At 35.1% G+C, this 72,089-nt stretch overlaps 1 pseudogene; it reads right to left on the bottom strand.

The window, feature by feature from the left end:
- Positions 1-32,789: 32,789 nt before the first annotated feature.
- On the bottom strand, positions 32,790-61,050 carry LOC149543027 (uncharacterized; annotated as a pseudogene).
- Between the last annotated feature and the right edge of the window lie 11,039 nt (positions 61,051-72,089).

Below are 72,089 nucleotides of genomic sequence, written 5' to 3'. Positions count from 1 at the left end.
ACTTTTGATGACTATTGCTCCCCGTGGTGAGACCAAAAAGGTGATAGAAAAAGCTTTAATAAACAACATTAGCTCAAAAAAATGGCAGAAAAGGGTTTTTCTTTGTCTACCACTATTACAATCCTATGAAATGTCTAAGAAAATTATACTTCTGGAACTAAGGGACCCAAAGAATATTATTGCTCTTTTGGATGCTAGTAAAATATATTGGATATTTGATATCTTTTGCCAATTTTTGACATTTCAATGGTATAAATTTTGTATTACACTTATAGTCAATAAATTTAGTATGAATGTGAACTAAGTATTATATTTAGTAATTAGTAATAGTATTAGATTATACTTTATAAATTTATTATGCTATTTAGTAATATCAGAGTTATATTTTGTATAAAAGATTATATTAATATAATATTATTACTATTATTTATATTGTAATAATATAACATAAATATAAATATTATAATAATATATTATAGGGTAAATGCAAGAAGTTGAATACCAAAACCACGAAAGTTCTTGAGGAAAAAACTAGTTACTAGAAATGGGTGCCTGTTTATTAAAAATGGGTACTTGCTTTAGGCTCAGATGCCCAAACCCAAATTCAAAAAATGGGTACTCCTTATTTTCAAAATAGGAACCCATTTCAAACTGGGTACCCATTTCTTTAAAAAATCAAGAATTTGTTTTTTTGTTGCCCAAAATCTTATTTTTTTCCTCTTTTAAAAATGGGTATTCTGAGTGCTAATTATGGTCCTCTAAATCCACACACACTTCAACATGATCATTACATATTAGAAACATCCTAAAATGAACATGGGATTGTCCATTTAGTATGTCTACACAAGGCAATCTATTGTCTTCTAACTAGATGGGTTTTTACTATTCAATCTTGGGATTGAGAGATCAGTAACTAGACCAAACTAGTATGAAGGATTTGAAAGAATGAAAATGCAATCTAATCTATGTTTTTGATGTTTTTTGAATGCAAAGATATTAGATTAATCTAAATGAAATTGAAATTTATCTAAGAACAATGGAAAGTAATAACTAAATGAATGTATTTTAGTCTAAATGATGAGCATAGAAAGAAAAAGAAATTTGAATGAAAGGCACTTGAGTAATCAAATTAGCATTAATTTGATACTTTTCATGTGCATCCTCCAAAATGAGAGATTGAAGGTTTCTTTTATAGAACCTTGGACCCGATCAATGATCAAGATCGAACCACATGGACGGTCCTGATTGAAGGTGAGATTGAGTTCTCCATTTTTAATGGGGTTGAATGAGATGAAATAAGAGATAAAATTGATCCATTCAAACATGTGCTCATAATTATTTTTCTAATTAATTAAATAATTAGTTTAAACTATTATGAGGAGCATATTTGAGTTAATCAATATTATTAATTCCTTTTTCGTGTTTGGTGAAATAGGAAGGATATTCATCCATTCAAACATGTCATCATAATAAAATATCCTAAATAAATAAATAATTAGTTTCAACACTTATGATATATATATTTAATTAAATCAATATGTTTAAATTCCTTCTGTATGTGTATTAGCTAAATGGGTAGATTTAATTTAATTAAAATACTTAGGACTTATAATTATATTAATTAGATTAATATAGCTAATTCAATTAATATTTAGGAATTAAATAAAATATGTGATTAATACAAATTAATGATTTTCTACATTTGACACTTAGGTCGAGCAGAGATGATTAGAATAAAAAATGCCTAGTACAACATGACTTAAGTAAGATTGATAAACCGAAATTGGTACAAAATATCAATGTGCCAATTTAGGGGTACCATAAGTACCTGTTCTGAAACATGTACCCATTTCTTAAAATTTAAATTTAACAAGCCATGGGTTGCATTGAGCTTTGGCTTGGGATAGACTTGGTCCTACCAAGCCTATGCTTGTGCTAGCAAAAGTTTGGCTACTTGGCACAAAAACATGAAATTTCTGCCTTGTTGTAAATTTATGGAGGACTTTTTGAATGAATTTTTGAAACAAAAACTCATTGTAGTAATCTTTTTCTAGATTCTAAAAAAAAATATTTTATAGTGATATGATTTATTTTAGTATTTTAAAAATATTTATCAAGCCAAATTGGTACCTAAACTTCAAATAGTATGGTTAACTAAAATTGTAATAATTTTTTTATTTTAAGTTTTTTTTTAAAATGGATTATATCTCATCAATCTACATAGAATGTACACTTAAGTATGATTTTTTTTTAAAAAGGTGAATTTTTTATCAAATAATGGTGGTCGTACATTGGAGGTTTTTAAAATCCAGTTTATGGTCAAATAAAATGTTATAAAATAAAAAATATTCAATAAAAAAAAAAGGAAAAATATTCTCATCAATCTCTAGTGTATTAGGTACCTTTCCCCGAAAGGAATCACAAAATTTGATTTTTTGCTCAAAAAAGGGTGATCGTACATGTGTGTGGTATGATCTCGAAACAAGCATTTTGAAAAAGTGGTTTTTGAACATTCCTACCAAAATATAATTTATACCATGTGGGTATTCCAACAAATTACATATTTGAAAACTAGACTCTAAGCACTACATTTTCTTTTAGTGAATGTTTTCAAGAGTCAATATTAATGTGCCTCAAATTTCCACATCAAGTGATAGGAAATTTTTAAAATAGGAAAAACACTTACACTTTTTGCCCAAAAGTGGAACTCAACTTCTTGCACCCACCTTACAATATAAATATGATATTAATAGATTATAATATGAATATTATATAAATATATTATAATATTAATATTAATACCCCCCGTCCCGCGCCAACCCCCCCCCCCCCCCCCCTTTCTCTCCCCTCCCCTTTTCTCAATATCTCTCTTTCCCTCTCCCTCTCCCTCTCTCTCTCTCTCTCTCTAAAAACCAAAACTATATCTTCAACAAGAGATATCTTGAAGAAGGAGAAGCATATTGGTGATTTGAGTAGAAATTTTGGTGTGGAGAAGACATTTTCACAATTGAATAGGAACTACTATTTGTAGGTGATGAGTGAAGATGTAAAAGGAATGGTACAAGGTTGTTGACTTCAATATGTCAAAGTAGTGAAAAGGAATATAAAATTATATCAGTGATTACCAATATCAAAAATACTATGGTATTGCATTAGCATGGATTTTTTGGGGGGTTGACAAAAACACAAAGATGACCAATAATTTTCTCTATTTTTTTCTTTTCTTTTTATTTTTTATTTTTTAGTGGAGAGAGTTTCAAAAATGAATCATTTTATACCATGTCATAAATGTAGTGATGGCTCATTTTTCTACATTATTTTTCAAAGAGATAGTTTTGTTCCATAATTTGTTGAAATATATTATTTTAGATAAGGACACTAAATTTGTTGGTCCCTTTTGGTGCACTTTGTTGAAGAAAATGGGAGCACAATTGGGTTTTATAGTTCAACCTATCATCTTTGAACAAATGATAAAAGCAAAATCTTGGGGTAATTTGTTGAGGTGTTTCGAACTAGTGATGTATGATCTCTCTCTCTCTCTCTCTCTCTCTCTCTCTCTCTCTCTCTCTCTCTCTCTCTCTCTACCAAAACTATAGCTTCAACAAGGGATATCTTGAAGAAGGAGAAATATAGTGGTGATTTGAGTAGAAATTTTGGAGTGGACAAGACATTTGCACAATTGAATAAGAGCTACTACTGGTAGGTGATGAGTGAAGATGTAAAAGGAATGGTGCAAGGTTGTTGACTTCAATATGCCAAAGTATAAAGAAGAAATATAAAATTATATCAGTGATTATCAATATAAAAAATACTATGGTATTGCACTAGGATGAATTCTTTGCAGGATTGACCGAAGCATAAAGATGACCAATAATTTTCTCTTTTTTTTAAGTGGACAATTTTTTTAAAATCAAGCATTTTATATCATTTCATAAATGTAGTGATGGTGCATTTTGCCACATTGTTTTTCAAAGATGTAGCTTGGTTCCATAATTTGTTAAAATATCTTATTTAAGGACACTATATTTATTGGTCCCCTTTGGTGTACTTTGTGGAAGAAAATGGGTGCACAATTGGGTTTTGTAGTTCAACCTATCATCATTGAACTAATGATAAAAGTAAAGTTTTAGGGTAATTTTTTGAGATGTTTGGTTAGTGGTGTATGGTTAATCCAGGGGGTGTAGATTAGTTGAGAGATTGTTCATATTTGAGTAGAAAGAGTGTTGTAGTGAAGGTTCTTGTTGTGTACATTCATGATTTTCTCAAGTGAGAAAGTTTAACATGTCACCAACTATAAGGAATATATTGGTGTTTGTTAAAAGGTACTAGAATTCCAAGTTGGTAATGTTGTGATGATACATTTGAAGAAAGAAGAAGCTCATTCCAAATGGTATATAGTAAAGGGACAAGGGTGCTTTTTACAATTGTAGACTTGAATCTCTCATATATTACTTTTATGAGAGATTATAGACTCATACAATCAAATCTGAATTAGCTTATATAAATACTTCTATAATACTAATAAATCAAATAAAATATCCAAGCCAAAAACTAATGGACTTATTTATTGGAAAGATTTAGACCCAAGAGAATAATATTTGTGTACAACTATCAGGAAAAAACAATAACCTTGAGAACGGCCAACAAGGTTAATGTTGTAGGTGGAATGTGCTCTTAAAGACCAGATATTAGCGATACAGATTTGTACAATCAATGATTTCCTTAATGTTGTAGATGGAGTGTGCTCTTAAAGACCAGATATTAGCGATACAGATTTGTACAATCAATGATTTCCTCGTTAAATATTAAGAGATGTTTTTTGTAGCAATGGATCCATGATCAGAATAAATAATAATAGTGAACAGCCGAGCGATCTCAAATGTTAGTACATGAACTCACATAGCCTACATTATCTAATCCAAAACCTAGCAATAATTGTTTTCCTTAGAGCCAGGTTGCATTGATAGAATGTCCAATTTATCCTACAAATAGCCTAAAAACTAGGAACAATGGGAAGAAAAAGGAGTTGAATAACTGCATGATAGATATATCAATTCATGCAAATAGCCTGAAAACTATGAACAATGGGAATAAAAAGGAGTTGAATAACTGCACGATAGATATCAAAGATAGTATGTCAATTCATACAAGCTCCGCTAGTTGAGGAAGAGGCATATCCATTGTTCGATGAATCAACCAAACACTCAAATTGTTGGCGCAAACTTCCTTCATTTCTGATCTTGGCACCCATTTCATTCACTCTCCTCCAACCATTAACACCATAACACACATCTCCACTTCCCTTCAGCTCACCAAACCATTGTTGGAATATGTAATGCTCTTGGCCATTTGCCCTTAGAGCCAAATGCCCACCTACCACCTCTAACGGATTGCAGAACAGACAGAAAAAATTAATATAGGTAGGTGAGTTTGAAAATGAGAGGGAAAACTTTTTTTGGTCAGAAGACAAAAGGGAATGTTCTATATTCATTCGACTAGAGAGACAAAAAATAGATTAGAAGTTGCAGAGAAGAACAGTGGAAGAAGATCAGCAGATCTAGTCGTCAAAGTGCAAAGAAAGAAGTTTGTTTATTTCGTGCCTACAATTGCACGTCTTATCTCTGATCATTCTATAAGTTTATTGCTCATTGGATTTGACCTGTGAAGCAGTGATTGCTCCAAGCATTTTTGTATGTAGCCATTAGAGCTGCAAGTTTAAAGTTTGAAGTATTGAAGTCGTTTGAAGTTTTAGGGTAAATTTAGGGTTTTCTGGTTGAAGCCGAATGCTCCCAGATCTTGTATTGTTTTAAATCAAAGTTGAATACTAAACAAGCAGGCATACTCAAATCTATTGTTCTTCCTCTCTACATTGTATTTGAGAAGATCTTTGTTGAATAATTTTAGTTCTAAGTCTCTGGTTTTAATCATGAAAAGTTTCACGTGATATCCTGGTCACTCACCTTGGTCCCTGTTTCTCCACAGTGCAAGCCGAGCTCACTCGGCACCTTCCCTTGCTGAGCTCTCCTCTTTGTGTCGAGTTCACTCGGCACCTGTTGCCTGTCACTCAGCACCTTCATGTGCCAAGCACTTTTCTTAAGTGTCGATCAACCTGCCACTCGGCACCATCAAGTGCCGAGTAAAACTGGCACTCGACACCTTCATGTGCCGAGAAACTTTTAAGTGTCGGATAAATTTTTTTTTTTAGGTTTAGGGTTAAGTTGTGAGTTGATTTTAATCTATATTCCTCACATGGTATCAGAGCTTTGAGGCCCCACATCCAAAGTGAGTTAGGGCATTTATTTTTTCTTGGGATATTTATCATGGCAGGAGATGTAGGAAAGATATGGTAGCAGCCACCATCATTTAATGGACATAATTATGATACATTTGCAAAGAAAATGAAAACCATTATGATTGCAAATGATTTGTGGGAGTTTGTGGTAAATGGATTCAATGATGTGACTGATCCAACTCAATATGCTGCTCTCACAAATGCACAAAAGACTCATTTGAAAGAGTCAAGGAGGAAGGATGCTAAGGCATTAAGTTTGATTGAAGCAGAAATGACAGAGACAGTATTCCCAAAGATTGCAGCAGCAAATTATGCAAAGGAAGCATGGGATATCCTTGAGACAAACTTCAAGGGGACTGATAAAGTTCGTACAGTAAAGCTGCAGAACATAAGGAGGGAGTTTGAGAACCTTCAGATGAAGGAGAATGAATTAGTTACAGACTTCAGTTCAAGGACCTCCAATGTGATTAACCAACTGAAGTCAAATGGAGAAGACTATCAAGAGCAGAGGATAGTGGAGAAGATATTGAGGACTTTACCTCATAAATATGACCATTTGGTCATGACCATAGAAGAGGCAAAAGACCTCGCTGTTTTGACAATGGATGAGTTGATAGGTTCTCTTCAAACCCATGAGTATAGGATCAATAGATCAACATCTTCTTCTACCCAAGACCAAGCATTCAAGGCTCAGTCAAATCCAAAAGGAAGGGGGAGAGGAAGAAATGGCTCAGGAAAAAACTCCAGAGGCAGAGGCCAAGGTAATGGAGGACAAAGAAATGTTGCAGCAGAAAGCTCAGGAAGAGCAGATGGAGCAAGTACCTCACACAATACTTCAAGAGGAGGTAAGAAAAATTACAACTCAAATAAGAGTAATGTAGAATGCTAATACTGTCATAAATATGGGCATTATGCAAATGAATGTTGGAAGAAGCAGAAAGATCAGTCAAGACAAGCAAATGTGGCTAATGTGAATATGGGAAGTGAAAACACTACCTTCATGATGTGTAATGTTGGTGAAGAAGGAAGCCCTGAGGTTTGGTACCTCGACAGTGGATGTAGCAACCACATGAGTGGTAATGAAACCTTGTTTTCATTCATTGACAAGAGTTTCAAATCAGAAATTAAGATGGGTAACAATGGAACCCTACCAGTTGTGGGCAAAGGATCTATTATGGTCTGCACCAAGAAAGGTGAGAAAAGGGAAATACAAAATGTGTATTTCGCCCCTAGTATGAAGCACAATTTGATGAGCATTGGTCAGCTCATTCAAAATGGATACAAAGTGCTGATGGAGAATGACATGTGTGTTATTCAAGAAAAGGATGGGAGCAAGAACTTACTTGCAACAGTTCAAATGACAAAGAACAGAATGTTTCCCTTGAATATTGAGACATGTTTCTCATCTCAAGTTAGTGCTGCATCTTCCACACAATCAGCTCTAAGGAGTGTGATTGAAGACCACTCACAGCTATGGCACCTCAGGTATGGTCATCTTGGCTATGCTGGTTTAAATTTATTGTCAAATAAAAGAATGGTAGAAGGTTTGCCACGTATAGGAAATTCTTGTGACAAGTGTGAGGCTTGTATTTTGGGTAAGCAACATAGGCTTCCCTTTAATTTTGGAAATTCTAGGAGGGCTAGATATCCATTAGAATTAGTGCATACTAACCTAGTCGGTCCCATGCAAGTTACTTCCATTGGGGGGAGTACTTATTTTGTGGCATTTATTGATGATTTCAGTCGTAGGACATGGGTGTATTTCTTAAAGAATAAATTTGAAGCATTTAATAAATTTGTAGAATTTAAAGCCCATGCTAAAAAGGAATGTGGACACTATATCAAGGTCCTTAGATCAGATAGAGGAGGGGAGTATACCTCCAATTCTTTTGTAAATTTTTGCAGGAAACATGGCATTAAGAAAGAGCTCACAGCCAGCTATACACCACAGAAAAATGGAGTGGCTGAAAGAAAGAATAAGACCATTGTTGAAATGGCAAGGAGCATGATGAAAGAGAAAGGTCTCCCAACTGAATTTTGGGGAGAGGCTGTGGCAACAGTAGTTTACCTAATTAATAGGTGTCCTACAAAGGCAGTTCGTGACAGAATTCCAATGGAAGCTTGGTCACGAATAAGATGGACAATTGAACACCTAAGGGTGTTTGGATGTGTTTCATATGCACATGTGCCTAAAGAGAAAAGGCAAAAATTTGATGACAAAGGTTTGAAATGCATTTTCACAGGGTACAGCCCAGAATCAAAGGCATACAGATTGTATGACCCATTGAACAACAAGATGATGCTTTCAAGAGATGTGGAATTTTTTGAAAATCAGTCTTGGTATGGACAAATTGATGAGTCACCATGCACTTCAAGTAAAGTGCCAATTATGAGTGAAGAAGATGTTGATGAACAGCAAGAAGAAGGAACAAGTAGAAGAAAAGGCAAGCAGATTCAGACATTGCCGAGCTCCTCTAGGCATGACCGAGTGTCAGTGTCGAGTACCAGTGAAGACAGAGTTAGTCGACAAAGTAATAGCAGTGAAGATTCCAATCCCACACTCTCCTCCTTGTTCCCAAGAAAGACCAAGAGTCTTAGGGAGATATACCAAGATGAAAGGTATGAAGATTATGATGAGAGTGTTAATTTTGCATTATTTTCTCATAGTGATCCAATATATTTTGAAGAAGCTATTAAGGAGAAGAAATGGTGTAAGGCCATGGAAGAGGAAATAGATGCTATAGAAAAGAATGAGACATGGGAGCTAACTGAATTGCCTCCCAAGAAGCAAGTGATTGGAGTGAAATGGGTCTATAAGACCAAATGCAATGTTGAAGGCAAGATTGATAGGCATAAGGCAAGGTTGGTAGTCAAGGGCTACAAACAGCAGTATGGAAGAGACTATGATTAGACCTATGCCCTAGTTGCAAGAATGGAAACTGTGCATGTTGTCATAGCAATTGCAGCTCAGCACAAATGGAAGGTATTTCAAATGGATGTGAAGTTCACCTTCCTTAATGGTGTATTGAAAGAAGAAGTATATGTGGAGCAACCACCTAGTTATGAAGTTGTAGGTGAAGAGAATAAAGTATATAGATTGAAGAGAGCTCTTTATGGGCTCAAGAAAGCTCCATGGGCATGGTACAGTAGGATTGACTCATATTTGATGAGCAATGGCTTTAGCAAAAGCAATGGTGAGCCTACTCTTTACATCAAGGCAGCAGATGGTAATGTATTGATTGTTGTCTTGTATGTAGATCATTTAATTTTTACTGGTAATGACAAGGCTATAATTGGTGAGTTTAAAGAGGCCATGAAAAGTGAATCTGAAATGATAGACCTAGGTCTCTTGAAATACTTTCTAGGCATAGAAGTAAAACAAATGCATGATGGCATCTTCATCTCTCAAGGAAAGTATGCAAGGCAGATCTTGGAGAGATTTAAAATGCAGAATAGTAAGGCAGCCCCTACACCAATAGTAGTAGGTCTAAAGTTGAGCAAGGAAGACTCTAGCAAGAGAGTGGATCCAACACTATACAAGAGTATGGTTGGAAGTCTAATGTATTTGACTGCAACTTGGCCAAACCTAATGCATGCAGTAAGTTTGATTTCCAGATTTACGGAAACACCAAAGGATTTCCATTGGCAAGCGGCAAAAAGGATCCTAAGGTATGTGAAAGGTACCAAGGGATTTGGATTTTTGTATGCTGCATCAAATGAATTCAAGTTGGTAGGTTATACTAATAGTGATTGGGCTGGAAGTTTAGATGATAGGAAGAGCACTTCTAGATACATGTTTCATATGGGATTGGATGCAATTTCATGGGCATCCAAGAAGAAACCTATTGTTGCTCAATCTACAGTAGAGGCTAAATACATTGCAGCAAATGTAGCAGCATGTCAAGCAATTTGGCTAAGGAGGATCTTGACATATTTGAATGAAAGGCAAGAGGATGGAATCACAATTTATTGTGACAACATCTCATCAATTGGATTGTCCAAGAATCCAGTCTTCCATGGGAGAAGCAAGCATATAGAAATCAAATATCACTTCATCAGAGAGTTGGTGGAGAATGGGGATATCAAGATGATTTTTTTCAGGTTTGAGTAGTAGCTAGCAGACATCTTTACTAAGCCATTAGGCATTGAAACTTTTGTACACCTAAGAGAGAGTCTTGGTGTGATTGATGTGGATCAAATGTGATCCTTGTTTTTTTGGCTCGGGACAAAGGGGGAGTGTTGGAATATTTAATGCTCTTGGCTGTTTGCCCCTGGAGCCAAATGCCCACCTACCACCTCTGACGGATTGCAAAACAGACAAAAAAAATTAATACGGGTAGGTGAGTTTGAAAATGAGAGGGAAAACTTTTTTTGGTCAGAAGACAGAAGGGAATGTTCTATATTCATTTGACTAGAAAGACAAAAAATAGATTAGAAGTTGCAAAGAAGAGCAGTGGAAGAAGATCAGCAGATCCAGTCGTCAAAGTGCAAAGAAAGAAGTTTGTTTATTTCATACTTGTAGTTGCACGTCTTCTCTTTGATCATTCTATAAGTTTATTGCTCATTGGATTCGACCTGTGAAGTAGTGATTGCTCTAGGCATTTTTGTATGCAGCCATTAGAGCTGCAAGTTTAAAGTTTGAAGTATTGAAGTTGTTTGAAGTTTTAGGGTAAATTTAGGGTTTTCTGGTTGAAGCCGAATGCTCCCAGATCTTGTATTTTTTTAAATCAAAGTTAAATACTAAGCAAGCAGGCATACTTGAATCTATTGTTCTTCCTCTTTACATTGCATTTGAGAAGATCTTTGTTGAATATTTTTAGTTCTGAGTCTTTGGTTTTAATCATGAAAAGTTTCACGTGATAATCCTGGTCGCTCGACTTGGTCCCTGTTTCTCCACAGTGCAAGCCGAGCTCACTTAGCACCTTCCCTTGCCAAGCTCTCCTCTTTGTGCTGAGTTCACTCAGCACCTGTTGCCTGTCACTTGGCACCTTCATGTGCCGAGCACTTTTCTTAAGTGTCGAGCAACCTGCCACTCGGCACCTTCATGTGCTGAGCAACTTTTAAGTGCCAGATTTTTTTAAAAAATTTAGGTTTAGGGTTAAGTTGTGAGTTGATTTTAATCTATATTTCTCACAACCATCTACTTCCTTCCTTTATTCAACTAAAATATTCATCTCCTTCACCATAATGAGAGCATTAAGTATCTATTCATTCTCAAACATTGGCCAAGCGATGCTTTGCAGGGTAAAATTCCACCCGCGGTGTGTAAGAAACCCACCAATGGAGTGGTGGAAAAGAAACAATCCCAATGGAGGGGAGTCATGAGCGCCATCAAGAACCAGTTCCTAATCTCTCACACACTTAAACCCACATATAAGTAATTCAGAAATAGAATAAACTTTGGCTTCCCCAACAGACTGTGATCTTCCTTTGCCTCTCCTTTCAACACCCAAATGAATTTACTCCTGCTGCCTTCGAGCCCCAAGGCAAGTTCTTCAATCTGCCCTAATGACACCAGTACGAGACCCAAGAAAATGAACAAAACTAAATCCTTGGCCTTCTTTTTTAGCCATCTATCACACTTATCTTTTGTAGAATCCAACCTAGGTGGCTCAAATTCAGGCTGCTCAACAATGTATATACTCAGCAATGGGTTGAAAGAGGTCATAGGTATATACTCAGCAATGGGTCAAAAGAGGTCATAGGTATATATTCTGTGATGGTGTTTGATTGCTTTCTAGGACATCTATCTGACCACCTTCCATTTCCCAGCAAGAATTAATGATAATACCTCATGCCCAAATGAGGTCGGTGACCGGGAGAATGTGTTGCAGTGAAAAATTGTCCTTGAAAAGACTTGCGGGTATGTCACTGGTTGTAAACATTGCAAGGCTCGGTATGTTTTTGTGCTGATTGTTAGAATAGAGACTATATTCCCGATGAGATCTATGTTGATTGTAGTTTGTGTCTTTGAGAAAGAAGAGGTAGAGATAGGATGCAAAAGTGTGGTAGAAGATGTAGGTTGGTATCCTGGTGCTCAAATTGTAGGCTACTAGTTCTCATGTGGTTGTCTAGGTTTTATCTACTATGTAAGCACATATGTGAATTTTTTTGTGTTGGACAAGCTTAAGATAACTTTGGACATGGTTTCCCAAGGTGGCCTCCAGAAGAAGCATTCCCTCGAGCTTGGCCACCTCCTCTGTAGTGTGATGAAGACAATAGGGAAGTCATGGTTGGATGAGAGGCACCTCACCAGCTCAAGGAATTGAATGAGATGACTCCACCCACTTCCTAGGTATATCACAATATGAGATTTACTACCCATCTCATCTACCAATTATGGGTGTGGGGAAGGAGGATGCTCTTTTGGTTTTCCTCATATTGAAACCTTCATTTTTCATATATGGGAAATCATTTTTCCTAATTCCAAGATTCTACTTACAGTAGGGGAAATCTTGTTCTTGGGATTCTTTCATGTCCATTTGATTATCTAGGAATAAAGATTCAAGATTCAATTTTATATAATAGTTTGAGGATTTGAATGTAAAACTTTGACTATTTAACACTTTCAATCTAGAAATCAAGCCTCAGTGTGTGAAGCAACCATCTAAAATATTAGAATATGAATTCAATTTCTAATTTTTAATTGAATTTACTAGTTAAGGTCATTAAATAAAACTTATTGAAAGGAAAAAGAAGTGTATAAGATAAAAGTTCTCATATAGTGTAAATGATACATTTCAAGCATAGGATTTATCTTTTTCACAATTAAAAATTCAAGGAATTAGCCAAATATTTTTAATGAGAGGCAATGTATCATGAGAAAGAGATTCAAATTCTACGTTTATTTACATCACATAGCTCTTCAATATAAAATAATAAGTAATAAAAAATATACAATGTGATTAGGTCTATAGTCTTGTCAATTTGTTCATGTTAGAAAATATCTCACATGTCCTAGTGATTAAGGTTGAGGATCACACAGAATGGATAATAAGCCCTCGAATAGGAGAAATGTCTATATTTTAAAATTAAATGTGTGATAATTGTGAGGAGTGAACAACTCAATTGATCTTGATTTTGGCATGAGTGAAACAATCACAAAGAGAGAATTTTGATCTAAAATCTCCTAGAGCTTAATCAAAACTAGGATTAAAACCCCCCATTAAAAATAGAGCTCAACTTCTCTAAATATCAAATGTCTAAATAATCAAGTATGGTGCAATATTCACAAAAATCAAATAGTACAGTGATCAAACAGAACTATCCACATAAAAACTCCAAGCACCCACTCCTAGAAGGCACATGCCCTAAAATGAAGATGCACTACCACCTCTAAGGAAGTGTGACCAAAAAATAGGAAGGTGTGGAAAACCAATTGGAGGAATGAACAACATTATACTCCTCCAAACGCTTCCTTAGTCAAAAATGATGAGAAAAATCTATCTCTTAGTAGCTCTAAAAATTGAAGAAGAAGAAGTTCAAATCAAATCATCATTCAAAGAAAAAGAAAATGGAGTTATTCAATATTTTGCATGGAGTAAGGTGTAGACACCTAAATTTGATTACACTACTTTGGTAATCTAATTTAGCCATCTCTAAAGGCATCATTAATTAAATTCTTATTTAATTAATCCTTTGTCATCCCCTAGTTGATTAATTTAATTAATCATCTATAGTCCTAATTGATAAATCAAATAATCTACTATTTATCAATTAAATCCTTTTCTCCTATCTAATTCCAAAAATCCCCATTTATTAAATAAATCTATTTGATAAATGAAATCCTCAAATTCAAAAAAACCCTAACCTATCTCTAATCCTCCATTTAGCCTAATCCACCCCATCCACCCATACTAACCAAGCTTAGCCACTAACTCACCCACCCTCATTAATGCCATCCACTTGCACATCTCTAACATCCCTAATCTAATCCTAAACCCAAGCCTAATCCACCCCCTAATGTTGTCACATTCCTTAAACAAGTTTAAGACTTTCCTAATCCAAACCAAAGTCTCCCCTCAAAAAAACCCAACCACTAAGTCATGAGTGCTCTTACAAAACATAAAGACTCTTACAAGCCCACTCATGACTCTTACACCCATCTTCCACACTCTTCCCTCTTCCACACTCATTCCTCTTACATCCCTCTTACATACTCAACCCCACTCATCATGCCCTTAACCAACCCTTAACCCTACCCTCTCACACTCATCCTCCTTGTGACAAGTGTCACCTTCCCATTGGTGCTAAACAAGCACAATCCATGTGCTCACCTTTGAGTGCATCTTAGCCCTCCTTAAGCCTTCATCCAGCCTTGCATCTAAGCCCTCCATCCCTCTACCCCTTAGCCTATAAATTGAATCCCATCCTAAGCCATTTCATCAACAATCTTTGAGCTAAAGTTACCATGCTATTTTGAGAACCAAAGCCATCAACCATACCCTTATAATTCCAAATTGAGAGCTCACAAAGCTACCAATTTGCCATTACCCATCTCCATTGAAGCAGCTTTTGAGCATCTTGAGCATACATCCACAGCAAAAGGACACATCTACAGAATCAAGAAAGCATGGAGTGTTTTCTCTTGTGAGGTTTGCACTTCTTATTTTCTTTCTTAGTCTAAGCATATATGTGAATTTAGTTTTTGGTTTGTGAATGTTTACTTTATTTGTTAATGTTCTTTGCACACTGATTCTGGTTCTACATGAGGCACACAATATTAAGCATTAAAGAAGGCCATGAGAGTTAAGGGAGTTTTTTTTTATTTATTTAAAAATGAAGGTAATGGATTTTTGCATAAATTGATAGGCCAAAAATTATCAAATGAATCACCAACTGGTTTCTTGGGTATATGAAAAATAAATGTAGAATTAAGCTCATTTAGTAGAGACTTTCAATCAAAAATCTCTTTAGAAACTATTGTAATATCATTGGCCACAATATCTAAATAAAATTATTTTAAGAAGCATGAGAAACCATCAAGCCCAAGAGATTGGTTACCCTAAAAGGAGCAAGCAATATACAATTTTTTTCTCTAAGGAAATGTTTGTAAAGATTCTATTCATATCTAGAGGTTTTTTTAGGGAATATCATTAACAAGTTGTTATTGACCTTCTACATCAAAAGTTTGATCATTAGATAAAAGAGGATAAATTTTTCACAACTACTTGCATTATATTTTCATCTATTTAAAAAGTGATACCATTCAAACTTATTAAAGAGATTCTATTAGTAGCTTGGTGTTTGAGAGTCTACATGTGAAAAAAATTAGTCACCCAATCCCCACTTTTAAGAAATACAACTCTAAACCTTTATTTTCATAATTCATCTTCCTTAGCAATGAGATCATTCATATTAGAAATAATCTAGTTTTCAAGTTGAGTGACAAGATCCCCAAGTGCTCTCTAATATTGAATTTTCACTTGAACACTATCAAGCTCCTTAAGATTTTTCTTATTAACAAAAATGTGCTCCAAAGAAGCTCAACTCAATTTTTTTTAAAACTGGATTTATTAAAAAAAATTCTTTGTCATGTGGTAATAGAAGAACCCTATATATCAACAACCAACCATTATTTACTCTTAAACTAAAGAAAAGGTTTGAAGTCCACATTTTTCTCAAATATGAAAGGAAAATTCTTATTTCTGCAACTTTATTAGTCATAAGATAAATAGGAAAATTGTTTGATCCAATACTTGTTCAAGAAGATATTCTATAGTTAAATCAACTCAACCAATCAGGAGACACCAGAGCTATATCTAGACCAATTTGGATAAGATCTTGCTTCATTCCCCCATTAGACAAAGTTGATGCAGCACAAGGCAAGAGAATCCCCAAAGGAGACATCCTAGCCCCCAACAAATAACCACACAATGCAAGAAATAAGATCTAATACCAAACACAACTATTTATTCATAAGATAACTGTTTACAAGCAATGTGCTAGGCTGTAAGGCATTCCCAAATTATGACCAAATACAATTGCAATTACAATAACAGTTTTACAAGATCCTTCAAGATCCAACCCCAAACCCCTTAGCTAGTCTAGAACCACAATCTAGTAGAAACCTCCAAGGAAGATCTAAACTTGTGCTCGCAAGCCCACCAAGCAATCTCTTTGTTTCCCAAGCCGCAACTACTAGCTCTTCAATGTTCACCCCTCTACCACATCCTCTTCTCCAAGTTGGATGATTCCACTTAAGACTCCACAAGACCCCCTTACTTATACCCAACTAAAACACAAGTCAGCCTAGTATGTTACAAATTAAATAAACCCTTGCATTAAATGCAAATTTAAGCCACAAGTCATCTTACAATAGAAACTAAATGCATACAACTAAATTAAATGCCAAGGTTAGCTCAAACTAGAAACTAAACACAGATAACTTGAGCAAAGCCAGAACCAAGACATGGTCGAGCATTAGAAAACCATTGCCGAGTATCAGCATGTCCACCAAGCATAATTGATCTCAAATAAGAATTTTCAATATCTAGTATGTGTCAAGTCTTCCATCAACCAAGCCCCTTTATTGACAGATACTTGGTCAACACAACAACCAAGCATAACCAAGTTCCCAGTGTATATCAAGTGCCTTCAACGACTGAGCACCTCTAGGATTGTCGAGTCTATTCAACCACCAAGTTCATCGATGAAGCCACATATCTTTCAACTAAGAACTATCAAGAGATGATTGAGAAACCTCTACCAAACACCTCTTCTTTGACCAAGAAACACTCCAAGTACTCTCCAAAGAAACTAGTGAGCATTCCTCCAAGAACTCCAAAGTAGTCACCAAGAAAATTCATGATTCTCTTGCATCAAAAGTAAACATGGCACCATGAAAGTCTAAATCTAATAATCCCTAAGCATTGATGAATTTGAGAAAATATTGACAACTATCTAAAGGAACAACTCAACTCCTTATTTCTTAGTACTAAATAGAGGTGTATCATTTGTTAATAATAATCAATTTATCATTTCTAATAAGGGATCTAAAGGTAGAAAAGGAATCCCAAAGATTTCTTCTAGAAGCTTTATTGATTGGTGCACAAATTTTAGAAATCATCCAACAATTCCCATTACTAATATGATTTGACTTAGTAGCCCCATGGTAGGAAGAGGAAACAATAACCATACGTTTGACAATCCTAAGATTTCAAAACGTAGCCAAGCCACTTGAGGAACTATTTGAATAAACACAACAAAACCCACAATTATTAAATAATGCCAATTTTAAATCAAACATCTTTGAAGCAAGTATTTTAGTTTCTTAAGTAATAAAAAATATCTAGCTTGTGCTTTATTATCAAATTAGATAATAGAGTGTGTTTGTGGGGTTAGCCCAACCTCCTAATATTCTAGGATATCACCTTCATTTTGAAGATGGGGGGGAATCTAGTAAAGATAATCTATAGAAGAGTTCACTATAACTCACCATCCACATTTTTTTTACTCATATTTCATGAGTTTGGATAAAACAAGGTCTACCAACCCCTCTATTTACAATACCATAAGCTGCTTTATTCTTTCTCTTAGCATTAACACCGTAGACATGAGAGTTATCCTTTCTCTTATTTCTCAATTTGGCCATTGATAAGGGAGTGATATTTTCCCCCTCCATGCTTTGAGAAAAAAATACATCCTTATTAGAATAGATCTCATTACTAGTTACTATACATCACTACCATGTTGATCTGGATGAAATCATCCTCATTTGAAATTACCACTTCCCTCACATCCTCTTGGGGGGAAACCAAAACATTTAAAAGGTTAATCTCATAAGATTAATCTTAGAATCCCCATTCAACATATTTGATTTAATTCCATTAGGGACACAACTTTGGGAATCCTTATTAACATTTGTATTTGCATCTTAAGGGACACCTTGTCCATCATCCTTAGCTTTAATCAAATTCCTATGTTTTGAATCCTCAAAGTTTAATGCACAACAAGAGGGATAGTGTTATTAATATTTGAATCACCCTTATATTCATTGGTTTCTAAACTCTTCTCAAGGCTACCCTCTTTTTTCCTTTAGACCTTCTTAGAAGACTTTTCTTTAGCTTGTTTTAATAGTCAATCCTTAGCCCAATGCCCATGTTTTTGTAATGAAAACATGTAAAGGGGATGGATTGAAACACAATATCTTGAGACCAAGTTCCAAACTTTGACATAATTGATACTTTCAAAATCAATTTATAAGATTATTTTATATTAACAAAAATTCAGGTATAAACAAGTGTTTTTATAGCTTTTTTTGTTGGATTCACATAAATAAACTCCTTAAAACATTCTATGATACCCCCTAAAGATCTCATCATCCCAAATTTCTAAGGGAAAACTAAGATTTCTAACCCATACAAGAGTAACATTACAAACTTGTTCAAGAGGAGAGAAACCTAGTTTCCATCTTTTAAATTCAATGGAAGTCATACCAAGCATTTACAAACTACCCACTAAGAATTTGTTTTCCTCACATGTGAACATAAAGGAAAATAGAGTTTTTCCATAGCTAAAGTACCAATCAAGCCCTTCTTTTTCCATTTTTAGGAAACCTAAGCACACACACACATAGTCAATGTTGAGAACTTACAAGTCAATGATTTATCCATGGAAGCCACAAATTTTTTTACCAAACAATCCCAGAAAGCCAAGAAATAGGCTCTGAAAATTGGTTTAACACTATGAGAAATTGGAGAAATGGGCTTACCTTTTAATTTGTTGCTAAATATTTTTGTCCACTTTTAGTTTTCCAGTGGTGCCCCCTCTCAAATAGTCTTATTCTTATATGAGACCAAAGGTTAAGAACCTAATAGCCCTTCTCTCACAAACATCCTTTTGGGAATCTCCAATGGCACAAAAGCTACAAGTAGCTCAAAATCCTTGCATTTTTATCACATGCCCTTATACCTTCCTCTATGAGATTGTAAGATATTCCTTCCCTCACTCAATTCAAATTTTCCTCTTCACTACTTTTCTTAATTAATGCTCAAAATAAATATTGATACCAATGTTGGAATGGTGAACATATACCATTTAAAGATTAAATTGTTGATGACAAATATTAAAATAAATTTGATATTCCATAAAAGATTCATTTTACATTGTTTTCCAAATGTCTTTATAATGCCTTATTTTTCCCCTATAAGAATAATTTACGTGATTGTACTATGCAACCAAGTAATCTAATTACAAACTAATTTTATTATTGAATGTAGATCTTGTTTTCTAATATATTGCATCATATCACACAATATAAGAGGCATACTAAATCAATATTTTATATTCTCTTCATACTTCATTGTGTTTTGCAAAATAAACATAACAATAAAAATTGTAAATGAATATTAATAATGATTTTAAACCTTTTAAAAATACTAATTATTAGTATTTGTACTTCTTCTTGACTATTTGAAATCTTCACTCTCTCATTGTAATTCACATAGGTTTTTTAGAATATAAATATATTTGTGATTAGTAAATGATATACATATACATACATTAAAAGTAATTTTTATAGAATACATTGAACAATATTTTTAAAATATCTTCATATCTTGGTGGACTTTACTCCCTAACAATTGGTATTAGAGCATCAAGTCCTTGAAGAAAAAGCTTAATAGCTTATGGAGATCTATGGCAAGTCATTTCAAAAAGGATAGGGTGAAGTTTGATGGAACCAACTATGACAGTTGGAAAGAGAAGATGAAGACACATTTGCTATGCATGGGTCCAGGATATTGGTTGATTATTAAGGGAAAGAAAGAAGTGATTGATGAAGAAAAGCTTGAAGATTGTACTGAAAGACACATAGAGTTATTCATGTGTAATATTCTTTCTAGGGACATACTTTGTTAGCCATTCCTTAAAATGAATTTAGTCAAATAAAATATTTTAAATTCTCAAATGAGATTTGGAAAGCTTTGGAATCTACTTATGAAGGTGATCTAAGCATGCGAAGAAGGTTAGATTACAGAATTGGATATGTTTGTTTCAAGAAGCTAAAATGATGGAAGATGAATATGTAAGAATTTATTTTGGTAGGATATTAGAGATTGTTTTAGGAATAAAGGTATGTCATGGGAAGAAGGATGAAGATGAAATTATGTGGAAGATCTTGAAAACTCTGACACCTACATATTTGAAGATAGCACAAAGGATTGAACATGTTATACCATGCTTTGAAAAGTTTACAAGAGAGATTCTACTTGGAAGATTGGAAGCAATAGAGATAAGTTAAGACAAAGTGGAGATTTTCCTAGAATTAAGACTACATTCAATGTATTGAGTGTTCGACCTACTTTGTGTAGGAGTACAAGTACTATTAGAGATTATGCTAGTAGCAGAAGAGGAAGAACTGAAGAAGATAGAAAGATTGAAGAAGGAATTGCCCTACTTGTGAGAAGAGAACCTGAAAATAAAAAAATATTTAAATGTTAGACTTTTAATGAATCTGGTCATTATGCTTCTAAATGTCCTCAGATAGTAAAGAATTATAAGAGGGATTTCAAGCCTAGGAGATCTAGAGAATGTCTTTATGCAAATGATGAAGATCTGGAAGCTAGTGTGGAAAGATTCTTGAGTGAAAGTGATAATGATAGTAATGAACTAGGATTTGTTGCAATTAAGAAAGAAAGTCTTGAAAAAGAGGAAGTTGGAGAAGAAAGGGCATTAATGTTACATCATATGACTGGTGATGTGATTAAATTTATTGAGTTAAATAGTTGTGATGGAGGAATTATTAGAGTTGGGAACAATGTGGCTTGTCATATTAAGGGTATATGATCTACTACTCTTGATGGTAAAACTAATACTGATGATGTTTATTTTGTTGATGGACTAAAACATAATGTTCTAAGCTTTGGACAATTGGTTGACAAGGGATATCAATTATAGTTCATAGAGAAGACATGTATTATCAAGAATAAGAATGGTAAGATGATTTGTACTGTCACAAGATCAAGAGGTAATGTTTTTCAGTTGAATCCTACACATATGACATGCTTGGTTGCTAAAGTTGATAATAGTTTGTTGTGCCATAAAATATTTTATCATATGAATTTTGGTAACATTGTTAAAGTGAGAAATACACTTGCTATTAGAGATCTACCTAAAATAGTAAAGTCTACTAACATGGTATGAAAGGAATGTGTTATGGCAAAGTAGGAGAAAAGCGTTTTTCCAAGAAAGAAGTTCACAAAATCAACAAAATTGGAAATAGTTCACACATATTTGAGTGGTCCTACAAAAAAGAGCATTCTATGGTGAAAGGTACTTTATGATTCTTGTTGATGATTTTACTAGGATGATGTGGGTAGCATTTCTTAGAGAGAAATCTAAAGAATTTGAGAAGTTTAAGGTGTTTAAGAATAAAGTTAAAAATGAATCTAGATTAAAGATTAAGTGTTTAAGATCTGATAGAGGTGGGGATTTTACCTCGAATGAGTTTAATAGTTTTTGTTAATTAAATGGCATTAAAAGACATCTTTCAGCCCCTAAGACACCTAAGAAGAATAGTGTAGCGAAAAGGATAAAGATATCAATGGTAGAAGTAGCTAGAGCTATTATGTTTGAGAATAATGTCTCCAAGACATTTTGGAGAGAAGTAGTTAACACAATAGTGTGTACAATGAACAAAGTACATATCAGACAAGGTGTTGGTAACACTCCTTATGAACTTTGACTTACACATGCACCATCAATTAAGTATTTTAGAATTTTTGGAAGCAAGTGTTACATTAAGAGAGAAGATGACATTGGTAAACTTGGTGCAAGAAGCGATGAAGGTATATTTCTTGGTTATTCATTGAAGAGTAAAGTATATAGATGTTTTAATCAAAGAACTAAGACTATTGTTGAGATTGAAAATGTTAAAGTTGATGACAAGTTTGGAATTCAAGAGAGAATACTTGATTCTAATTCAGATGAAGAAACTAATCCAAAGGCTTGTTGGCAGTGGGCCAGCATCCCTTGTAGGGTTTGCGACTGTTAGAGTAATTAGATATTTTCTAATTAGCTTTAGTCTACTTAAGCTAAACTTTACGGATCTAATAATTAATTCTTTTATTAATTATTATGATGCAACCTAGGTTGGACCTTTTTCGGGTGTTGATCTCCTTTATAAGGTAAATCTTTTTTTGTAACTAATTATTTTTTTCATTATTGATATTCGCAATCTCTTTTTTGCTCATCAAGAATGACTCATCTATGAATCTAGGAATTTTAACCTCCATAGCTTTTTGCTTCTCTCTTTTGTGACAAGTGTTTGCATGCAAGTGATTCTTGGGAGTTGCGTGGTTGAGCTTTCATCAACTTCAACATGGTATCAGAGCTCCAAATCTTCATGCCCATATTCTATTTGTGAGAGTTTTGGAATAGTTTTCAGATATGAGCTTTTAGCAGTTTTTATTGGATCTAGGGGATCATTAATTTTTTTAGACACTTTGAGCAAAAACGGACATCATCATTGAGCTTAGAGCACTCAAAAACCCCCATTTCCATATAAATACATCCAATTTGGATGTTTTTGAAATCTGAGGCAAAAAAATTTTGCACCCAGGCCATTTTTTACTTGGGCTCGCAAATTGAGGCCATAATTTTTTAAAAATATTTTTAGATTTTAAAAAAGAAATCTAAAGGAGGCATTTTTTTATTAAAAATAAAATAAATTGAGGGAAACACATTTTTTTTGGACAAGCTTCATTGGGCACATCAATACCATACTCCTTGGCCTCTCAGGAAACCTTTTTGGAGTTGATGCATGTCCTAGTTGGAAGTCGACCCTCTCTACATTAGCGTCAGGAATACACTAACATCACTTGATTTTTGGGACTACTTGCATCTTCCTATGACCTCTCGTTTTTTAATAAAACATGCTATTTTTTTTGGAGATCATCATTTTTTCAGCTATATGTGAGTCCCTTAGTCATTGATTGTACCTTGCCTATGATTGTGGCTGAGATTTGGGTGGATTAAGTACTTTGAGTGTTTGAATTGCAAGAGGATGAATTTTTGCACAAATTAATGGGCACAATAGCAATTGCCAACCATGGGCTTAAGATGCAACAATCTACATTACTGCATCTTGTTAATAAGATCTGAGACCAAGATTGATCATTAGAACTATCAGTTTCAGCATCTTTTTTGCCCTTATGGAGGTCTCCTCCCATGTCAACCTACATTTTCTCTACCATTAGTGGTCTACATGCCCTTCAACCTCCTTTAGAAAGCTCCTCCAAGCTGTCATCTTTTAGTCACATGCAACAAAGGTATGAATGCATGCATTTTTTGGTGGCCACATATGCACATTTTTTGGTGAATTGTATTACTTTTTGGTGAGAGCCAAGTGTTGATTGGGCCTTGCATTTCTGGCTGGTTTACTCTATTTACCAATGGTTTTCCTTGTTTTTTTTTTAGGAGGTATTGATCAATGGATATGATTGGAGGTGACCCTCTTTGTCACATGCAATTGTTAGGTGTGGACAGTTTTTTGGCCATTGATGGTAGTTCTGGTCTATATGTTTATGATATTTTTTGGCATGTTTCAATGCATGTTAATCATGGTAAAGAGAGAGCATAGTTTTTGTGGGACATTGTTGAGAGGAATGATCTCCAATTTTAAGACATGTGCTATTACGTTCTCCTGCTACATGGCTCAAGGCCCACTCACATGCCCCATGATTGCTCACATTCTCTTGGGAGCCACTTTGAAATGCCAATATTTTTGGCCCAATCAGCATAACTATATTTGGAGACATGCCCCAACATCTCTGCCACATGGACTATCTGTGAAATCCATAGCATCATGTCAATGCCTCTTATGGGTACCAAATGTCAAGAACATCACTTTGGGGGGGAATTTTTTATGTAGGCTTCATGTATTTGTGAAGCAAGCACTTTGTTTTGTAAAGCATGCTCTCAATTTTGGGGCTAATCTCTTGTTTGGGTGGGAATTTTTCTCAAACAATTTTGGTTGGCCAAAATTTTTGGTTGAATGCTTTCATTGGTGGGAAGTCGAGTATTATATTGGTGGTTTGTGCTTTTTTGGCAGGGTGTGCATTGGAGTTTGATACACTTTTATTTACCATGTCAAGGTTGATGTGCATTTTTTATGGCATGCATGGTAGTGGATTTTTTTCAGAGTTTGGGTGGTTAGTCATGTTTGGTGGTTTTCATCACTAAAATGATGGTTTTTTCCTCTTTAAGAGGTTTCCAAATTATTGAGGTGGTTTCTTAAAACTACTGGCAGTTTTTCCAAACTCATGAGTTTTTATACAGTTATTTTGGCCACTAGATATTTTTCTCCAGCACTAGCGACAGTGTCTTGTTTCTCATGATCAGGTATTTTTATCCAATAGGAGTCATTTTATAAGTATATTTTTTCTTTGACGATTATTTCACCATCAAAATTGGGATCATCACTTGCTGATGTCAATGCCAAATCAGTATTGCATCAGCACTTTTGTCACCTCTTTGGGCCCTATTTACACCTACCTTCACATTTTTTCTCATATCTCAAGCATATAGACTCCATTTTATGAAAATGAGATATTGTCAAAAAGTTGGTTTCAAGCCTGTCATAGTGGTATAGGTATTTTTTAGTTTTGATTCTTTTTTTATGGCTTTTTGTATTGTTAAAGTTAAGGGTACATTTTTTCACTCTAGGAGACATATCTTGAGCATTTGATCTCCAATTTGGGAATTCTTTATATCATTGGAAATCTCTTTCTGAGCTCTATCTAGTGATCCTAGTTATATTTCCATATTCTGCTCCAAGTGCATTCTATTCAATCTTTTTCATTTTTTTATTCTAGTGAATATCTTAATTGTTTTAATTTCAAGGATTGATTTCATTGTTTCAAATGATTCATCATGACTTGTACTATCTATTGTATTAGTCTTATGTCTCTTCTAGTTTATTTAGACATCATTTGTATGCATTCTTGCAAACACACTAAGATAAAATGATGTAGGCACATTGAGCTTGGATTTTGGTGGAGTTATTGTTTTAATGGTTATGGAGTTATGGATGCTTGTATAGATATTGGATGGATTGAGTTGAAGTTTGAACTATTTTTACCTTGCTATTGGAGCTACATTTTCTAGTTTCTAGGTGCCAGTTACAGGCTATGTGAATAATTTTGTGAAATGAATGAAAGGATTCACATTTGAGGGATTGAAGAGGGCATATATTAATTCCTTTCATCAAATGTGCAAGTTCTAATTCATTATAAGTTGGGAGATATGGCAATTCTCCTGGAGTAACGATTTTTGGTAGTTTTCACAATAGGTTTTTGTGCGTGAATTTCAGGATGGATGCGCATTTATTCTTAATGTATTAGCCTTTTTTAATTTAAGGGGTTGTAGAGGACCTAAATTACTACCTTTAGTTCAAAGCACAAGTTCTAATTCAATCGAGGCTAGGAGATATTGTGGTTTTTCTCGGGTATCAATATTTTGACATTTATTTTCTATTGGAGGTTGACTTGTGGCTCTTCAAGTATTTAATGTTAGTTTTTGGCATTCTGGGCTGACTTGTGGCTTAGATTGGTAAAATTAGGGGTTTTGGTAAAGTCTTTTAGTCATTTATTCATCCATCTTGGAGAAGAGGAGGTGGTAGAGGCACAAAATTTTGAGAAGGCTAGTAGTTGAGGCTTGGAAAACAAGTAGATTGCTTGGTGGGCTTGCGAGTACCAGTTGGATCTTCCTTGGAGCTTTCTACCAGAGTGTGGATATAGACTAGCTAGGGTTTGGATTGGATCTTTAGGGATCTTATAGAACTATTACTTGCTTTGTATTTGGCCATTACTAGGAAGGCCTTACAACCTGGCACATTGCATGTAATAGTTATTTTACGAATGAATTATTGTAATTTGGTATCAGATCTTGCATTCTATTTCTATTGTGTGGTTATTTTTGGGGGCTAGGACATCTCCTTTTGGGATTCTCCTACTTTTTGTTTCATCAAGTGGTATTAGAGCTTAGTTTTTCCTGAGTGTGTAGATACATCGCCAAAGTTGTGGCAGTTTGCACTAGGACTTGGTTTAGAGAAGTAGATCTGAGTTGATCTTGATCTGGTGGTGGATTTTCTTTATGGAGTTATAGATCTCTTAGTTAAAGGTGGTAGATCATGGTTTTGACTTGCAATTACAGAGGGCTTATAGATGGATCAATGGATTCAAAGATAGAAGACTGATATTGTTGAGGCATGATCGTAGAGAGCTTATGGATTGTAGATCTGTGGTCCTAGACTTGTGATGTGGTTCATGATTGTTCATGCAAGGTAGCAGGTTGTGATCTAACTTGAAAAAAATTCAAGGTTGTCACAAGGAGTGTGGGAAGAATTTTTGGTAGAGGATTCACAAATATCTTGGAAGATGGCTTTGAGAGGATTGGACCCTGAGATGATTGCAAATCTTCGTGATGTACTGGAAAGGAGGTTTTCTGAGATGTTTGCTCAACTTGAAGCTAGTTTGGTTGATCAAGCTAAGGATGTGGTTGCTTAGTTTGAAACTAGTTTGGCTAATCAAGATAAGGATAGGGTGAGGAAGGCATTCCATAGATATTTTTGGAGTTGGAGTCTATCGATTTGAAAGAGAGTTGTCTGGCCGGTTAAGAGACTTGTTTGTGAGAGAAGATGGCATAGCAAGGTCAAGGTGGAAGAGGTTGGTTTTGTTGATCAATTTGTGGAGCCTAATATAGAACCTATAGATTAGTTGGAGGTTGTTGCTGAAGATATTCCTAATCTTGTTAGTGCTAGGATAGACATTGGTTTTCATGATCGGTCAGTTCGGTCTGACATGGAAATTGTAGAGCACTTGATCATGGATGATCTAGTTGCTATTGGTGGTGACTTGTATGTTGTAGAGCATCTTATTGTGAGCAATGAGATTGCTAGTGTTTTGAGTTTGGCATATGTTGATGGAGATCCACATGTTTTTGCTGATGGAGATTTTGTTGTTGCTAGTGTGGATTCACTAGTTGTTGATGTGGATAAGGATTTGTTGATGAAGCATTATGTTGAGTTTTTTCTTGGGTGTGAGCATGCCATGTAACTAATTTTGTGCAATTAATGAGAGCATGCATATTTTAGGACTTGAAGAGGACCTAGAGAACTTCCTTTTTTCAAAGGCATGAGCTCTAATTCATGGGAGATATGGCAATTCTCCTAGAGCATTGATTTCTAGTAGTTTGTGCCACAAGTTTCTATAAGTGACTTTCAAGATGGGTGCACAGATATTCTTAATGTATCCACCTTTGCAAATTTAAGGGGTTGTAGAGAATCTAAAGTACTACCTTTAGTTTGAAGCATGAGTTCTAATTCAATCGGGGCTAGGAGATATCATGATTTTTCTTGGGTATCAATTTTTGAACATTTAATTTTTGTTGGAGGCTGATTTGTGGCTCTTCAAGTATTTAATATTGTTAGAGTAAATAATTAATATTTAATTATTTATTCTATTGCTTAAGCTTACTTAGGTCATGCATTTATTTAATATTTCATATTTAATGCATGTTGTGACAACACGGGAGTTTGTTCCCTTCTAGTTGTCACACTTATCTTCTAGCTTGTTCTACAAGCTTCCATGAGCTCTTTATATTCGGGCTCTCTCTCATTGTAAAACACAACATCGGAAAGCCATTTCTTATTGTGTTTGCATTTTTGGCTCTCATGTCCGTTTAGGGTTTTTGTCCGTGCTCCATGCTCCTCCCCTTCTATGGCTTCTCTTTGACAGGTTTCGCATGCAAGAGATCTTGGCATCTTCGGAGTTGGCTTTCCTCAACTCCAACATGGTATCAGAGCCTTCCTGCTGTTGCTTCGTTGAAGAAATTTTGAAGTCGTGATTTGAAGTCACAAACCCTAGTTTGTTTATGCATTTTTTTTTCAAATTAGGGGATCAGCAATTTTTGGAGCACTTTCAGCCCAAACGGACATCACCATTGGATCCAAAAGGCCGTTTGCAGTCAGGATTCATATAAACCTTTTCATTTTTGGAGACAGGGCATTTTTGGCGAATTTTTTGAGGCCTCCAGGAGTCTGTCGTACGGTCGTACGGATGCAGCGACGGTTTTTTTATTAAAAAATACATTTTTGGCAGCGGCAGTGCCGGGCCACCTCCGCGCCACCCGCGCGCCGCCCGCAGCGGCCGCAGCAGGCAGCGCCGCCCGCGAACCACCGCGCGGCCGCCTCCCGGCCGCCACCCTCCGCCGGCGGCGCCTCTCCATTTCTCAGCCTGCGCTCGGCCCCGCCTGATCTCCTCCCGGTTCCGCCGCCCGATAGCTCTGCCTCCAGTCAGCGCCAACTCTGCAGCCCGTCAGCCGAGTAGGCCACTACGGGGGTGACACGTGGCATGGGCGCCACGTCACCCCTGCCATATAGACATGCTCGGTTCGTGCCTTCTTCTTCCATGGAGGTTTCTTCAGATCAGTAGTTTGATAGATTTGCGACTTCTTCATGCTTCAGTGATGCTGCTTCTTCATGATCACTCTTTGTTCTTGTTTTAGGGGACAATTTCCCTAGTTGGAGACTTCTTCAGCTCTTCACTGGGTTCTTACCTCTTTTTAGGGGAGGGTTTTTCCCATGTGGTTTTCTCTCTTTCCCCGTTTACAGAGGTTGCATTTTTCTTGCATTGTACTTGATTACCTAAAATGGCCTTGTTGTTGGGACCCATTATGCATTTCATCTTAGCTTTGTGAGCTTAAGGCATTTCCCTAAGTTGCACTTAAGGGGGGGTGTTAGAGTAAATAATTAATATTTAATTATTTATTCTATTGCTTAAGCTTACTTAGGTCATGCATTTATTTAATATTTCATATTTAATGCATGTTGTGACAACACGGGAGTTTGTTCCCTTCTAGTTGTCACACTTATCTTCTAGCTTGTTCTACAAGCTTCCATGAGCTCTTTATATTCGGGCTCTCTCTCATTGTAAAACACAACATCGGAAAGCCATTTCTTATTGTAAATACATTTCTTATTGTGTTTGCATTTTTGGCTCTCATGTCCGTTTAGGGTTTTTGCCCGTGCTCCATGCTCCTCCCCTTCTATGGCTTCTCTTTGACAGGTTTCGCATGCAGGTGATCTTGGCGTCTTCGGAGTTGGCTTTCCTCAACTCCAACAAATATTAGTTTTTGGCATTCTGGGCTGACTTGTGGCTTATATTGGTATAAGTAGGGATTATGGTGAAGTCTTTTATTCATTTATTCATCCATTTTGGAGAAGAGAAGGTGGTAGAGGAGCCAAATTTTGAGAAGGCTAGTAGCTAAGGCTTGGAAAACAAGGAGGTTTCTTGGTGGGCTTGCGAGTACTAATTGGATCTTCCTTGGAGGTTTCCACCAAAGTGTGGATCTGGACTAGCTAGGGTTTAGATTGGATCTTGTAGAACTATTACTTGCCTTGTATTTGGCCGTAACAAGGAAGGCCTTACAGCTTGGCAAATTGCATGTAATAGCTATTTTATGAATAAATTATTGTAATTTGGTATTAGATCTTGCATTGTTATTTTTTTTCCGTTGTGTGGTTATATTTTGGGGGCTATGACATCTCCTTTTGGGATTCTCCTACCTTGCACTACATCATAAAGTGTCATACTACATTATATTTTTGTTTTAGTTGTTTTGTCTTCTGATTCAAGCAGTGTCATCTGAGGACACTCATGAAGATTATTATATTCTTGGGATTCATTATATCTTGTTCCTTATTGTACATGCACTACTCTAATAAAGTGTCATGGGGGGTTGATTTTTTTCCTTTGTTTTCCATCTTCCTTTATCTAATGAGTGTCCCTTCTATGACATTAGCCTCATGTCATGTCTAAGATTGATCACCTCAGTACACACATGTACTATTTTGTGCATCTTGATCGTGTTTCCTTGACATGTTATTTTGGCCCACTTTTCTAGTTGTCTATCACCTCACCCTTGTCTGCATTAGGGGGGGTTCTTCCATTTTTTCTCATGCATCATTGGTTTGATTAATCAGCTCTTAAGGATTTGATGTTTCATGTCATCTGTATCTTTGAGTTCAATTATTTGCCTTTGTGTGCCTCCTAATTTGATGCGGATTACAGTCTTCTCTACTTGGTCAGGTTCTATTTTAGTGGAGGTTTTTCAGATCAGTAGTTACTTTTGATAGAGCTTTGTAGCTTCTATATGCTTCAGTGGTGTTCTTCATGATCATCTTTTGTTCCTATCTTATGGAACTTTCCCTAGTTTGGAGGCTTCTTTAGTCCTTCACTAGTCTTTTCGACATGTTTTCCTTCTCTTTTTGGAGTAGGGTTTTTCCCATGTAGTTTTCTCTATTTCTCCTCTTTTCAGGAATTTGGTTGTGCTTGGGTACCTCATCAAGCTTTGTTGTCAGGACCCAAATCCTACTTTCAGTAGTAGTTTCTAGGTTTTTAGCTACTCCCTAAGTTTATCTTAAGGGGGGGGTGTTATAGTAATTAGATGTTTTCTAATTAACTCTAGTCTACTTAAGCTAAACTTAGGAATCTAATAATTAATTCTTTTATTAATTATTATGATACAACCTAGGTTAGACCTTTTTCGAGTTTCAATCTCCTTTATAAGAATGATCTCTCTTTGTAATTAAATTTTTTTTCATTATTAATATATTAATAATGTGACTAAAAAAACCACTAAAAATTGTATATATGTGACTAAAACCAGTCAAGTGACTAATAGTAGTTAATATCCAGTCATTTATAATACTACTAAATATACTACTAAGCAATTTTAGTCACTAATTTTGATCTGTGACTAAAATATATTGTTAAATTAGTAGTATATTTTAGTCACAGATCAAAATCAATGACTAAAATTGATTAGTAGTATATTTAGTAGTGTTATAAATGACTGGATATTAACTACTATTAGTCACTTGACTGGTTTTTAGTAGTATATTTAGTAGTGTTATAAATGACTGGATATTAACTACTATTAGTCACTTGACTGATTCAAGTCATTGTTTTGAATCGTTGGTTTAGTCACACATTTAGTCATATAATTAATAGTCTATTTAATCACATATTTAGTTGTAAATTTGAAAGTTGGTTTAGTCATATATTTAGTTTTATATGTAGTGATCTATTTGGTCATATAATTAGTATATTTAGTAGCATATTTAGTAATATATTTAGTTATAATAGGGCATGATGGAATCGAACCACCATCCTCCTACTTTAAAAGCAAGTCTCTTCCATTGAGCTAATACCCTTTGAAGAATAATCATACAATGTGTATAGCATTGTATGAGTACATTTTGTAGCATATTTAGTAGTATATTTAGCTGTAATAGGTTATGTATAGCCTTAGGAGTTCCAAAGCTAGATGACTTGAAGTTGTTTTCAATCCTACCTTTCATTATATCAAGTATTGCAAAGAGTACATTAGAATCTGTGCCTTTCTCAGATCATTTAGCTTGCAATATTTGCGTAGTCAAGTGCTTGCATTAAAGTACAAGCATTGCTCTTCCACTTATGATTTTAAGTATTGCCTTAAATTTTGATGTAACATCACCAAGATCATGCATCAAACATGCAATTGCAACTACAGATTCTGTGTCCACCTTTTGACCATGCAGTTATACAAAATAAATGCTTATTTTTTAAGGAAAGAATAGATGGAAAAAAATTGATTATAAAATATTTTTCATTTCAAAATAAAATGGTGACTACTAAGCCCACATGACATTGCACACAAATAAGGCACAGAAGAGTTTATTTTTAGGAGTAATAGTAGCCAAAAGGAAGTAAGTGAAAATGTATCTTGAGAACAGAAACAATAATTACTTTATAGAAAAATTCAATATTTTCCTTGAAGCGACATCAACGAGCACAAATAAGCATGCAAAGTGTTCCATAGGCATGAATTATATTTCTATTGTTAAAATAAATTATCTTTAAAAATTGGACAACTAATTCCACCCACATTCTTTGGAGGTGACAACTTGTAAGATTCCATGTCAGAGAGGCTAAAGGGGTCTTATACATTATTGAAAACTTAATTTCTCTATTTTTTTGGTTAACACAAAAGTCCGAGTAAAAATTCATATCAAAATTTAAGTACCAAATTACTGTTATATTTTACTACTATGGTCCACATGGAACATCATATAAAAGGAAACTCACAGTTGATAATTAAGGTTGAACAAGTTACTGAGGTTGTTGTAGTTGAGGCTAATTTTCTTGTTGGGTTTGTTGAAGTTTTGGTCACTGTTGTGCATTGGACTGCCGCAACTAAGGCTATTGTTGTTGTTGGGGTTGCAACATTTGAGGCTTTTGTTGTTGATGAGGTTGTTGTAGTTCTGGCTAAGGATGTTGTAGTTTCTTTTGTTGCTCAATTTTTTTTAGCATGACTTCTGGTACAAGATAACATAAATTGGAAACCATAAGAAACTATATCATTTTTTTTTTCAAATGATAGCATTTTAACTTAAAAGAGTGGCCTTTATTGAGCAAGTTGCATAATCTGAATGTCTAACATTAATCACAAAGTTTCAAATGAAGCTAACAAAATTGAATAGAAGAATTTTTCTTAAAACCTTGCTTTCACATGTCACACTATTATAATAATACTTTTATCCCTCTGGAGAAGTATGCCCTATGTAGACACAAGTCAATGGTGAAGAACTAGGGGCACTAACTAGTGTGACAACTATAGTAGTCTTGGTTTCAACAGACACAGAAAGTGCATTGGTGGAGCTATTTGTCACAATTCCTTGCGACTATGTTGAGAATGTCCATGGTTTTATCAACAACATATAACAATGTTAATATTATACCACATAACAGTCTTAAATAAATCAACAACTAAGTCATAAATGCATTACTGACTTGTTGTAGTCTAGATTATTGTGTTGGAGCCACTTGATAAAAACCCTAAAAAATGAAAATCATGAATAAGTATTCTTAAGATATTTCACATTCACTAAACTAGTTTTAGTCATTACATTTATTAACAATGTTTATCCTACACTTGCTTTTTCTTAGGGTGCATCAAGAGTGGTTGTTGCTAGGATTGAGTTGAAGCCTACGCTAAAGGTGCTAGTACCAGAGGCAACTAGATCTACTGTTGAAATGAAAGGTGTTGTTGGGGTTGAAAATTGCTTTAAACAGGAGGCACCTACTATTGTAATAGCTAACTAGAGGGCTGCTATTGTGATAGTTGTTGCACTGGCTATTGTTGTAGTGCCTCTCCCATTTGACTTTTGTAAGTCATCCTAATGGATGCACCCTTGCTGATCTTTTGTTGTGATGGATCATGATTGTGACCCTGAGTGGTCTACACTGTTGAGGTGTTTGGATTTTTGTTTCTGTATCAGTTGCTTTGATTATGCTTTTGACTGATCTTTGAGATTATGATGTGATTTTTGGTTCACTAAGGTTTGTACCAGTGGTTACCAAGATCGATGTAGTATCATGAGGTTGTTCCGTGATTACCCTGAGATGTGTGCAGAGATTGCACTATGTTCTTTTACCATGCTACACTGGACTAGGTTCCTGTAGCAGTGGTTAGTCATGTTTATGACTATGTGATGGGGAGGATCTTGAACAAGGTTCTAGCCTCAACTACTAGAACTCACTTTAGGCTTTCTCCTAGCCTCTTAGGGTATTTATCCTATACCCTAATCCATGGGAATCTTCTCTCTATTCCCTTATTACACTAATCCTCACCAATCAACTCAAAACTCTATTTCACCATGGGGTCTCCCTAGTGCTCTCATTGTACCATTCTTGACAACTGGCTTCCAGGAGTTCATTCTTGGCTATATTGAATTCCAAGGCTTGTATTAGGTCTCATTCAATAGTTTTTAGGATCACTAAGTGAATTGGAGTATTTGGTTTCCAATCGATTTGAAGATTGCATAGTGAAGAGGGCTACCAAGACTAATAACAAAATTAGGCCTCCAAAACTGATTTTTGGCTTATATATCCTCAAACCCTTAAGAATTACTCAAAAAAATTTATGATTTGGATACCCTTTTGGTTCCCCTTGAAGATTTTTCAGGTCTGCAACACCCAGGTCATACGTACAAGGGATTTCCAAAAATATGTCTATTTACAAGGGTTTCTTGTTTGTATGAACAAGAATATAGAGAGTTCTTCCTTCCACCACTCAAATGGACTCTAAATGACTGAACTCCTAGAATTAACTTCCTTCACTCACCACTCTTGCCTTCCATGAATTTGTATTGCACCCAACACCCCATTCTATGCCCCTTTCAAACACTTATTTGCTGATTTCATTGCCTAGCCGGGTATGCAAACTCGCCTAGGGCCTCTTGGAAAAAACAACAAACCTCTGCAAAACAAGACAAAAATACATATTTAAATTTTTTATAAAGTCTATTACTTGATTCCAAAAGGCCATCATGGTTCCACCATTGGAATTCAAGTTATAGAGATTTCTTTGCTGATTGCTGTGTACAGACCAGCGAACTGGCAACTTTAAAAAGATTTTTCAAACTAGTAATGAAACTAATAAAAAAACTCCTAATCTTTACCAAAGCATCTAAATTCCATACACTATAAAATCACATGAAAACAGCAACCCTATCAATCCATTAAAGGTGTGGATGAAGGGTGAAATCAGAAAACTGTCATCAAAATGCTCAGTTTGCTCTTCATTCCAATGCCAAAATTCGTACAAAAGCATATGCCCACCCTCAAAATAACTTGGATTGGTCTTAAATACCTCTTACCCATGTGAATCAATAGATCCCATAGGTTTCCAACTGATTCTTGAAGCCCTTATAAAGTTTTAGCACTTTTTGTCAATGTTGTCAAGCAACTTTGCAAAGTTGCAAAGTTGCCAAGTGCAACTTTTGCACTATTGTGCATTTAATGGCTCCATGACCTCAAACATGGTTAAATGAACCTATTTCCATGTAATTACAACTTTTAACATATTTTCCATGTTTCCCATCCTCCTGGGGTCTTGGTCAGTGTTTGACCATTCTAGGCTCTAACAAGCAATTTAAGCAATTTTGCCAACATAGAAGCAACTTGGAAACTCAAACACAACAAAAACCTATTTACAAACACAACTCACACACTTGGGGATTTATCACATAGCCCTTATTCATGTGGTCTAGCCAAGACCACTACAAGCCAAAAATGATTTAGGAAACTTGGCATATTTCCTAGGTGCTCCTGCACCATTCTCCCCCTATGACAAAAAAAAACTTAAGGTGGGTCAGTATTCAAGAGATCTTGACTGATACCTCTCTTTTTGAATTCATGTTCAGCTACCCATGTCGCTTCAGATTCAGGCTGGTTCTTCCATTTTACTAAATGCTCCATATAAATTCCATGCCTAGTCTTCTTCTTTACTCTTGAATCTAGAACTTTTTCAGCTTGAGGCTTGGTTTGGAGAGGAATACTGATTTCTGGAATATTCTTATCTACCTCTATGATGTGTTCCTCTTCCATGACATTAGGACCCTTGTATTTAACCAAATCTTGAATGTTGAAGATGGGAGAGATGGCTAGATTGTTTGGAAACTCAATCTTGTAGGCATTTGGGCCATACTTAGCTAGAACCTTACAAGGCCCTATCCTCCTCATTTGAAGCTTGCTTGGAACACCTTTTGAAGTCTAGCCTTGTTCAAGTGTACCATCACCAAATCTCCTACTTCAAATTGTAAATCTCTCCTCCTTTCATCTACTTTAGTCTTTAACCTTTGAGTAGCCTCTATCAAGGACTTCTTGACCTGCTCATGTACCTCTCTCATGGACTGGGCAAAATCATCTGCATGTCCACTAATCTCTTCTTGATTCTTTAATTCTCGTAGCTCACAAACTCCTCTTGGGTGATAACCATAAACAACTTGAAAAGGGCTTTTACCGGTAGTTCTATTTGTGCTATCATTGTAGGCAAACTCAGCTTGTGGTAGGACTTGATCCCACAGTTGGCCATACCCCTTTGTTAAACACCTTAGAAGGTTTCCAAGCACCCTATTAATTACCTCAGTTTGACCATCAGTTTGGGGATGGTAAGCTGAACTATGTGCCAAGTTAGTACCTAGCCTTCTCCACAAGGTCTTCCAAAAGTGCCCCATGAATTTAACATCTCCATCTAAAACTATACTGATTGGTAAGCCATGAATCCTTACAACTTCTTTGAAAAATAAGTGAGCAATATAGCTAGCATCATGAGTAGTCTTACAAGGAATAAAGTGACTCATTTTGCTAAATCTGTCCACAACTACAAACACACTATCCAAACCTGATGTTGTTCTTGGTAAGCCCACTATGAAGTCCATGCTGATGCATTCCCATGGCCTATTTGGAATGGGTAAGGGCTGGTACAATCCTACATTTGTAGAAGTTCCCTTGGCCTTTTGACAAATCATGCATTGTTCAACATACTTCCAGATATCTCTTTGCATCCTAGGCCAATAGTAGAATCTTTCCACCAACTCCAATGTTTTGTTCAAACCAAAGTGTCCACTAAGGCTTCCATTATGCTTCTCTTGGATCAGATTTTCTCTCATTGATCCTCTAGGCACACATAATTGATTTCCCCTAAACAACAACCCATTTTGCAAAGTGTAATCAGCAAACTTGCTATGAAAATGATTGTTAAACTCTACACATACCTTGTAGGCCTCTGAGAAGTCTTCATCATCAGCATATAGGTCTTTGAAACCTTCAACTCCAATACTCTCTAACTATATTTCTTGGATAGTAAGCAGCCTTCTACTTAATGCATCAGCTGCTTTATTTATCTGCCCTTTCTTGTGCTTGATGGTGAATGTGTAGGATTGTAGGAACTCCATCCATTTGATGTGTCTTAGGCTCAACTTCTCTTGAGTGTTGATGTAACTCAATGCTTGGTTATCAGTGTATACAACAAACTCTTTAGGTAAAAGATAGTGCCTCCACTTCCTAAGTGCTTGCACCAATGCATACAATTCTAAGTCATAGGATGAGTACCTAGATTTGGATTCATTTAGCCTTTCACTAAAGAATGCTACTGGCCTTCCTTCTTGGCTTAATACAGCCCCAATAGCAATATTACTTGCATCACATTCTACAATAAACAACTTGTCAAAACTAGGTAAAACCAAAATGGGTTTAGTAGCTACCTCTTTCTTCAACCTTTCAAACCCTTCATTGGCTTCTTTGGTCCACAAGAACTTAGTTTTTAGTCCTCCCTTGATGTGTCTAATACTGGTGCACATATCTCACTAAAACCCCTTATAAACTTCCTATAGAATTGTGCCAAACCATGGAAACTTCTTACTGCAGCCCCTGTTTTAGGTGTAGGCCAGTTTAGAATGGTTTCTATTTTGCTTTCATCCATCTTCAAGTTACCTTGTGAAACTACAAAACCAAGGTAAACCAACTCTTGTTTCAAGAACTCACTTTTCTCAAGATTAATGGTCAATTTTTCTTCTTGTAACTTCTTTAAAACAATTGCCAAATGCTTCATGTGTTCTTCTTTAGTCTTGCTGAAAATGAGAATATCATCAAGATAAACCACTACAAAAATGCCTATGTAGTCCTTCAACACTTCATTCATTAGCCTCATGAATGTACTAGGTGCATTAGAGAGGCCAAATGGCATTACTAGCCATTCATAAAGTCCTTCTGTAGTTTTGAAGGCTGTTTTCCATTCATCACCCTCCTTCATTCTGATTTGATGGTAGCCACTCTTGAGATCTATCTTGGATAAATACTTAGCACCCCCCAAAAAATCCATTAGATCTTCTATTCTAGGAATAGGAAACCTATATCTAATTGTTATCCTATTTATGGCTCTAGAATCAGTGCACATTCTCCACTTACCTCCTTTCTTTGGTGCCAAAACAACCGGTACAGCACATGGGCTAATACTCTTCCGAATGAGACCTTGGTCAAGTAGCTCTTGTACTTGTCTTGAAATTTCTTTATTCTGATCTAGAGTCATCTTGTAAGCATCCTTGTTGGGCAATGAGGATCTAGGAACAAAGTCTATTTGATGACTAATAGATCTTTGTGGAGGGAGTGTGGCAAGTTCTCCATCACTTATGATGTCTTTGAACTGATCCAATAGTTCTTTTACCTCTCTTGGCAATGGTGTTTGTTTGACAGCATCTTTCTCCTTTGGTTTCACAACTATGGCAAACCCAACTTCATTGTTCTCCTTGAAATCATGTAAGAATTCTTTTCCACTCATGAGTAGAACACGCTGATCTGTTGCTGCATCTATGCCTTCCTCAACAAGTGATTGGATTTTGTATGTCACTCCTCCTTTCTTGAATGTATACAAGTTCTTCTTCCCATGATAGACAGCATCCCTATCATATTGCCATGGTCTACCCAAGAGTAGATGACAAGCATCCATGGGCAACACATCACAAAGAATTTTTTCTTGATATCCTCCAATTGAAAAATCCACCCAAACTTGTTCATTTACCAACACATTCTGCCCTTTATTCAGCCATGTGACTCTATATGGATGATCATGAGGAATCTTTGTTAGCTTGAGCTTTTGGACAGCCTCTTCAGAGATGATATTATCAGTTGATCCTGAATCAACAATAACTTTGCAAACCTTACCAAGTATCTTGCATTTTATTCTAAAAAGTGCCCTTCTTTGTTTAGGCTCTTCTTTGCTAGGCTCCTTGATCAAAACTCTTCTAAACATCAGATTTTCTCCCTTCTCAGAATCAAGATTCACTTCTAAAGTTATATTGTTGCTGCATTCTTCTTGAACATATGTTATCTTCTTATCCCCTTGGGAAGATGATGCCTTCTCAGGACATCTATAGGCTGGATGACCAAGTTGTCCACAATGGTAACATTTCATGTTTGCAAAATGTGAACCCCTACTGAAATTGTTTGATCTGCCTCTAGCTCCACCACCAAATCCTCTTCCTCTAGTGAAATTACCTCTTCCACTTGTTTCCCCACTTTGCTCAATCAACTTGGAGTCTCTTGTGGCCTTGGGTTCATTGCTTCTTCCCCCATAACCACCTCTATGTCCTCTAGAGTCTCTCCCTCTTCCTCTACCCCTAGAGTTAGAGTCTTGTTTCCTTCTATTCTTATCTTCCACTTTGAGTGCCAATTGAAAACACTTATGAACAGTAGTAGGAGTCCAAAGGCTGATCTCCTCTTGAATACTCCATTTCAAACCACCTAAATATCTAGCCACCTCGATGCTCTCCTCCTCTTGGACCTTGGATCTCAAGCAAAGTTTTTGAAACTCTTCAGTATAGGAGGCCAGATCCAAATCTTTTTGCTTCAAGCTTTGTCTCTTCTTGTGTAGCTGGATTTCATAGTCTTCAGGCAAATAGTTATCTCTGATTTTTGCCACCATAGCTTTCCAATTAGAGATAGGTTTCTTGCCTTCTCTTTCCCTCTCTTCTTGAATGAACTTCCACCATGTTAGGGCTGGTCCCCTTAATCTTTCTTTGGCAACCTTCACCTTTTGTGCCTCTGATACGCCTTCACATTCAAAATGGTTCTCCATCCCTTCAATCCATTCCATGACCAACTCTGAATTCATCTTACCAGTAAATAGGGGTATCCCCTCAAGAGATTTGCCACCCAATGCCTTGATGGCTTTAAGGAAAGGTTCCTCTTGTAATGGAGGATTAGGTTCAGGTATATAGTCCTCTTCATTCTCTTCCTTTCCCTTTTCTTCATTAATTTCCAACTTCTCTTTCATTTTTCCAGCTGTCTCTACCACTTCATCAAGCTTATCTTTCATAGCTTCTAAGGCTTCCTCAAGGAGCCTATTTTTCTCCCTTTGTTCTGTCACTTCCTTTGCCAACTCAGCATTTGTTACCATGGTGGTTTCTCCTACTGACTCACTTCCAAAATAATACATACACAATGTCTTGTCCCAAACCTTTCAAGGCTCTGATACCAATTTGATGGGGAGGATCTTGAACAAGGTTCTAGCCTCAACTACTAGAACTCACTTTAGGCTTTCTCCTAGCCTCTTAGGGTATTTATCCTATACCCTACTCCATGGGAATCTTCTCTCTATTCCCTTATTACACTAATCCTCACCAATCAACTCAAAACTCTATTTCACCATGGGGTCTCCCTAGTGCTCTCATTGCACCATTCTTGACAACTGGCTTCCAGGAGTGCATTCTTGGCTATATTGAATTCCAAGGCTTGTATTAGGTCTCATTCAATATTTTTTAGGATCACTAAGTGAATTGGAGTATTGGGTTTCCAATCGATTTGAAGATTGCATAGTTAAGAGGGCTACCAAGACTAATAACAAAATTAGGCCTCCAAAAATGATTTTTGGCTTATATCTCCTCAAACCCTTAAGAAGTACTCAAAAAAATTTATGATTTGGATACCCTTTTGGCTCCCCTTGAAGATTTTTCAGGTCTGCAACACCCAGGTCATCCGTACAAGGGATTTCCAAAAATATGTCTATTTACAAGGGTTTCTTGTTTGTATGAACAGGAATATAGAGAGTTCTTCCTTCCACCACTCAAATGGACTCTAAATGAATGAACTCATGGAATTAACTTCCTTCACTCACCACTCTTTCCTTCCATGAATTTGTATTGCACCCAACACCCCATTCTATGCCCCTTTCAAACACTTATTTGCTGATTTCATTGCCTAGCCGGGTATGCAAACTCGCCTAGGGCCTCTTGGAAAAAACAACAAACCTCTGCAAAACAAGAAAAAAATACATATTTACATTTTTTATACAGTCTATTACTTGATTCCAAAAGGCCATCATGGTTCCACCATTGAAATTCAAGTTATAGAGATTTCTTTGCTGATTGCTGTGTACAGACCAGCGAACTGGCAACTTTAAAAAGATTTTTCAAACTAGTAATGAAACTGATAAAAAAACTTCTAATCTTTACCAAAGCATCTAAATTCCATACACTATAAAATCACATGAAAACAACAACCCTATCAATCCATTAAAGGTGTGGATGAAGGGTGAAATCAGAAAACTGTCATCAAAATGCTCAGTTTGCTCTTCATTCCAATGCCAAAATTCGTACAAAAGCATATGCCCACCCTTAAACTAACTTGGATTGGTCTTAAATACCTCTTACCCACGTGAATCAACAGATCCCATAGGTTTCCAACTGATTCTTGAAGCCCTTATAAAGTTTTAGCACTTTTTGTCAATGTTGTCAAGCAACTTTGCAAAGTTGCAAAGTTGCCAAGTGCAACTTTTGCACTATTGTGCATTTAATGGCTCCATGACCTCAAACATGGTTAAATGAACCTATTTCCATGTAATTACAACTTTTAACATATTTTCCATGTTTCCCATCCTCCTGGGGTCTTGGTCAGTGTTTGACCATTCTAGGCTCTAACAAGCAATTTAAGCAATTTTGCCAACATAGAAGCAACTTGGAAACTCAAACACAAAAAAAACCTATTTACAAACACAACTCACACACTTGGGGCTTTATCACATAGCCCTTATTCATGTGGTCTAGCCAAGACCACTACAAGCCAAAAATGATTTAGGAAACTTGGCATATTTCCTAGGTGCTCCTGCACCACTATGTTTGCTTGTGTGTTTTAAATGCCCTTTTAATGCAAAGTAGTCAATCATTATTAAATGTGTAAGTAATTAGAATGGATTGTTCTTGTTGAATTATTTGGTTATGTGCTGCGGACATTTACCTTGTTTTATTTTGATCTGAGAGATATCTGTTCTCATGTCATGTTTACATTTGAGATGACCTGAGGGTCAAATGTTACTCTTTGATTCTAGTATCATAGATATTAGACTACTATGTTGTTCAGTTAATCATATTGCATGATGATGCCATTTTGAGATGACAGTGTGTTTTATGATGATATTTGGTTATCTGGTATTTGGACATACCTCTGATTTTGTTATGTGATGGATTTAATGCTATGGTTACTTACTTCATTCTTGCGTTGCTATGCCTTTTGCGAACATGAGTGATGTAAATAGATTATTTTAATATAATTAAATAAATGGTTAAATTAAGTAATTTAATGCATTTATTGCTTCGGCTATATTATTATATGCAATTGCACTTGATCGTGTTGTTTAGTGTGCAGGATTATATCCCTAGCAGTGGCACATGGAGTTAGTGATTCAGCCTTTCATATTCTACCAATGTCGTCCTTGCATGGTCAACATATCCTTTATTAAAATTTTTAATTTAAACCTTTCAGTGATTATTAAATCCGAACTCATTTGCATTATGTGATTAGACCAGTAACCGTGTCTGTGCATTTAGAGGTTCGCATTGTCGCAAAAGTTATTAAGGAGATTTATGTGTTTTTGGGTTTTCGAGCTTTTTAATTGATTTATTTTAATTTCTGGCAGCTTTGCCATAGATGAATTCCTATTTATAGGAATAGCCTATTTTCGTTTGGGTCAATTCGGGGTTTAACTAGATTGGCTGGTTAAATGCCCTAATCGATTATTCACCCAAAAAGTGAATAAATATCCAAAGAGGAATTTAATTTCTCACTTCTCACTTTCAAATTGGAAAGTTGGAGAGTAAAACCCAAAATCCTTTTCATGAGGATTTACTAGTTTTGTTCGTTGTGGGAGCTACGGGCATGGGATCGTCGCGAGGTTGGGCTCGTTGGATCCAGCTCGGGGAAACCTTGGATTGCCGCGATTTTCAGCTACTTCTGCGAGATATTTATTTTATGGTTCAGATTCCCGTTTTGCCCTTTTGGCTGTGAGGTAGGGCTTTCCCGTTTTATTGTTTCTGCTCCATTTCTGCTTCTATTTTTGGTAGCCATTTGTTTGGAGGCTGAGAACTAGTGTTCCCCTTTGTTTCTGTATGTTAGTTCTACCCGGGTGGGCGGGTATGAACATTTCTCTATTTTTCGGGATGAGGGTTTGGGATTTTACGCCGTTATGCTGGCCGTTTTTGCATACGATGTCTGATTCCATTTATTTTTGGATTTTTGGAGTTTTTGAACCTAAAGGCCAAATGGGTTTTAATTTTGAAGTTTTCCAAAAAAAATTGGGATTTTTACCTCATTTTGCATGCCGCCCTATTTTCTCGAATTTTCTTGGCACAATGTGGGTCGTGGAACTTGATGATCTATTTGGATATCATTCAAACCACTTTTGCACTTTTATGTTGCATTGGGATGCGTGTTGCATCCGTACTCTCGACGTTGTGTTCGGTTGAGTGATTTTATACCTGGTGTTATTGTTTCTTTTAGACCTTTGCTTTTGTTTCATGAACGCTAGGATTCATGTAGAATCCATACTCTCAGATTGAGTCCGGTTGAGTGAGTTCACGATGTTTGGTCTTGTTACATCATTGGGATTCATGTAGAATCCATACTCTCGGATTTAGGCTGATTGAGTGATTTCATGATGTATGGTTTTATTGGCTTTGGGATTCTTGTAGAATCCATCCTTCCCGTGTTGCTTTCAGTTGGGTGTTTTCTTTGCATTGTGTTCTCATTCCTGTCCTTGTGTTATGATCTTCATGATGGTGGTGCACCACACATGAGTACGTGCGCGTACATTTGTTGGGTGACTTGTGAGGCCCGATCTTCAGTGAATTTGTCGAAAGTTATGATCATTGGGGTTGGGATGGGAGTATGCATGCCCACGGGCACTTGTCATAGGATGAGCATGGGTAGGGTAGGGTAGCATATAGAGGGGGCTTCTATCCTATAACCTGGTGACTACTTCTCGGTTGGCAGAGGAAGTTTTATATAAGTGATAATTAAATTAAAACTTTGGGTGGTAATAAATACAAGATAATTAAAATGTGTGGGTTGTGCGCCTTCCGTCATAAAGAGTAGCTGCCCTAGGTTGTGCGCCTTCTATTGGGAAGAGTAGCTACCTATACTAGCTTGGGCTTGTCGATGCCAAGTGACTCTCCATGATGTCAGCCCCTACATAGTAGCCTATTGAGTGCCTGACCAGGACCTGTACTCCTTGCATTGTCTTAGGTTCTTGGTTCAACCATCATACTGTCTAGCGTGAGTGTTAGCCTTGGATGTTGTGTTTTATGTGTGTTTGTGGTTGGATCATTATCTCCATCAGCACGGCGGGTGTGGACCTAGGGTGCCACATGGTTGGGAGGTGTAGCTACCTTCACCACTGCTAGGGATCAGTGTACAGAGACGATCTTTTGTCCTAGTGCGACCATTGTTGGATGTCTTCACTTGGTACTTCGGGTTCTGGAGTATGCTTTCTTGTGATTTATGCTTTCATTGGGATGCTTGTATATCATGTTTAGATGATGTTATTTTACTTGACGCATTCCCTTATTATGATGTTTAGCATATGATTAGATGATGTGATTTGCTTTAGTAGTATATATGTTGCTTACTGCTATTTAGCATGTGATAGGTGATGTTATCTACTGTAGGATTATCTTATGCATTATCACTAGCATGTTAGATTTTCTTATGATGTTATTGTGCATGTTGTAGTAGTGACGTCCCTATTATGACAGTACTGACGATTTGGTCGATGGCTTGGGATGTTACATGCGGGGGATGGCTAGGACCCACGATGGTCTTATGATGCTATTGATGGTTGGGAGGAACCGCGTACTTAGTTTGGTTGTTTTGTTCCTGAGTTGTATTTCTGTACATTGCGATGTTGCTTTTGTTCTCTACAATGCTTATTTTTAGTGTGTTCTTTGCTGCTATAGTTTAGATAGTTTGGTGTTCTTTCTGTGTTGTTCTTGCACTCGAGTGTTCATTCCTCGAGCCTTTGTGGATCTGGTACTCCCCAGTGTGGAGGTTCTTTTGTTGGTTTTTCCCCATTTTTGAGTTTTGGAAGTGTTTTTACTTTCTATGGGCGACATTTGTTCAGCATTGTGCGACACTGATAAAGTATTGCACACCCATAGAAAGAATGTCGTACGATACTATAAAGTGTCACACGCATTACTGGAGAAGTGTCATACGACACTGGAAGAGTGCCACACGGCTTTATGAGAAATTTCCTCTTGAGAAGTGTCGCACTCAGTAAGGGAGAAGTGTCGCCCTCCCTTAGTAAATAGTGTCGCACAGTTTTTGTGAAAAACCTGCACGTGCCATCAGCGAGCACTTTTCTTCGTGATCCAATCTTTTGGAGAGTGGTTTTGGATACCCTTTTGGGCGTTCTTTGAGCCTATGTTGTTGCATTTTGAATTCAGGAGATTTCTTTTGAAATTCAGTTATTGGGTTTTTGTTGTAGTCCTTCGGGGTTTAAAATATATCATTTAAGTATAAGTTGACGTATACTTAAGATATATTTTAATATATGCGACAAATTGTTTGAGATAGGTTTCAGACCTCTCAGAGATAAGTTATGGATTCTAGGAAATTTCAGGGCTTCAAAAATCCAGACTTAGCCAATTTTCAGGGCTTCAAGATTTCAAGCTTAGCCAAATTTTGAGATTCTGCCTATTACCCCAGCTTGGTGTTTTGTTGATGAGTGGGCATTTCTTGTGCCCTCATCTTGTTGTGGTGGTTTTTGGCTTTTGTTTGGGTGTGTCAGTTGGGTAGTGGCATTCGGAGATTCGTTGGTTGCTGGGATTGTGTTGAAGTCTTTCATTGCGATCTTTGTGATCCCTATATGATGTTGTCTTGTGCATTCATACTTGCAAAAAAAAAATATCTTGGCTTGATTTGAATCCTTGTTTCCAAGGATCTCCGGGTGGGGCATTACAATTGTTGTGATAGTTGTTGAGCTTGGGAAGGAATTTTCTAAAGAGAGGAAGCAACATTTGGCTAGATTAGAGACTAAGAAACATGAAACTACCCATATTTAGATGGTTGTTATGAATCTAGTGTATGGCCAAATGGGGTTTGTTAAACATGTTGTGAAGATTGCAACTATTGACCATACTATTGCAAAGATTGTTGGGCCTGCAATAGTGAAGGAAATTGTGTGGGTTGTTGGCCATGTGGTTGTGAGTGTTGTTGCACCTGATGATGATATTTTGTAAAGATGGTTGGGCCTGCATTTGTAATTGAGATTGTGTTGGTTGTTGGTTATGCAGTTGAGAGGATTGCATATGTTGACCATATCATTGCAAATTCAATAATTGTTGCAATTTTTGCAACTATGAATGACATTGCGTGGATTGATGTTGATTTTGGAATGGTGGCTGAAATGATTGCTGCATTTGGTGTGTTTGTTGTACTAGTGGTAACCAACCTTGAACTTGAGTCTGATGCTGTAAAGAAGATTAATTATAGCCCTATCATGGACAACATCCAAAACATCACTAAATGTCATAAACAAAATACTATCCAAACCATTTCTATAGGCAACCAAAATATGTGAATCCTTGTCAAGACTTATCAAATTAAAATGTATCATACCGATTGGTCAATACAAAAAGAAAGAGAAAAATCTTTAAAAAAACTACTGCGAAGAAGGGGTAGTCACCCTTGCAGAGCCTCCTACTAGAGCAGACACATGAAGAGGCCCTTCAACAAGGCCATTTACTGAACTCTAGGGGCCACTGATAGATCCAACATGTACATCACACTTGATGTCTATATTAAAAAATGATACAACTCTCCTTAAAAATATTACTAGAAACTCCCAAATGTTTATAATATATTATAAATATAAATAATATAATAAACAAAGTAATACTCGAATGGCCTTACCAATGGTAAATGCCCTCCAACAAGTCATGATCTTCCACTGGGAGTTGATGGTCTGCCATATGGATGTTATCCAACTTGTGGGGATGGTATTCTCATATTTACTACACCCATGGGCCACCAATTTCCAAGTGCACCATGTCCTCCTACGTGGCCTCCACCACTCATAGTAGGCATACATGAGCAGCACGAATGATTCTACTAAATATATTATTTGAAGCCTCCAACTCAAACACATTAAATTTTTGATGGCTTACCTGGATCCAAATGGCCTCTGTTGTTCAGCACCAAAGCCTGGTCCTCCAAACATTGGGCCATTTCTAGATAATATAACAAAAAAATTAACACGTGATATAAGTTGGGACTAAACTAGTATTTCAAGATACATATTGATGTAACATGTTTTAGGTGACAAGATAAATAGAAGTTTAAACCTTGCATCTCCATCTTTGGGTATTTTAAGCTCTACAAACTGTATAGTCAAAGGTTGATTGCATCCCTACTACTGACAAATTTGTTATCAATTTTTAAGATTTCTCCCTACTACTATTGATTGGCAGATGCATCTGAGTGCAAAAATAAGAAATGTTGAGAATTGATGAATTTTCAACAACTTAATCCTGCTATGCATCTTGGTTTTGAGATTTATAGAAAATACTAGGTTAATATTATTCTCTTGCTTTAAAAATGCTGAAGCATTTATTTCTAAATAAGATTTTCATATATGAAAAAATGTTTTCTAAATCACAACATACCTTTTATTTTGACATGTAGCTACAATTCACATTGGAATATGAATAATGCAGATAACACTATCTATTGTGTTAGCCTGTTGACCACCTGGGCATCCAGATCAGAATGTTTCAATAGGAAGGTCAAACTTGTTGATCTGGAACCTGGAAGAAGCATCACTTAGGATAGGAATGAAAACTACAGTAGCAAATGAAGTATATCACCACTTTGTGCTATCAAATGGAGAGATCCACACTAATCTGTGGACACCAACTTTTTCCTTTACATATCCAAATGCGAAATCTCCATCCAATCTCATTGTTGCTCACTAGAGATGCAAATTTCTGTTGATGGGTTAGCATTAAAGAACATATCAAGAAACTTCACATGCTTTAACAATAAGCTAAAGTTCAAAACTCATGCATAATATATGACAAGATAAAGCTTTACATAAAATTACATCAAGAAAAGATATCAAAACAAAAGTTCTTTAAACAGGAAATTTTATATAATATATTCTCAATAATGGTCTCCCAAGGGAAATGAATGATTTTATTTATAAGGTATCTAAGCAGGGAATTCTTATTATTCATAACATCCACATTTCTATCATTGCACTAATTTATAGGTAATCACACATACTTCAAGTAATAAAGTACAAATTACAAGATACAAGATGCCTTTGCAAATAAAAAGTGAATGCATCAATATCTAAAACGTTGTCTATCCTAAACATGTGTGTAGCTACAAAATAGTATTACAAATCACACATTCCATATAGTATATGTATAACGAATTTGATAAAAGCTCAAAAGGGGAGCATCAATCATCTATGTGGTGTAGCAACAAAAGTGTATAAAGAATCTCAAACATGAACTAGAAAGATTTTAGGTTTTTCCACATAAGCAGGCATGGCTAATCAAGTTGATATGAAATTAAAGTAGGTTTTCCTAACTTTCAATCAACATTTAAAACAAAAGGTCAATCTATACACACTTCCATAGTTTTCTCATTAGACAATCCTAAAGAAATTTAGGCCTTATCCAAGCATGTCACCATAAATAGGGAGTAGTGATGGAGAAAATAAAAGTATCATAGGTTTGTAGATTCGGTCTATCTAGAGATGCAACAGTTAGGAGTTAAAGATTTAAATATCTTTAAAAGAAAATGTAAAACATTAGCAAAATCAACTTTTCTTCTATGTCCTTCTAGAAGATAAGTTTATATCAACTACATTATTATTAAAGTTTAAACTACTTATTAAATATGGTCCCAGCAAGAAAACTTAGAAGAATATTTATAGCAACCAATCTGCTTCCTTGTTATTAATCAAGCTAGTCACCTTCAACAGACATCAAAAAATGTCTTGTTTCAAATAGCAAGGAATCTCTTTCAAATTCCCAAGCTAAGTATGAGTTCCATGTATATGCTCATGTACCTAAGAGGCAAAGAGAGATAACACAGTAAATAAGTGAAACACAATTCTCTATTTATCATGCAACCTACTAACTTGGGGGATGCATCAGTTGTATTCCTTGGGGAATGGTCCTATTGTGTGGTATAAATGAGTAAAGAGGGTCAAAACATTTTTTTACTATGGTAGTTATATAAAGAATCCTCAACTTAGATCCCAAGGTGATCTGTACCATTGAACAGTTATTAACATTCCTGAAGAGACTGAATATTAATGCCTCTACTAATATACTCCACACCACGCATATAATCTATTGCATCAGTCCTTCACATGCTCCTAAAACAAGAATAATTATCTCAAAACCCAATAGCTGCAAACTTGATTATAATCCCCCAAAATACCTTAATTTAAATTTTCCTTTTAGAGAAGTCCCTTCAAAATTTCCATACAGGAAAATACACACTCTATGAAGGTGATGGTTAGAAGGGTCATTGAAATGTACTTTTATTGAAGAATAAATGAGTAATATTGATGCTTTGATCAATATTCTTGACTGTCCTCTGTAACGACACAATTTTTACTATTTCCAAGACACTTTTCTATTGCTAAATGGATTGAATGGGTTCTAAAACATATTTAGATTTGTAGTGCAATGAATTAACTCTGTTATGGATGTGATTTGAGCACTGACCATGAATTGTAGAGTAAGAATAAATGAGTTTTCTAAAAATAGTTCTAAAACCCTCGTTTACTAGCATTTGATCAATCATGAGTTGATAACTCCTATATGCATCATGGAAAAATCCTCCAATTGTGTGATCTAACACTATACTAAGTCTTCTTTTAATGTAGAATATTTGATTTCAAAACACCACATGGCTTTTGACATATTTGATGCCCTAGCGGGCTTACATGGTAAGTTTTCATGGTTTTATCATTTAACAATCAACTCAATTGATCTCCAATTGTTTTTATTTAAAGGTTCTTTGGAAGGCATAAAAAGGATCAAATAAGGTTGAAACAACACTAATAATCTCCTACAGCATGTATGACAATGCATCCATGGAAGATTGGCACTAATTTTGTGCACATACAATTGAGACTGTCATGCAATGACAGTGACAGACACAAAAGAATTTTGTTTATTTCTAAGGTTCTCTAATACCTAATGAAATTTAGCCTTGCAACTAAAGGACATGGTCTTCACAATGCTGATGACCTAAATCCCTATGTTTTATGTTTAAGGCAGTGACAGTCAACTTGTAAAGTTTATGTCATTAAATATGTGATTTATTGTTATGTTATGTATGAATTGAAAAGAGGATGGAAAATTGACTAGCCTTGATGCTTTTTAATGGATTGTGATTAGGATTAAGATTGTTGAGACTTAATATTCTAATGTGGATAGTTAATGCTTTGATTGTGGACATCACATACAGACATTTTGTGTGATATGGTGAATAAAGGAAAATAAATATAGATATCAATGCAAAAATAGTTGATGAAATGTCAAAAGGCTACAAAACAATAGGGGGTGGATTTTAGACAAATACATGATGTGAAGGGCAATCCAGACATATTTCAAGACAATGTTAACAATAGTCTTCTAGTTAAGAGTAGCAAATTGTTAATTTTTCTCAGAAATAAAGATAAAGATTAATATTTGTGTGTAAAATATTCAACAATGATATGTTTAATATATACTAGCCTTCCTTTGTTTGACTGTCAAAACAATCAAATTGAATCTTTCCTACACAGGGGCGGTGATTGTCATTAACATGATTGTTTCTAGACCTGCACTCAGACCTCAATATCTTCCAACGTGGGATGAATTTGAAAAATCGCTTTGGTGAGATTTTAGATAATTAGGCTTGTAACAACATATTAAAAAATTTGGAAAGATCCAATGGTTACATCAAAAGTTACATCCTCTGCACAGAGACTAGTTTTTTTGTCAAAGAATCTTAGAAAATTCATTGTTATAGACTGTTGGGCATCAAAATACACAGTCCATTCATCATCATTCCATTCCAAATCAATTGCAGGTCAAAGTGCTTTGGATTTACTTTTAAATGAAATAAGGGGAAAAAATCCATTGGTGGAATTGTAAGATATTTATAAACCTTGCCAACTATTCTGATTCTAAGAGTTTGAAGTTAATTTCTAAAAAATTCACTCATTCTCACATTTTGAATCACAACAAAACTTCATACTAGATTTAATAGGAAAGAGGATTCAATTCACTTAATTCCTTAATCAACTCCAAGTCATGAACAATCCAAATGGTAAGGAAAATGACCTGTAATCAGCAAAATAACAAAACAATATTTTATTCCTCATACTCTTTCCAAACTCATCACCTATTTTTTTTTTTAAGTTACAAAAGGGTTACTTTCTAATATTCTAGATTGATATCTAGTTACAAGTAATTACTAATAGTTAAAAACTCATAACAAATCAGTATGTCTTTTAGTAATGAGCCATGCTGCCTCAATCTCTAACCACACTGATAATTGAGAGCAGTTTGTTATTTTTTGCAATGTGTTGAACTTTTAGGAGAATATAAATGTTTAGAATTTGTTTGCAGGAATATAAAAGTTCTGAATTGATTGCAAAAAAAGCAAGGAATAAAATTATAAGAGCATTTCACATTCATTAATAGAAGCAATTTTATTTTATTGAAATATAATATCATATCATTTCATTTGCAATTGTAAACAAAGGGAAAATCTATACCAAATATAGAGAACCTAGCACCAAATGCAACATTGAAACCTTTCCACAAACTCCCTCAAAATTCATCAAACACTATTATAAATGCAGCCACTCAACCTTAGATCAAATTAATACTCCCAAATACAAACATCTTCCCTTGAAGTCAAAAGCCAGCCCCTATAAGGGTGCCTATTTTGATCTAATGGATTGTACAGAGAAGCCAGTCTTGATTTGCAGAGAGCAAAAGTAAAGTTGAAGGCTAATAATGTTGATATTTTCTACCCCTTATTTTTCAAAGTGGGGAAGAGTTTGATTTTAAGGCCTGGTTCTATTAGCAAAGATGAATATCTTTGCTATGATGTCACTAGTGTTTTCATTTGTGCAATTAGATCCAGATGTAATACTTATTGCTCAAATGTGGAAATGACTTATTGATCAATGCCAAATATTTTCAAGGCAAGGCCTACAAGGTTTTTTTGAAGGCACATGAAGAATCAATAAGTGCACTTAAACCAAGAAACTCTGTCAGTGTTGCCTACAAGGTGGAAGCAAAGGTTGTTCAAAGAGATGGCTCTGAACTCTTACCTCACCTCACAAAGTCTATAGGAACAAGAATGGGGATTGAATTCCAGGAGTCTGGGTTGAGCTTAAATGCAAGAAGTGATAAAAGTCTAAAAGTGGGGATGGCTTATAATGTGTCACTTGGGTTTCAAAAAATTTAGTTACATATAAATAACCCAAAGAAACATAATTATTTATTGAACATTCTTGTTGATACTGTGATTATTAAGGATAAAGGGTCTAAAAATGTAACTAGGGTGAACTCCAAAGTTACTGATGTTTCTTACTCATTCACTGAGGAAGAAGAGGAAGAAGTGAAATCCATGCCCAAGGCTGAGGTAAGTGAGCTAGAAATTCATAAAAAGAAGAAGAAATAAGGACTTGAATTCCCAATTACCATGGGAAATTTTGATAAATTGTGTCCATGCCTGCAGGTAGTACAAAGGTCAATTGACAAACTGAAGTTTTACCATTTGACATTTCCTACAGAAAAATGGATTATAATTCTTAAAATAGAGTTAGAGTGGTATGTGGCAAAAAGTACCAACACAAGATGCATCTTGAAGATTTTAGGGAAAATTCTACATATGAGTTTGACATTAAGAGGGGGATGTTCTCCAAGTTGTCTCTTAAAATGATCAGAGCATGTAGGATCCTCTAGGTGTTGGATCAAGTAAGAGAAGATACAAGCATGATCTAGCCTGAACCTCAGAAAGAAAGGAAAATGTTCATCCAGCCACATGACCGATCTTCGCATGAAATAATAGATCATGATTCAATATCTAGACCAATTTTAAATTTCACAAGATGGTTAGTTGAACATCAAGTTAGCAAACTATAGCTAGGTAATGTCCACTTGACCTATGACTTGATGGGACATAAAGATGCAGGATGATAGACCTAGGCAATCATCAGAGGTTAGAATAGAGATAAAAGAGAATCCATCAAAAAAATATGGCAGGAAAAAGGGAAGAGTGTTATCCATGATGTACAATGGAAGAAAAGGCCAGACGTGCCAAGTGAACAACCTCACCTCTATAGAAGAAGAAAAGGCCAGATGTAGAAAATGATCCTTTCACAATAGAAGAGGTTGGAAGTTGGAACCAAAAAGAGAAGATGGTCGCAGGAAGGTCATGTTCCTATGTTGGTAGAGGATAGGAAAAGTATCAATTCCTATCAAGAATTTGTCTATCCAGAGAATCATGAGCAAGAACCTACTGTAAAAGAAGAAATCAATGAAGATATGGAATAGGGACAAGAATAGTTTCTAGTATATGATCAACATACAACCACTCCAGATTGGCTGAGATAAAGGATGCAAACAAAGCCCAAAGAAGAAATTGATCTTGCATTAGAATTACAAGAGATCCTAAACCAAATAACAAATCAACAAAGAGAGCAAGGTAAATAGATTTTCCAAGATGATTGGGGATGAATCAAGGTCCAAGACTTTGTATGTTGTAGTGTATATGGTTGATAAAGCCAACTATCAGATTACACCAGAGGAATATAATGTAACAAAATTTGATCTAGGACATGCAACTAAGGAATAAGTAATAAAAGAATTTGATGATTCTGCCCAATAAATGAAGGAAAGAATAAAGAAATTTGAAGAAAGAGCCAAGAAAGTGAAGAATGAGAACAAAGCTTTGTGTTTATATCTCTAGTCTCTATCTCATCCCATTAGGCAAGAAGAGCAAGAGTTTTTCCCCTGGAATTCTGCCAAGGGAATTTGTAGAAGGTATTGACAAAATGAGGAAAATTACCCAAGGTGCAAAAGAATGGGTGAAAGGCATTCAGAATGAGGCAAGTAAATTTGCTGAGGATTTTATTCAAAAGTAAGGCAGGGCATTAGCTATTCTTTCTAGGATACAATGCACAATGTCAGAAGTTTTTTAAAAAAAAAGATGCACTCCAGTTGCATAATTTCTACCAACTTACCAATTAATGATTCCTAAAGACTTAGAGGCAACAGAGAGGACTGCCAACACTAAGACAACACACCACCTAATGCAATTGCAAATAAACAAAAAACAAAACCTCAAATCAAGTTCTTATGCATTAGTTATTGGTCTCAAAAACTGAAAGGAAAAAAAAAGTGGTGGTTGTAGAAGTACCCTTTTGAGAAGCAATAAATTCATCTCCATGGATAAATATGGGAGTTCTCGTGCTTCTCCTGTGCCTGATATAGAGTTTATCACTCAAAAAGATGCAGATGGAAATGGGTGGGATGGGTAGTCTCTTGTTGCTAGTACCTAACCAGATCTCCAACCAATCTTATAGTATGTAATATAAGCCAGCTAAGATATATAGGGTCATCCCTATCTATATAAGAAGGCAGCGCCAATGAGTGTTTTGTAGTTGCTAATCGATTGTATCAAGGATTCAAAAAGTCAAATGTAAGATGTCCATGAAGACTTTTAGAAGGCGTAAGCCTATGTAATTAGCAAAAGCAATAGAGGCTTCAGGGGGTAACACCTCACACTGTTTTAAAGTTTTTTTTAAAATTCCCTACATTATGTTCTTGTAGATCAAATTCTTGAGCAATGAGAAAATATCAATGAAGGATCCACAAAAAGCAAAACCACCAAAGAGATGAACAAAGAAAGACTCACAAGAATTGAGATATAGACTAGCAATTGTCATTAAAACCAACAGAAGAACATGACTGCAAGCAGACACAAAGCAACAAGTCAGAAGCCAATATCAATCAAGTTGACTTGTAACTAAACTTCATTAAAGGTATCAATAAGGGACAGGGTGGGAATAGAATTTCCTTCGATTGTTCAAAGGATTTGTGCTTATATGGTCCATCCTAATAATTTCTTTAAGGCTTAAAAGACAACAGAAAGGAAATGGGGAGTATAAACTCAATGGACTGTGGCCCCATTGAAGATCTACACAAAGGAGATGGGGATGACCAAATTTAATATTTTAAAGCTCGAGTGGTTTGCTAAACTGTGTTTCCTAGTAATTATACTAATTTTTTGGTGTTGTAATCTAAGAAATATATAAATCTTAAAGTGCAATGGCTTTCAAGGTACTAGATGGAAGATTAAATTATAATAATGAACTTCAATAAACTTTGTGTGAATAATACAAGTTCAAAGCTAGTTTCAAAGCAAGGATTAGAAAAAATGCATAGAGATAACTGAAGGTATAGTTCCTTTGACTTACATTTTGTTGATAGCTGACAAAGTATTAGCCTCAAACATCATGACATTATAAACAAATCCAACAAGGTCATTCTAATTCCAACTCTTAATCGAGAGCATAGAGAGATTTTGTATACAATTTCCTATGTGATTAGAGATGAGCAAAACATAAAGGTGACATTGTGCTTTCTTGCATTCAAATTGGAACATAAGAATACTTAAAGTAAGAGGGAATGCATATCACATCTGGCATAACTCTGAAAATTTAACATTTGGTTCTTGCCTATTGAGCTCCATTACACTCTAAAGCACAATAAAGTTTCAAGTTAATTGTAGCAAAGGTTCCTTCATGAAAACAACTGCCAATTCCCAATTGCAGTTTTTTCTCAAGTAAATAAATAACTCACTTGAGGAGATTAAAGACTAGAAGATATTTAAAAATATGGTCTAGTAAAGGGAAACTAGTACAAGATATTTCCTTTTATTTGGACCACCAATGCAATGCCAAAAAAGAGGTAGGAATTGTTTTATTCTGTTTATTTTTTAATAGAACAGTAAGGACATGGCATAAAGAAGTAAATGGGAGATAAGACTTTAGGTCAAAGAATTACCTTAGTTTCAGTTGCCTCAATTGAAACATCAGAGTCCAACCCACAAAGGACTCGTAAAGAAGCTTCAAAATCTAAATCTTTACCAATCTTAGTCTATATGCCCATGAATATAGATTAGAAAGGATGATTTTAAATGAGGAAAAGTGTCAATCTCTTCATAGTTGAATCTTAACACTGCATAAGACAGAATCAAAATTCATTGAATCTTACCAGCCATCTTGGAGCTTCTAGGATTAAAAAACACCCAAGAACCAATAAACTACAGGGAACTACACCTATATAGACACAAAGTATTGGGAATATGAGCGTTCTTTAGCAAACATTTCATGAAATTTTATCAAAACAATTTCAATCATACCTTCTCGTCTCTTTCATATAATTGCCACCAATATACCTGTAATTGCAAGATGCATCCAAGAAATGAACATTCCCAATAGATATACCACAAATATAATTGTTATAGAAAGTTGTTTCACAAGTAGTCTATGAATTTGTTAGAGCTCAGACTTTGCAAATGAAAATAATTTACCATATGTTACCATTAAGGGCATTATATAGGTTCACTTATCAGTAAATACTGATAGTGTGCAAGGATCTTACCATGTTGAGTGTGCCAAGACCTCCACACAAGTGCTTAGGAGCTATCTCAGCAATATACACAGACACCTAACAAGATAATAAAATGTAATGCAGATAATTACATAAATATATAGTGCATTCTCCTTCCTAATAACTCTAAAAAGTAACCCCTTTATTAGGTATGGTAGGTTCTGATTAACTAGTTTCCAAATGTGAGAACTAGTGCAATATGTGAGAATAAGATATATGACTGATACAAATACATATCTAACATCAATGAACTTATATTTGTTTGAGTTTTTGACAAGGTAACTATGTTTTCATACCACAATGTTGACATGGAATTCAGTTTTCAATGCGTGTAGAAAAAGTAAAAGCCATCTCTTAATATGTTTTCTATGCAGGAAATCTAATTTACTTCAGGTGTAGATTTGAATACTGTTGTGGCTAACAATGATCTTCCATTTGATTTTATATTATTCACAGGCAAAATGAGGGTGCAAAAATTTTCCATTTGTTGTCAGAAATAATTAATAAGAATTAAAACTGGAAATCAAAGATTATAAATCTCACTTTGGAGGAGAAAAAATACCTAATAAGTAATGACAAAAAACTTGAAATTGTATTCACTGTAAATGAATGGTAAATCAATGAACTTGCAGTGAATGATATGATTCCTATTCCCAAGCCTGTCAATATCCTACCTAGATAGAAAATTGAGGAATTCTGCACCCAAATAGCAATAATCAAATTAAATTAGAAGTATATTATTTTCCTATACAAGCTGCATAATTTTTGAGATTGAACTTTAAGTTTAATACATGGAGTCATAATTCTAGGCTAATTTTTTGTGGATCATGCGTATATGACATGTAATTTTATTGATATAAAAGTATAACTTGCCTCTGCCAAACAAATGGCTATCCACCCTAAAATGTTTGGTATTGAGGTTGCAACTAGTGCCTATGTATATAAAGAGGAAATTCTAAAAAATATCAAATCCATACAAGGGGAATTTTACTTCAGTTAATATTGAAAGGAATAAGTTGATGTATCAAGCTATATTTTCATTCAACAATCATGAATTCCTAAGAACATACCCCTTTTCTTCCAATATGATCAGCAAGTAGCCCACTGATCATAGCCCCAATCATTGCCCTGACATTGGAAAGTGATTAAAATAATTTGATAAAGAAAACTATAAAATTTAGCAATCAATTCATCAAATAATGGTATGCTTGACATTCCCAAGTCTAGCTGAGAGAGGAGCATACAATTTCCCAATAGTATGCAACATACCTCAGAAATGGTTAGGTTGAGATCATTCATGATACTACTCTTAGTAGGCGATGAATAGCCATTCTGCAACAAAATGACTAATATTTGTTTTCTTTATTTAATCCCTTCCAAATAATACCAATTCATTAGTATTGTTACTCCATTTCTATTTTGTGCAATATGTGACACATCTAGAATCTTTAAATAAGCTATCCAAGTCCTGCTTGAGAGGAGAAAATACACAAGAAGATTAGATCTATATTTTATGTAGAGATTTATTTATTTTTGGCATGGTGATTTGACTCCATACGCTATGAACAAGGTAAGAAGTTATAATCTAATTATTCATTCTTTTTTGAAGTAAGTCCTAATTCAATGGATTTGATTTCTAGGCATTGAGGACTACAACAAATAATAGTGAGACATTTGTGAGATTTCAGCCAATTTTTGAACATAAGTTTTTCAACAATTAGTAGAAATAATCTCAACCGATGCTATAAAACACAACTAGCGAAGTACCATTTTCATACACTTTATATGGTATAATTCATCAAGGAAATTATTGTATGTACATTTCTTTCAAATTATTGATTTTGTAGAAACATATGATAGTTTGCATGAAAAATATTTTACTATTCTCAATCTTATTAATGCTTTGATGTTGTAAGCCATATATTGTTCTCATTGCACACTTTGCTTGTTGGAGCTTAAAAATAAAGGTGAATTAACTATTCATTTGTCAATCCTGGAGAGGGAAGGGAGACAAGTAGCTTCTTTGCAAACCATGGGTCACTCACATCAATTTTTCAGATAGGGGCACTAGAGATATGTAGCTATATTTGTCAAAGAGTTCTTCTTCAAAGATGTCATTAGGAGAATATCGATGAGTATTATTCTTATTACTCAGTACAATTTTGTAGCCCTAAATTGTAAAATGAAACAATTGAATGTTTGTTCATACTTGGAGATCCATGACTGTCCAAAGCTCCGCTCATGCTGTTAAATTAGGGGGTAGTACATATTGCCTTCTAGAGAACTCTTTGTCAAGAAAGCTACAAGACTTTGAACGTGCATGAACCTCATCAAAAAACTTTTGTGAAAGAATACACACATAATTTGGTCTCAAAAGATAAGAAAAATCTATTTGATATGAACTAAAAGTGGAGCAAACTAGAATTCTGAACTAGTAGTTGCACTTAGAATAGTTGAGACATAAGATGATTTGATTAAAGAAAAGTATGTGATTATAGATATCTAAATCAGCATGTGATGCAGTTGATAAGGAGGATATATTTTCCACACCAAGAAAAAATGTAATTTTTCTGTCAAGGTTCAATTGTCTAGTTTTTTGAGTCAAACTCATTGACCCATGTTTCATGACATTGGTTCATCTAAACCCATCTCTCATGAGAATTATGTGTTGAAACTTAAAAGAATGGTTCACATGAACCTATTCTCATGAGAATGAATGGAATGCAAGAGATGGGTTCGCATGAACCACTACTCATGAAACATGGGTCAATGAGTTTGATTCAAAAAACTGCATAGTTGAATCCTGATAGCGATATCACAATTTGACTTGTTATGGAAAAAAATTCCTACTTATAAATTGATGAGCTTAAGGGCCTTTCTAATGAATGCTTCATAAGGAACAACACTTGCTGAAGGTTTTGCAAATGGGGTTGCAAGCAAAGTAGGTTTAATCATGGATGAAAATCCATAGTTAAGCATGCTCAAGTTGGAGTAGTACAGGGATGGGTGACCTCTTGGGAAGTCTTGGTGCTTCACCTTTCTAAGCATCACTTGGATGCAATGAGTGTTATGTGTTACACTCATTCTCATGAGAGATGGGTTCATGTGATGCAATGTTCACCAACCATAGTTTAAAGTTTAAACAATGAAGTGTTTGGCATGATTAATCTTGTGATCCAATAGATTTCATACTCTCTATTCACGAACAATGGGAATTAACATATATCAGTTCTTCTACCATTCTGACTATAGATATTTTTCTTTGTTTGTCTGCATGGCAGCTGCCTTTAGGTGTAAAGCATTGAAATTGTCTCATAAGCCCACTAGATTGATTATTTGTTACTTCATTCTTCCTCCACTTCCCCACAAATCACCTCCTAGACCTAATGGATATGATACTTGTAGCATAGAGAAAAACATTGGCTTCCTCAAGATGTATTGATACTTTCCCATCAAATGTAATGAATATATGTCCAATCTCATCAGTTCACATTTTCAAGCATTGTGGCCGTATGTGCTGATTTGGAAACTATGGAATATGGAATTAAATGCCTTGATAGAAATGAATGCTCCCATGCATCATCCATGATATCCCTGTGGCCATTACTTTGATATCTCAAGGGCTGGCACTGTGAAGGAATGGATATGATGTGGTTTATAGAGTATATCAATTGGAAACTAAGCATGCCAACACCTACAGATTTGGTACCAAAACCAATTGTGCTTCTGATTATAGATGGTTTCATGGTAATGAGTAAGCATAGAAGCCACTTATCTAAATGTTTCATTCCACATTTGGAACTTTTTTATATCATTGGCAACATTTGGAGAGGTATTGTATATAAGTGATTACAAGAGGGTTTCCATTGTGAGAAGAGAATACAAAGGGCTTTCTTTAATTCAGGTTCTCACACTAAGTTGGAAAATTCCATAACCCTACACATTTCTTTAAGAGGAGGGATCATCAGCCATAGTCTCAATCGAGGCTTTAGCATAAAACTTTCGATAAAGGCATGGAAAGTTACACCTTGCAGTTTGCTCAATATATGCAAATGTTCAAATTACTTCTATAAGTTTCCATTTTCACAAGCAACACACAACTACCATTTTAGAACCAACACTAAAATATTTATTCAGACTCTAAAAATGATAGTATGGCATTTAGTGATTGCACAAATGAAAATAAAAATCAAAACTTGGTTAAGCAACGATTGCCCGCTCCTTTCTCCGAGTTTTGTTCCAAATCTATCCAACTCTCCAGCTTTCCTTTGTGCTCGGCAGTCTTATCTTTGTAAAATATTGTGGAAATCATCTTCCCATCTCTACTCACAGCCTCCACAACACTGGACAGATATCCACTCAGCTCATCTTTATTGGCTAACTTACTGTAGTCCCCCATTTTTTATCTTTGATATTTACAAAGGTAACAAAGAATTCAATATAGCAGTGGAAGGCCAAATGATTGCATATATCATTTCAAAATTTATACAAGTTTTATATAATCCCTTTTTAGTTTTATTTGGATGTTGGGAAGATATTTTGTGACAAAAGATGTTTGCACATAGATATGATGTCATCAGTCATGTGAAAGCCTAAATTGCTCTGGTTATTTAGGATGAAGGGAGAAAAGAAATAATGAGTAACACAAAAACCTTACCAATAAATTCGTTGTCAATATAGGGAGCTTCTAAAATATTTAATGAAGTCCAAACAAAATTTGATTAAAACATCCATTGAAACCTTGAAACCCTAGTGACTGAAAATGAGAATTAGTTGCATAGGTGTTTTGAAGGATATTTAGACATTGAAAATGAGATTTGGCTGCGCAAGTAATTTTATTTTAATTAGATTTATTTTTTATATTATAAATATTGAATGTAATTTAATATTAGAAAGATGATATTATAAGGGAAAATAAAAGTTTTTTAAAAATGGTCTAAATTCACAATACTTGCTAAAGTTTTTAGAAATGGATGGAAAGTTATGTTAATATATTTAACTCAAAATTTATCCTTTTAAAGGCTTTTGCTAAACACATTAGACTAAAAAATTACAAAAATATGCAATTTTTGGATTAAGTTGTGTCAAATGTTTTGGCATCAACACATAGGTATTACAACACATTTTTTTCTATCACTGTGATAATTGAAGATTTAGTTGTTTCATAAAAGATTTTGATTAAGGTGTTATGATTATGGAGGTTGTTTGCTATGACCATGTCATAATTTATAATCCATGACCAATTGTAAGTTTAATGCTTTTATTAAATGATTATATATTATTTTATTAAATTTTAATCATATTAATGTATTTGATTATATATTATCTAATTAAGTATTAATCACATTAATCTATTGTGTTATATTATTATTATATGTGTATTTAATATTATAATTTTTCAATCATTTATAGTTGTTGGGTTCCATGCTAAGAGGGGTCATGAAATCCCCTTATTCTTCGCCACCATGGCCTTCAAGTGCATTATAAATGTAGTGTGTTCTTAGATCAAGCACATTTTTGCTTCTATCTCGAGCATTCATGTTTTCCTCTCTTTATTTTAGTTAATTTTAGATGGATTTGAACTCTAAATTTTGAGTGAGAAGAATTTTGTGAGAACAAAGATTGATTGAATCATAATGGTTTAAAATGTAAGAAATTTAGGAGAAAATTATATTGTGTGCAAAACTTTGAAATACGTTTGTTTAAGTTTTCCAAGAATTTTACCTCATGTTATAATTCATTTCATTTTTTTACTAAAGGTCATAGTGTGTCAATAGGGGCATTTTACTGTAGTAGTTCTTTCTCAACTAAGAATTCAGTTTCTATTGCATGTATCAAGAATGTTGAATCATTCTCAATGCAATGTCAAATTTTAACCAGATGCATGTTTGGGTGACTAATTATTAGTGACAAAGTGTTTAGTCATTTATTGGTAGTTTACTTAGTCACTTTTATTTGATTGATCTTGATATTTCACCCAATCACTAAATTAGTCACTTATTTGGTCACCTATAGTTGTAAATTTTAAAGAAATAGTAGAATGTGACTAATTTTAGTCATGTGACTAAAATGTTTAGTGGCATTACTAAAAAATTTAGTCACTTAGTCACATATTTTCCAAAACGTACTAGTGATATTAGCAATCTCATTTTTTCTCATCAAGAATGTCTCATCTATGGGTTTGGTAATTTCAACCTCCATAGCTTTTTGCTTCACTCTTCTATGATAGGTGTTTGCATGCAAGTGATTCTTGGGAGTTGTGGGGTTGAGCTTTCATCAACTTCAACAATGACATGGCTTAACCACCTCATATGGTTCTATAAGACTATTGGTTTTATTAGGCATTAATAGGTCAATCCTTTTGTGCAATGATAGCCTTGGACTTTCTAACAATTGGTATTAGAGCTTGGTTACAAGTTCAAATCCTGCAAGCCACGAAAAGTGACACTGGGAGGGGGATTTTTGGTAGTGGGCCAATGTCCCTCATAGGTTTCATGACATGGATTAACTGCCTCCTATGGTTCTATAAGACTATTGGTTGTATCGGGCATTAATAGGCCGATCTTTTGATTCAACACCAACCCTAGCCTTTCTAACAAGGCTAACCAAGAGAATGTTGAGTTGTTTTATGAAACTAACATAGATTTGCATAATGATATACATATATATTATGGAGTAAAGAGAAGAACCAAGGAGTCAACCTAGAGCTAAAGTAAGAGTTGAGATAGTGACACCTAACAATAACTTGATAAAGAACTATCTCGTTGATCAGATTATTGGTATCAAGGACAAAGGTGTGGTAACAAGAAACAAGGTACAAAAAGAAGAACTATGTTTGATTTCTCAAGTAGAGCCTAAAAGTACAGATGAAGCTAGTAAAGATGAATTTTGGATTCAAGCTATGAGAGAGGATTTAGGTTAGATTGAGAAGAATGACACATGGGAATTGGTTCCTAGACCTAAGGGAAAGAACATTATAGAAACAGAGTTTTTAGAATTAAAATGAATTAACAAGGTGAGGTTGCAAGAAATAAAGGAATAATGCTATGTAAAGGATATTTACAACAAGAAGATATTGACTATGAGGAAACATTTGCACTTGTTGGTAGAATAGAAGCAGTTAAAATGTTTTTGGCTTATGCAACTTACAAGAAATTCAAAGTGTATCAGATGGATGTGAAGTTAATATTTATGAATGGAGAACTTAAAGAAGAAGTCTGCATTGAGCATCCTCAAGGATTTCCTTTGACAAAAGAAGGAGATATGGTCTATAAGATGAAGAAAGAACTATATGGTTTGAAACATGCACCTAGCTTGGTATGCGAGGTTGGGTAAATATTTGGCAAAATTGAGGTTTGCTAAGGGTACTGCAGATAGTAACTTATATTTGAAAGAAATTGAGAATGGCTTGTTAATTATTGAAGTATTTGTGGATGATGTAATCTTTGGAGGAGATGATGAAACAAGTGAAGTAATTGCTAGTAAAATGAAGAATGAATTTGAGATGAGCATGATTAGTGAGATGAAGTATTTCTTGGGTTTGCATATTGTACAAAATAGTGAAGGTATTTTCTTATCACATAGTAAATACTTGAAAGATTTGTTAAAAAGATTTGACTTGGGATATTATAAACCTATTGATATACCTATGGTAATTGGTCATACGTTATCTAGAAAAAATGAGACACCTATTATTGAGAAGAAGAAGTACATATCCATGGTTAGAGGTTTGCAATATTTGACACATGCAAGACCAAACATAGCTAATGTAGTTGGCATTGTTGCAAGATTTCAAGTTGATCCTAAAGAAGCTTATTAAGCAGCAATAAAGAGGATTTTCAAACATTTGAAAGGTACACCTGATTTTGGGTTGTGGTATAATAGATCAAATGACTTTACTCTATGTGCATATACTGACATAGGTTGGGTAGGAAGTATGGATGACATAAATAGTACAAGTGATGGAGCATTTTTCTTAGGAGGAAGATTGGTTTATTGGCTAAGAAAGAAACAAGATTGAATTTCATTGAGATCAACAGAAGTAGAGTATGTAGAGTAGCAAATAAATTCAATTAGATTATGTGGATGAAGCAGATGTTGAAGGATATTGGAGTTGATTTTATTGAGCCTATTGTCACACATTGTGACAACACAAGTATAGTGAGTATGTCTAATAATTCTATGTTACATTCTAAGATGAAGCACATATCTATTAAGTATCATTTTTTGAGAGAGAAGTTTGTAGAGAAATAAATCATACTAGAGTATGTCAGTACAAAGGAGTGAATAGTAGATATTTTTACACATTTTGTATTGAAGGATACATTTGAGTATTTGCAAGGTATGCTTTGGGTTATGCCCCTGCTTGCTTCTTAGTAGATGATATAAAGATTGCATTAGTCTAGTGGTGCAGAGCACTATTGTTTATCTGGACTGGATATTGATGCTTCCTCTATGGGGGATTATTTGTGTTTAAGCTGAGTCATGAAGGACTCTTGGTAGCTGGTTTTGAACAATGTCTTTGGACACTTGAGCTTGATGAACATATTTTTGCAGCACATTGACATAATGATGCCTTTGTTATTGATGTCAATGGGGGAAGTATATCAATGGGGGGGAGATGTTTCTTAAAGAGATTGAGTCGATTGATGAAGAGGATTTGAAAAGAAGATGGATACAATAGTGGAGTAGTTGCAGCAGGGTAATATGTTTGGTAATCTTGGAACTTAGATATTTTTCATCTATGTTTTCATCAATGCCAAATGGGGAGATTGTTAGCATGAATGTTGATGATTTTCCTATGGGGGAATATTCTAGAATTTGGGAGATTGTTTGTGTGATCATATGTTGTATTCATGGTAGTGTTTGTCAATAATGTCAACATATAAAAGACTAGTAGAGCAAAAGATAGAGATCGAGATCATACATATCAAGGATTGAAGATGAGATCAACCAAAATTGAGGACATGTTCTACTAAGTGTTTAGATGTTATGCTTAAGAGTGCATGCAAAGAGAGAAAGATTGGTAACAATTATTTGAGATTTATAGAAGATAGTATGCAAATAGAGTTCTTGAGAGATAGTTTCTGGTTATCAGATTGTATCTCATAACAGGGATAAAATATGGCCATGCATTATTATATAGAGATAGAAGATATCATGATGATGACATCATTGAGCATGTGAATTCTAAGGTCACACATGTGAAGTTTTGTGAAGACTGTGAGCTGACATTGTTATGTAGTTATGAAAGATGTAATGTAGCATGTATTGTTTATCTTAATGAGGTCCTATTGTAATTGTAAATTGGAAAATCGTCAAGGCCAACTCAATCAATTAATTTGAGAACTTGATATATAGGAAAGTTGTATTCCTTATGATTGATGTTGTGTAAGTGTTGTGTTAAAGTAAGAAAGTGAATTGTAAGTGCAAATTATATGTGAGTAAGTAATCTAAGGAATTATTGTGCATTTATGGTATTGAGATCTAAGAATTATTTGGTGTAGCAGAGGCATAGTGAATGAGTACAATGATTATATTTGGCAGAGAGCGTTGGTGGACAATTGATCATTTGCTATTGTTCTAAAAGGAATAATGCAAAGGCTAGTTGGACAGTGAGTTTGGTGGTCTTTCCCCTAAAGGTGTTTGAATAGTGGATCCTTCTACCTTCCACAACTCCTAACAAGATTGGAATCTCCTCACAAGGATTCAAAGTCTCCTAACAGGGATTGATATGTACTGAATGAATTTCATTGGATCCTAACAAAGTCCATCATCTTACAAGGAGTTTGTATATTAGTACATGATTTTGTGGGTACTATGCTCACTAAGGTTTTCCCTCTAGTCAAGGGTTTCCCTCATTAACAACGCTGGTGTTATTGTGTATAGTTATCTTCTAATAGTTATTGCACTTAATGATTGTATGTTTTAGATTTAATAATGATAATCAAATTTGTTTTGATTATATAACTGATTCACCCCCCTACCCTCCCCTTCTCAATTATCTTAGTGGACTTTACTATCTAACAAAACCACCCAATCCTAAAGCACTAAAGAGAATAGCTTGGCAACAAAAAAAGTCACTAGAACTCTTCAAATAGGAATCGAGATAAAGCATAACAAAGGGGGTATTTGGGGGCAGTGAGGCATGTGTCAAATCAAAAGATCCCATTTCCACCAAGAATGGGTATACAAGGAAAAACTATCCAATCGACAATAGAGATTTACAGCTATGACTCTTGTTGACCTATGGGTATGTACAAGATCATGGTCAATCAAACTATGGCCTTAAGCGATAGTGACAAATCAACAAATCAAGGTTATATCATCTTGATGGTTATTTTAAATTAGTATGAACTTTATATCAAAAGTTTGTAGGAAAATGAATGTAGTTTGTAAACTACTAGGCCTTATCTGTAAAAATAATAATTTTATTGGTCAAAATGTTGGATTTTAATGTAGTAGTACAAAAATTTATGACAAAAATAAAAAGTAGGTGTATGTCTGACCACCTTAATCAAAATCAAATGATAATATTTTTTAATTTAATTCTAGATATAAGAAGCAGACTTTATGTCTGGATGTGACACATATTTTGGGTATTTTATTTCAAATAAATATTTAATTATGAATTTTCTACTATAACATTTTCAGAATAAAAACTCTCGTGTCTGACCACCTTAACTAATTGAAAACTTTACAAAATTAATTTTATTTTTTTCTTATAGTAGGCAAAGCATAGAATGTGACGCAACATTTGGATTTCAAAAACGTTATATCGTTTGAAAGTTATAGTTGTTTTTCAATCAATATGTCAATCCACACTTTACAAGCATCTTCATTAGAAATTAACTAATAAATACTTTTTGAACTCATAATTTGACAACAATTATATCAATGAAATCTTGAGAATGTTCTCAAGAAACCCTTTTTGTTTCGTTGAATTTGGACAAAAAAAGAGTTGTCAAATGGTCAGTCGAAGTCTGAATGTTAGAAAAATGTGGTTCAAACACATTTTTTGAGTTGACCAAATAGGCTTGGTAAATAGCAAGTCTAATCATGTATGTAAAACCAAATAAGGTATCCGATCTGATTTTAGGTAACTAAAATGTGGCGGCAAAATCCAAAATTTCAAATTTGAGATATTGGGGACCACATTGTACATTTTAAATGAAAAAGATTTACAAGCATATTTAAATATGTTTTACATTTAAGATATAATAATATATGAATATTATTATTTCTTATTTTATTATTATTTATTATATAATAAATAATATTTTACATAGTATTAAATATAATTACATTATGTATTAGGATTATAGTACTATATATTATTATATAGTGTTATGTATTATCTATAGTATTATAAATTTTATCTATATAATATTAATATATATAAATATAGAATTATAAATATATTTATATGTATATATATCTACTATAATATATATTCTCAACATAGTATTAGGAATTATTTTATAGTATTATATATTTTATTAAAGAAATATATTTTTATTTAATGTTATATTTAATATAAATATAATTTCTTATGTGTCAAAAGGGATCATAGGTTAACCTATGACCCCTTTCGACCCATACAAAAAAAAGAAGTAGGGCCCTACGGGTCCTAGGGGTATATGTTGTCATGAAATGTGTTGAAAGGGGTCATAGGTTATCATGTGACTGCTTTCAACCAAACAAATGAAATAGGTCCCTAGGGGTCCTAAGAACCCTACGAACATATGTTGTCATTAAATGTGTCGAAAGGGGTATTCTATGACCCCTTTTGACCCATATGAACAAATAAAATAGGTGAACATATGTTTTCATGAAATGTGTCGATAGGGGTCATAGGTTATCCTGTGACCCCTTTCGACCCATATGAACAATTATAATATGTCCCTAGGGCCCCTAGGGACATATTTTGTAATGAAATGTGTTGAAAGGGATCATAGGATAACCTCTAACCTCATTCAACCCATATGATCAATTATAACATGTCTCTAAGGACATATGTGGTAATGAAATATGTATAAAGGGGTCATAGGTTATTATATGACCTCTTTTGACCAATATGAACAATTATAACATGTCCCTGGGGTTCATAGGACCCGTAGGGACATATGTTCTCATGGAATGTGTTGAAAGGGGTCATAGGTTATCCTATGAACTCTTTTGACTTGTATAAACAAATAAAATAGGTCCATAGGGTTCCTAGGGCCCCTAGGGACATATGTTGTCATGAAATGTATTGAAAGGGGTCATAGATTATCTTATGACCCCTTTCAACCCATATGAACAATTATAATATGTTCCTAATGGTCCTGCAAACTCTAGGGACATATGTCCTAATGAAATATGTTGAAAGAAATCATAAGTTATCCTATGACCCCTTTCAACCCATATGAACAATTATATTATGTCCCTAGGGGTCCTGGGACCCTTAGAGACATAACCTATGACCCATTTCAACCTATATAGACAAATAAAATAGGTCCCTAGGCGTCCTAGGGATATATCTTGTCATGAAATGTGTCAAAAGGATCATAGGTTATCCTATGACCCCTTTTGACCCATATGAACAATTATAGTATCTCCTTAGGGGTCATAGGAGCCTTACAGACATATGTTGTAATGAAATGTGTAAAAATGGGTCATAGGTTATCTTATAGCCCCTTTTCACCCATATGAACAATTATAATATGTCCCTAGGGATCTTAGGACCCCTAGTGAGAAATGTTGTAATGAAATATGTCAAAAGAGGTCGCAGGTTATCCTATGACCCCTTTCAACCCATATGAACAAATAAAATAGGTCCCTAGGGGTCCTATGACTCAAATGAACATATATTGTCATGTAATGTGTCAAAAGGGGTCATATGTTATTTTATGAGCATAACCTATGACTACTTTTGACCCAAATGAACAAATGAAATAGGTTTAGACCCCTAGGGATATATATTTTTTATGAAATGTGTTGAAAGAGGTCATAAGTTATCTTATGACACCTTTTGACCCATATGAACAATTATAGTATGTCCCTATCGGTCCTAAGACCTCTAGTGACATATGGTGCTATGAAATGTGTCGAAAGGGGTCATAGATTATCTTATGATTTTTTTGCCCATATGAACAAATGAAATAATTTCCTAGGTGTCTTGTGTTGTCATAAAATTTGTCAAAAGGGGTCATCGGTTATCCTATTAGCCTTTTCAACCCATATGAATAATTATAATATGTCTCTAGAAGTCCTAGGACCACTAGGGACATATGTTCTAATGAAATATGTTGAAAGGGGTCATAGGTTATCCTATGGCACCTTTTGACCCATATGAACAATTATATTATGTCCCAAGGGCTTTTAAGACCTCTACGAACATATGCTATAATGAAATATGTTGAAAAGGGTTATAGGTTATTTCTATGACCCCTTTCGACCCATATGAACAATTATAATGTATTTGTAGGGGTTTAGGACACCTAGTGACATATATTGTAATAAAATGTGTTGAAAGGGGTCATAAGGTATCCTATGGCCCCTTTTGACCCATATGATCAATTATAATATGCTCTAGGGATCCTAGGAACCCTAGGGACATATATTGTAATGAAATGTGTCAAAAGGGGTGATAGGTTATCCTATGACCCCTTTTGACCCATATCAACAATTATAATATGTCAGGGACATATGTCATCATGAAATGTGTTGAAAGTGGTCATAGGTTATTCGTTGACCCCTTTTGACTAATATGAACAAATGAAATAGGCCCTTAGTGGTCCTAAGACTCATAGGGACATATATTGTCATTAAATGTGTTGAAAATATGAACAATTATAATATGTCCCTAGGGGCCTTAGGACCCCCAAGGACATATTTTATCATGAAATTTGTTGAAAGGGGTCCAAGGTTATCCTATGACCCCTTTTGACCTATATGAATGAATGAAATAGGTCCCTAGGGACATATGTTGTCATCAAAAGAGGTTATATGTCATCTTATGACCCCTTTCAACCCATATGAAAAAATAAAATAAGTCCCTAAGATTCCTAGGACTCCTATGAACATATGTTATAATGAAATATGTGGAAAGGGGTAATAGGTTATCTAATGACCCCTTTTGACCCATATGAATAATTATAATATGGTCGTAGGGGTCCTAGAGCCCCTAGGGACATATGTTGTAATGAAATGTGTTGAAAGGAGTGGTAGGTTATCCTATGACCCCTTTCAACCCATATGAACAATTATAATTTGTCCTTAGGGGTCCTAGGACCCCTAGGGACATATGTGGTAATGAAATGTGACGAAAGGGTCATAGATTATCCTATGACCCCTTTCGACCCATATGAACAATTATAATATGTCCCTAGGGGTCTTAGGACCCCGACCCCTAGGATATAAATTGTAATGAAATGTGTTGAAAGGGGTCATAGGTTATCCTATGACCCCTTTCAACCCATATGAACAAATTAAATAAGTCCCTAGGTGTCTTAAGAGCCCTAGGGCATATGTTGTCATGAAATGATTAAAAATGGGTCATAGGTTATCATGTGTCCCCTTTCAATTCATATGGACAATTATAATATGTCCCTAGGGGTCCTAAGACCCCTAAGGACATATGTTGTAATGAAATATTTTGAACGGGTCATAGCTTATCCTATGACTCCTTTTGACCCATACGAACAATTATTATATGTCCTTAGGGGTCTTAGGACCCTTGGTGACATATGTTATAATGGAATGTGTCAAAAGGGGTCATAGGTTATCTTATGACCCCTTTCGACCCATATGAAAAAATGAAATAGGTGAACATATGTTGTCATGAAATGTGTCAAAAGGGGCCATAGATTATCCTATGACCCTTTTTGACCCATATGAACAAATGAAATAGCTCCTCAGGGGTCCTAGGACCCCTAGGAACATATGTTGTCATGAAATGTGTTGAAAGGCATCATAGGTTATCTTATGATCCCTTTCGACTCATATGAGAAATTATAATATGTTATTAGGGGTCCTAGGACCCCTAGGGACATATGTTGTCATGAAATGTGTTGAAAGGTGGCATAGGTTATCCTATGACCCCTTTTGACCCATATGAGCAATTATAATATGTTATTAGGGGTCCTAGGACCTCTAGGGACATATGTTGCAATGAAATGTATTAAAAAAAGCCATAGGTTATCCTATGACCCCTTTCAACCCATGTGAATAATTATAATATGTCCCTAGTGGTCCAAGGACCCCTAATGACATATATTGTAATGAAATGTGTTGACATGTGACCCGTTTCAACCCATATGAACAAATGAAATAGGTCCCTAGGGGTTCTAGGACCCGTGAGGAAATGTGTTGTCATAAAATGTGTCGAAAGGGGTCATAGGTTATTCTATGACCCCTTTTGACCCATATGAACAAATGAGGACCCCTAGGAACATA

This window comes from Cupressus sempervirens, chromosome 8 (assembly GCF_028749045.1).
Source record: "Cupressus sempervirens isolate cs-2001-9-10 chromosome 8, ASM2874904v1, whole genome shotgun sequence".
NCBI lineage: Eukaryota > Viridiplantae > Streptophyta > Pinopsida > Cupressales > Cupressaceae > Cupressus > Cupressus sempervirens.
Note: the sequence above shows the minus strand (reverse complement) of the source record. Positions and strands in the feature narration are given on the sequence as shown.